The following is a 72,089-nucleotide window of genomic DNA, read 5'->3' as shown; positions in this document are numbered from 1 at the left end:
ACAAGACCCTTTTTCCCCACCCCATGTAGCTCATCCTTACAGCTTGTAAAAGGGGGGGGGGGCATGGCTGAGCCAGTTTCTCAGGCCTCTTCTAGCACATACACAGGCAGGGCCACGTCCAGCTGCAGAAAGATGCAGACACTGAGATGCCTTGGAGAGCAGACCCAAAGGGATTTATACAGCACAAGCTCGTGACATTTGCCACCTCCTTCAATGTGGAGGTAAGTATACCCAGCTTCTTACTCTTCCAATTATGAATTGCACAAACCTTCAGAATAAACAAACAATTTCATTAACTAGAAAGGGTAGATTTTACTTGATTATAAGTGACAGCGAACAGAGCAAGCAAATTACAGTGCAAATAAAACAAAACATGCAAATTTAACACACTAAACTAATTGTCTACAAATAATAATTTCTCACCTAAATGTTGTTTCACGCAGATGGCAGAGATTCTTAACAGCCAGCTGCACTGGCCTGCAGCTTGAAACTTCAGGTACTTTCACTTGCTGGCTAGACACCCTTCCAATTTGGGCTCAGCTCTTCTCCCCTCTGTTCAGTCCTTGTTTCCGGGTGTTTCCCAGTGTCTCTGGGCTAGGATGCAGAGGACAACCATGATACTGTCACTCCCCTGCCTTCTATAGCTTTTATGTATGGCAGGATCCCAGGAACTCTTTGTCTTCCACTGGAAAAATATGGCATTCCAAGGTGAGGTCCAGTACCAGGTGACTCGGGCACATGTTTCTGCAGGGTCCTAGCAGCCATTACTTGCAGATCATTTGGAGCATCCACAGAAAGCTCTTTCACCATCCATTGTTTTTGCTGATGGGCCATCCGCCCTGTCTGTCTCTTTCATTATTGCACCTGAAAGGCTAGTTGTGTGTCTCACCCAACAGGGCCATTGCTGGGAGGGGAGTGGGTTGTGGGAAAATCTCCCTTCCACCTCAGGTCCCACCCCCACCCTGCCTCTTACTGCCCTTGTTCTGCCCCTCCCTGCCTCTTTCTGCTCCTGTTCCACCTTCTCCTACCCCAATCACACTCCTTCCCTGAAGCCCTCTCCTCCAAGAGGAGCAGCCTCTGATGCTGTGATGCCATCTCCCAGCTGGGTTGCTCTGTTTCACCATGGCAGTGGGAAGAGGAGTGATCCAGCTCTCAGCCTGCTCCATTCCTCTGAGCCCGTGTCACTGGGAGATGACATCAGAGCAGCACAGGCTTCCTGTGGCTCCCATCACCATGGTGAATGCAGGAGGAGTCGAGCCCCTGCTGCCAGCCCTAGGCCCCCCAGGTAATTCACCAGGCTGCGCTGGGCCACACGGGCTCACCTAACATCAATATGGGGGACAGTTCCATCCATAGAAAATTTGGAGCATCCACTATGGGGCCCCACAAAGCACGGGGCTCGGGGGTAGCCGCCCTGAACTGACCTATGGATGCAATGGCTCTGTCACCCAAAATAGCACATTTGAAAAAACAGATACATGGTCAATATTCCTAACCTCAGATACAAAAATGATACAGGCATACAAATAGGATAATCATAAAGTTTCCAATCATACTTTCCATAACTCATCCTGCATAAAACATTTTAGTTATGCCATATTCACATGATAACAGCATCTCTATGAAGATTATGAGGTACAGTGACACAATCCCCTTTTTCAGGGCTCAGACTCCATAGCAGGTTTTTCCTCCTGTGCAGCAGGAAACCTCTATCCACAGCTTCCTTAGCTACTCCTACAAACATTCACACCAGATATTTCCTGTGATTATGAATCTGTATTGCTGTGGCACCCAGAGCCTCCTGTCTGAATGGATGTCCCACCATGCAGGATGCTGTACACACACAGAAGAAGACCCTGCCAAACCTACTGACTCTTTTGTACCTGCCCTTATGGAAATGAACCTTCCAGGCTGACATGATATAGGCAATTGGATCAAGTGCAGTGGAGAAAAATGGAAGATAGAAATCAGATACTAAAGTGTCCAGGGGACAAGGGCCTGGGACACACCTTCAACACCATCCTGGAGCTCCACATACTGTTTCTCCTGGGGACAGGCCAGAAGATGACAGGGTAGAAAGCCCATTGTACTGTATACTTTTTTTCCCTTCAACCATCTCCCTTCTCCCCTATTTATTTCATGGGCTGTGCCCACGAAAGCTCAAGATACCATCTACATCAGTGGTCCCCAACCATATGGGGTTGCTGGGCGCCAGGGGGCGAGCGGGGCCCCCCCCATAGCCGCATTCCCGGGGCCGGCGCTGGCGCTCTTTCCCCCCTCCCCCCCATGCGCCGCGGGGGGTCAATCCGCGGCGCCCGGGGCCGGCTCCGGCACCGCGCATGCGCCACGTGCCCGGGGCCAGGCCAGCCCTGAGCACTTGGCGGGCGCAGACAAATGCCCCCGCGGGCGCCATGGCGCCCGCGGGCACCGTGTTGGGGGACCACAGATCTACATGTTTTGTTAGTCTATAAAGTGCTACCAGACCAGTTTTTGTTTTTTAAGGCTACCGCCTGAAGCCTGTGAGAAGTGTGCCATCACATATATTGGCCACACCTCATTGGCCAAGCATCAGACTCTAGTTGATTTTTTTTTTCTCTACAGTAAACCACAGAACTAAAGTTATGACTTCCTGAAGTCCTGGAAGTTCCTGATTTCCACTTCATTAAGTATTATTAATTTCAAAAAGTGTACCAGCAGCACTCTCTTCAGAACAATCCCTTACTACAGGGGTTCTCAAACTTTGTGATACCACGACCCCCTAAAATGCTAAATGAATTTGTGTGACCCCCCGCCACCCTCATTGCCCTGGATCGCTTCCTCCCCCCTTCTCACCAGACTCCTTGCCGTCCTGGGGTTCCTTCAAGGCGTTTGCGGTCCTCAACGCCCTTCTCCCCTGCAGGCTCCTTCCCTCCGTCTCTTTCTCCTTTGTGCCCCTTTTCCACTCCGCGTCCCTTTGGTTCCTCCTCTCCTCTCCTCTCCTCTCCTCTCCTCTCCTCTCCTCCTTCCTCCATTTCTCTCCCATGTCTCCTCTGCCGCCTCCTCTGACCCCTACGTGCCCTTATTTACCTCCGGGTCCTCTGCCCCGACCCAATCCCCCACCCTACTGCCTGAGGGACATCGCCCTCTCCCAGCTGGGGAAGCGTTCGGTCACCCGGCAACCGTGCCCCAGCCGGCCCCTCGTACGTCCGCTCCGGCGCCGGCATCACTCTCCCGCCACCTTGCCTCCTACTGCAGCTGTGCCACGCACCTGGAGTCCCATGACCCCGTCCACACTGCACGGCTTGCTGGCATCTACCTTCCACCGCCCTGCTGCTCTTCACGGCTTGGGAGAGAGGGGTCACAAGTGAAAAACTGAATCCAGCTGCAACCCCGTCTAAGTTGCTTGCGACTCCCCTGGGGGCCGTGACCCACAGTTTGAGAAACGCTGCATTACTGAATTGTTTAGGTGTGGCCGTGCATAAAGAATTAAGTACCATGGAAAAGCCATTTAAGTACAAAAGTGATTCAACTTTAGATAATGTTTTCATACAACAATTGTTTATCAGTTATCTACTGAGCTTGTACATGCAAAAATCTACTTCAGTAACATGGAAAATGCACCATCTACAGGCCACTGGGAACAGCACAGAAAAAATATTTGAAAAATGATAAAACAAAATATCTGCTTAACTACTGTACAGAGAAATAAGGCGGGGGTGGAGGAAGGGGACAACTTTAACTGTGACTCCAGGGGCTAGTAGATTTAAAAAATAACCACACACTATCATTACAGTAGGCAACCTACTGTAAACTCTGAGGTACTGCAACAATTTGGATAATGCACACAAATTATATTTTATTACTGCCTCTCTATTGAAGTGCTTAGCAGACATTTTGTACTTTTACTTTTCTGTTTGCAGAAGATTTCCTTAATTACTTGCTCCATTATCTTTTCTGGCACATAAATTAAACTGACTGGTCTGTATTTTCCTGGATTGTTCTTATTTCCCTTTTTATAGATAGGCACTATATTTGTCCTTTTCCAGTCTTCTGGAATTTCTCCTGTCTTCCTTGATTTTCCAAAGATGATAGCTAAAGGCTTAAGAGGAATTAGTTTATAAGCCTCCTTAAAGAGTCTGAGTCCTACAATTCCTTGATTTAAAGGAGAGGGAGAAGACTGAGATAATGATTTGTAGGACTTTAGATTATACATTTACAGCTGGGCAGCCCACAGTCATATTCTGAGGTCTGGGAAGCTTTTGGCTGTGGGAAGGCTGGTCAGGGTTATGAGAAGTGAAACAACTGTCTGTCTTACTGTTGTTTCAGAAAAGCTTAAAAACAACAAATAGTCTTGCAGCACCTTAGAGACTAACAAAAATGTAGACGGTATCATGAGTTTTCGTGGGCACAACCTACTTCTCTTACTGTTGGTTAATAATTAGAGTGATTAAATGCAGGTTTGACTTTAATCTAACACCATTCATTGATCACGTCAGAATCAATTGTCAGTGAATGGATGACAGCAGTAAAGGTCAATACCATAATGACCAAGGAAGCCAAGTCAGTCATGCACATTTTGCTACCAACTATCAGCATAAGGCTCACACACTGAAAAATCTAGTCATTACTATTATAATTTCCCGGAAAGAACCCTTGCTAATGCTAAGCTACAGTTTTCTAGTGATATCTCATTGCACTTCCAAAACAATGAATTCAGTATAAATCAAACCCCTAAAAACCAGGAAATAACAGAGTTATGATAATTCAACCTTACACTTCTGAAAACTCTTAGGAATTTTATTCTAGACAGAAACTCGTTGTTTTGGGAGTTTTGTAGGCTAGAGTAAGATGAGTCAGGCTCTCATCTTCTAGAGGTAAAGTACAATTCAACATTTCTAAACTTAGCAAGAATACTAAGGCCGTGTCTGCACTGCAGAGCTTTTCCAGGAACAGTTTCCAAAAAAACAGACACATTCTTTCAGCATCCCTGTATTCCTCATTGTATGAGGAATAAGGGATATTCCGAAAGAGGAGGTTTTTCTGAAATTTGGCTCCATGTAGACAGGCCAAATTTTGGAAAAGCCTCTTCAGAAAAAAAAGCAGAAAAATATACGCAAATTGAAGTTCGCAGTTTGCGTATCTTTTTCTGCTATAACTCTGTGGTCTAGACATAGCCTAAGATATTTGTAAATATCATTATAATTCCTATTTGAATGCTGTGTGACAATTGGGCTGCAATTGATCCATTTCTGAGAACCAATATTTGTTAAGGTTACCAGGAAGCAATGCTTCTTCCAATCTTTATTTTATTGATGTTTTACAAAGAAACATCAAGTATTTTCTAGTAATATGGTACACTTTAATATTTACAGAAAGTTGTGCTAACTACATTCTTCAGTATAGTGAGGGTTTTTACCAGAGAATCCCTACCCATGGCTGTCTCTAGCACAGGTTCCAACAGAAAATCCAATTAACAACCATAGAGGGGGGGAAATTCTGCTCTCCTTAGCACTGCTGTAAATCTGGATTAATTATATGATTTCAACCAAATTTGGAGTTGTATGAATCTTATTTAGTTTTCATCTTAGGGTATGTCTACATTAGCCTCTAGTTCGAACTAGGGAGGCTAATGTAGGCATTTGAAGTTGCAAATCAAGCCTGGGATTTAAATATCCCGTGCTTGATTTGCATCTTCCCAGCCGGTCGCCATTTTTTACATTTACAAGTCCAGACTAACTGCCCAGGGACCCGGTATTTCGAATGAAAGCCCTAAATTGAGCTACCTGTTAAACCACCTTCTAGGTGCCTTCTCCTTCCCTCACTGTCCCTGCCCCCTTTGCCTTCTTTTCCCCTGATGCCCACCCCCTCACCACCCTCTGCCCCTGATTCTCTCATGCCCCTGTGCCCTCACACTTCTTGCTCCATCCCCGCCTTCCTCATGCCCACCCCTTCTTTCAAACCTTCTCCGAGCCCCTCCCCCCTCTAGCCTGCAATGCCCTTACCCTCTCCTCTCCCAGCATCACCTTGTCCCCCTCCCACTGACACCTCCTCTCCTGGCTCCTGCCCTTTTCCTCATTGTCTCCACTTACCCCCCCCCCCGCATTTGTCTCTCCTCCATCCTGTCCCTTAGCGCCTTCCCCTTTCTTTTCCTGACCTGCCCCCCTCCCATCAGCACAAGCCCCTTCCTCTCCCACCTGTTCTCCCTATTTTTCCCCCTTCCCTTCCCCTCCCCTTGCCTACCTTCTGCCTTCCAGTTTGCAGGGCTGGAGTCTGCTGCGATCGGACCCCAGAAGTCCCCGCAGCCCAGGCTCCAGACCACGTACCAGACCTAGAGCTGGGCTGCTCGGCGTTCGCAGCCCCGGCCCAGCCGCCATCCCACCTCTAGCCAGGCTGCGCTCCCCCACGCCCCGCTCGGCGCATCTCCTTCCACAATCCGTGGCTTGGCCATTTTTAAAAACGGCGCTGCAACGCCACGCCGTGTCACTGCCCCCTCCAGTGCGCTGCGCATGACCCCACCCCTGACGCAGCCCCGGCTCCTCCTGATGCTGCCGCCTGGGTTGACGGCTTCCCTTCCCCCGGCCCGGTACCTTCCCCAGCCGGGGTCAGCTTGCCAGCCTCCTTACCAGTGCCCCTACCAGCTCTGGTGCAGGGGTGCGGAGCACGGTGGCTCCGTCCCACCGGGCCAGTCCGCCTCTGCATTAGGCGCACCCGGCACACCCTGTGCACATGCCTATGGTCATAATTCAGAATGATCTGGACAAACTGGAGAAATGGTCTGAGGTAAACAGGATGAAGTTTAATAAGGGTAAATGCAAAGTGCTCCACTAAGGAAGGAACAATCAGTTTCACACATACAGAATGGGAAGCGACTGTCTAAGAAGGGGTACGGCAGAAAGGGATCTAGGGATTATAGTGGACTACAAGCTAAATATGAGTCAACAGTGTGACTCTGTTGCAAAAAAAGCAATATGATTCTGGGATGCATTAACAGGTGTGTTGTGAGCAAGACACGAGAAGTCATTCTTCTGCTCTACTCTGCGCTGATTAGGCCTCAGTAGGAGTATTGTGTCCAGTTCTGGGCACCACATTTCAAGAAAGATGTGGAGAAACTGGAGAAGATCCAGAGAAGAGCAACAAGAATGATTAAAGGTCTAGAGAACATGACCTATGAAAAAAGACTGAAAGAATTGGGATTGTTTAGTTTGGAAAAGAGAAGATTGAGAGGGGACATGATAGCGGTTTTCAGTTATCTAAAAGGGTATCACAAGGAGGAAGGAGAAAAATTGTTCTTCCTGGCCTCTGAGGATAGAACAAGAAGCAATGGGCTTAAACTGCAGCAAGGAAGGTTTAGTTTGAACATCAAGAAAAAGTTCGTAACTGTCAAGGTGGTTAAACACTGGAATAAATTCCCTAGAGAGGTTGTAGAATCTCCATCTCTGGAGATATTTAAGAGTAGGTTAGATAAATGTCTATCAGGGATGGTCTAGACCCGTGGTCCCCAACACGGTGCCCGCGGGCGCCATGGCGCCCACGGGGGCATTTCCATGCGCCCGCCAGGTGCTCGGGGCTGGCCTGGCACCGGGCGCATGGCGGGGGGAGCGCCGGCCCCGGGCGCGCGGCGCTGGGCGGGGGGAGCGCCGGCCCCAGGCGCGCGGCGCTGGGCGGGGGGAGCGCCGACCCCGGGCACGCGGTGCTGGCAGGGGGAGCGCCGGCCCCGGGCATGCAGCTATGGGGGGGGGGCCGCCCCCGGGCATGCGGCTATGGGGGGGGCCGCCCCCGGGGCGCAAGTGTCCCCGCCCCCTGGCGCCCGGCGGGCGAACAGCCACGCCCCCTGGCGCCCGACAACCTCGAAAGGTTGGGGACCACTGGTCTAGACAGTATTTGGTCCTGCCATGAGATCAGGGGACTGGACTCGATGACCTCTCAAGGTCCCTTCCAGTCCTAGTATTCTATGTATTAACAGAATTTATTTACTTAAAAAAGTGATTAAAAACCCCAACTTTGTCACTTTTATGACAGATGACTACCAATGTTCCTTCTAATCTTTTTTCATTAGGTGCGGATATTTTTCCATCCATGTGCAGAATATTTTTGTGTGCACTGAAGCATATACGAATGTGCATCCACTAGTAGAAATAAAAAGCCTAGCAGCGGGTGCCCTGCTAATAAACTGGGCAGCATTTGAATCGTTATTGAGTGGCCACGTAAGCACAGTTATAGGGAACACTGATGACTGTGCAAACCTCTGGCCTCCCCATTCCCCTCTCATTTTCCTGTACCTCCTTGTGTTGTCACTGTAATATGGTGCTGAGAACATCCCAAGCTGCCAGGCACACTCTGCCTCACCAAAAGTGAGCTTTGCTGGAGATCAGACTATGTATCAGCTCCCTGCCACACTAGTCTGTCCTCCTCACCAATACCAGCTTGTCCCGGAAGGAGAGTGGAAATAAATAATTGGTTTATTCAACTGTCAACAGTCTTGTCATTTTTTTCTTCAGGACACAAACATGGTTCCTATGCTGCAGTCTAAGCATTCAGCAGTCAGTTACAAGCAGCTCACTATACAAAAATCTATGCCCGGGCACAGCATGAAAGCTGCATTGCTCTTTATCAAAGCCACAAGGCTTGCATCATTTCTTCCCGTGTTACGTACCCCATTTGCGTTTGTCAGCTCTCTTAGAAAACAGTTTGTGTCCTGATTAGATAGTTTCAGGCGTTGTCTTTATTTGTCTTGCTTCTTTCTTAATGTTCTCTCACACATTATTTACTAGATGATTACTGCATGTATCTTTATTATTATAATCTTTTTGCCACAAGCAAGTCTCAGTGGTGCAGATAAGCAACCCAAATAATAAGTAAAAATTCATTATTAAGAAACATCTATGATATTTATGACAGCAACCAGTTCCAATTTCCAGTTACAAATGCTATCTATCGAAAATGTGTAATATGAAAAAAACTCCACTAAAAGAAAACCTTATTTTGCACAATATATCTAAATTGGAACTGGGTTTTTGTTGTGTTCTGCAGTAATGTCTGCTTGATGCAGGAGGCAATTCAGCTGAAATACACTGGCAAGGCCTTGTTGGGAATTTTGGCCCCCAGCCATCCTCACTCTGCCCTTTCTTTACCAGAAGGAAGGATGTCAATCACCAGTCCTAGAAATCCAGATTTTTTTATGAGCTCAAAATACACATGATTTAATTTTAAAGATTTATAGCAGCTCAAATATTCAGTCTTGAGCATGTAATCAGATTAAGCACTGCTGCTTCTTGGTAATGATGGGTGGGCTTTGAAATGTCATGCAATGTCATTTTGTTCAACTCACCCTAGGCCCTATTGGGAAATACCAGATGGAAGCAGCTTCCCACCTCTTTCTGGTGATCCTTGGCTATGGAAAAATTCTCCCATCTTTCTTCTTTCAGGTGCCCCTCTCTGCTTGGAGTAGTACTGGACAATGCAGTGTGCACCCTGAAGGGGGAGGGAGGATTACACTTGTGATGAAAATGCCCTGCATTAGCCATGCTTGTAGAGAGGTTACTGGATTCCTGATTTGTCCCTGAATTCTAGCTGTTCTTTATGTTCTCCTTCATTTTAAAGGATCTGGAATCCTTCAGTTTTTGTGACTACAACATGAGACACCTTACAAGGGTTCAATTTTCTGAGAGAAGTTGCTCAGTACTTTATGTAAATCAGGTCCCTTTACGATATCTCAAACCACTAGTCATGCTTGAAAATATGTGCCCTAATCTCTAATACGCACATTTTTAGAGATGAACAATACAATATAAAATGTATTTTAATGCACAGGTTTTATTATTTCTATAGACTTTTCCTCTGTGAGTAAGTTTCTACAGTTCAGTTAAATACATGTCACCAAAGTTCTGGTATAGCTCTTGTGGGCTAGCCAAGGCATTTCTTACCCTGTAGGTACCTACAGTGCAATAGGCTATAAGTAGTTATAGAAACAATAAGGAGAAACCAACAAGAGCCATTTGAGGCGCATATAATTCAAAAATCCTACCAGGCATTCCAGGTGCAAACGTGGAATCGGCTGCTCACTATTTCCATATTTGACAGAGATGAAGACTTTTCATGATAGGAAAACTATAATCAAACAATCACTCTTCTATACTGAAAACCCATCAGGGAGTGAAAAAATGCTTTGTTCCATAAATGTGGATGCTTGCATAAGTGAAATAGAATTCCAGGATGTTAGGTATTTTGAAAATATTATGCAAAGTGAAGTAGTTTAAACTAGATTATCTGATTTTCAAAATATGTTTATTTCTAAGATGACTGACATTTACTTTCAGCATCTCACAGCACCCCAGATAGAACCCTAAGAATCCCCACATTTCCCCCTACGTCTCAATCCTCAGGATAAGCCACTTGTGAGAGATGCTTTTCACAAGTGCAATCACTGACAGGAGTGTTTTATGTAAGACAGGAGATAATTGTCCTGCTCTAGTTAGCATTGGTGAGGCCTTCCTTGGAGTCTTGTGTCCAGTTCTGGGCACCACGCTTTAGGAAAGATGTGAGCAAATTGGAGAAAGTCCAGAGAAGAGTAACAAAAATGATAAGAGGTTTAGGAAACCTGATTTATGAGGCAAGATTTAAAAAATCTGGGTGTGTTATTATTTTCTGTGTCCACCAATGATAGAGCAAGAAGTAAGGGGCTTAATCTTCAGCAAGGAAGATTTAGGTTAGATCTTTGGAAATACTTTCTAAGCTGTTGAATAGGCTTCCAAGGGAACTTGTAGAATCACAATGATTGGATTTCTTCAAGAGCAGGCTAAACAAACGTGTCAAGGGTGATCTAGATTTAATTGGTCCTGCCTCTGCACAGATGGCTGGACTTGCTGACTTCTTGACTTTATACCTTGACTTTAGCAAAGCTTTTGATATGGTCTTCCACAATATTCTTGCCAGCAAGTTAAGGGAGTGTGGATTAGATAAATGGACTGTAAGATGGATAGAAAACTAGCTAGACTGTCAGGCCCAGTGGGTAGAGATCAATGGTTCAATGTCAGGTTTGCTGTCGGTTTCCAGCGGAGTGCCCCAAGGATCGGTTCTGGGACCGGTTTTGTTCAACATCTTTGTTAATGACCTGGATGAGAGGATGGATTGCATCCTCAGCAAGTTTGCAGATGACACTAAGCTAGGGAGAGAGGTAGATACACTAGAGGGCAGGGATAGGGTCCAGAGTGACCTGGACAGATTAGAGGATTGGGCTAAAAGAAATCTGATGAGGTTCAACAAGGACCAGTGCAGAGTCCTGCATTTGGGATGGAAGAATCCCAAGCATTGTTACAGGCTGGGGACCGAATGGCTAAGTAGCAGTTCTGCAGAAAAGGACCTAGGCATTACAGTGGATGAGAAGCTGGATATGAGTCAACAGTGTGCCCTTGTAGCCGAAAAGGCAAATGGCATATTAGGGTGCATTAGGAGGAGCACTGCCAGCAGATTTAGAGAAGTGGTTATTCCCCTTTGTTCAGCTCTGGTGAGGCCACATCTGGAGTACTGTGTCCAGTTCTGGGAACCACCACTATAGAAAGGATGTGGACACATTGGAGAGGGTCCAGTGGAGGGCAACCAAAATGATTAGAGGGCTGGAGTGCATGACCTATGAGGAGAGGCTGAGGGATTTGGGTTTGTTTAGTCTTCAGGAGAGAAGAGTGAGGGGGGATTTGATAGCAGCCTTCAGCTTCCTGAAGGGAGGTTCCAAAGAGGATGGAGAAAGGCTGTTCACAGTAGTGATGGATGGCAGAACAAGGAGCAATGGTCTCAAGTTACAGTGGGGAAGGTCTAGGTTGGATATTAGGAAAAACTATGTCATTAGAAGGGTGGTGAAGCACTGGAATGGGTTACCTAGGGAGGTGGTGGAATCTCCATCCCTAGAGGTTTTTAAGTCTCTGCTTGACAAAGCCCTGGCTGGGTGGTTTAGTTGGAATTGGTCCTGCCTTGGGCAGGGGGCTGGACTTGATGACCTCCTGAGGTCTCTTCCAGCCCTATGATTCTGTGATTCTATGATTCTTGAGGCCCTTTTCTGCTGTGGTGCACTTCTATGATTCTATTCTTATATGGAGTTCCGCCTCCTTTCACTTGCAACATGCTATATACATTAGTACACAAGGTGGAGCTTTTCCACCACGGCTGGTGAACAGCTCCAGAATTTGACTGATACCGTCCTTGGCCTAGAGAGAAGGGTGTTCTACTGAACTACTGAAACAGCACCTGTCCTCTTGTTATCTGTTGCCTGGAGAAGTTAAATGCATACAAAGGCTCAAAGTGAGAACAAATACAGTATTTTTAATCTGAGATACGTATTTACTCTGTTGTTCTCTTCTCTTGCCTACTGATATCCAGGGCTGTCCCTAGGGGAGGCATGGTGTCTGAGGCCTGGAGTAACCCCCTGCCTCATGTTCCGCCTTGCCTCTTCCTGACCCCACTCAACCCCTTCCCTCAGGCCCTATCTGTGCTCCCCCCATCTCTTCCCATACCAGCTCCACCCTCTCCTGCCCCCATTCCACCCCTTCCCTAAAGTCCACTCCCCCAAGAGATATAACCCCCGGAATTACTGGGGCCCTGGCATAGGGGGGGCAGCAGGGGTTGGGCCTCCTGCACTCACTGCAGGAGTGGGAGCTGTAGGAAGTGGAGCAACACAGCATCCTGCTCCATTCTATGGCAGCTGGAAGCTCCCAACAGGTTCACCACTACAGTGGAATAGAGCGATCCTGCTGGGAGGTGGCATCAGAGAGGAGCAGGTTGCTGAGTTGCTCTACCTCCCATGGCTCCTGTGGCTGTGTGGTGTAAGGAGCCCAACCCCTGCTGCCAGCCTGACACCCTCCCACCCCAGGTAACCCTCCAGGTTCTCCTGGCCCTTGTGGCTAACATCAGTGTGGCGGATTGTTGATTCCATAGGATGGCTGAAGTGACTGTCATGGGGCCCCCCAAAGTACCGGGTTTCAGATGGCTGCCCCGAACCATCCTATGGATGGGACAGCTCTGTTGATATCATCCCAAAAAGCTTGATGGGAAAACAGGTGGAGGAAAATCTTAACAAGTAAATGCAGGGTCTCAGGCCCCCATTTCCTTTGCATGTGCAGTATTTTAGAGATAGTTTGACAGACAGTCTTAGGAGATATCCATATGTTCATAAGTTATTTTGCAATTCAGACACAAACATTTTTATCGCAAATCACATTTTTTCACATGAACTTTTTGGGGCTATTTTGAGACCTGGAGAAAATTACTGAATGTGTTTGTTATTGTTCCTAATTTTGCATTGGACAAGTGGGATATAACATAGTTCTGCGTCAGATGCCCTGCTTGGCTACAACCTACCCCCTAAGCCCTTTGGGCTAATTTTTACAAGTAGCAGTATTTTATATGCTTTCTCTGAACCAATCAGAAAAGAACTCTTGGCAGTATCACAAAGTGGCTTTATGTTTCAGTGTTGTGGTGGGGATGGTTCATCATCCTTCTTCCCCACAGAGCATCCCGCATTTGAGACAGGCGCTTGCTCTTTTCTTCCTGCCAGTCCCTCTGAATTACTGGGGAAGGGGAGAGCAGCCCTTTCACTGATGATGCTGGAGGAAAGTAGTAGGCCATTGCTCCCACTACTAGATCACTCTGAGCTGACCCAGCTGCTGAAGATTGAGGCTCATTGTGATAACAACATTTATCAAACCCGGCCAGAAAATAGTGGTCTCATTTTATGAAGCTAAGTGATGAACCCATCTTGAAATAACCTGGACAGCTGTCTTGCAAAAGGGGAGCATTCTTCTGACACAACACTCAAAGTCTGAGACTGACTAGGGAATATACGGTTGTCACACAGGGCCTAATGGATGGAGATGGACTGTACGGGGACACAATAGCTTGGTGGGGTCTCCAATAAGTTGGGCATGCAGCCAAAATTAGATCTTTTGAGTTTCCTCTATTACTAGATTGGTGTACGTGTTTTGGCTCTAATGAGATGAGTCTACTATGTGCCGGGGTGGGCACTAATTTTTAAAGAGGGGCCACTTCACCAATTTTTTTAGTAGCCCCGAACTGCCCCTGAAGGGACAGGGCCTCAGGCAGAAGGGGCAGAGCCAGGACACTTCTGTGCTCCCCTGCCCACAGACCCTAATTGGCCTGAGAGCAGGGAAGAGCACGTAAAGTCTTTGCCCCTAGCAGCCACGTGCCCCTGGTGGTGGGAGGAGGCTTCGCATGCTCCCCCCACTCCTAGGCCAATCAGGGACTGGGGGTGTGGGAGCACTCGAAGTCTCTCGCCCCCTGCCCCTGCCCTGCAAGGGGCACACAGCACCTGGAATGAATCACCAGTTGGCGGGGAAGGAGATTTTGTGCGCTCCCCTGTCCCCAGGTCTTGATTGGCCGGAGGGGGTCGGGGGGCAGAGGTGAGCAGGAGGCCATTCATGGGCCAGATCTACTTGCTTGGTGGGCCAGATCGGGTCCACGGAGGCTTTCTCCCCTCCCCTCGCTATGTGCTCTCATACTGTCTGTAATTTATTAATGCTAGATGCTTGCATGTGGTTTTTACTGTTCTTTAAAAGCACAGGGCATGAAACAGTAATGTTTTGATAACATGGTAGCATGGTAGTGAAAACCAGACTGGTTTAATCTTCTATTGACCAGCACCTTCCCTCACTACGCACCAGAACTGGAATTAGAGGCTGGCCACCCAGGCAAGTCTGGAGTGCTGGGCTTGGGGGGTGCTGGACTGGGACTGCTGTTTTTGTGGTTAGCAACAAAAGGGAAAATAGACCGCACTAAAATGTTTCAGGTATCCCGGATGTGGATTCATTTTTCACTTAGCTTCTAGAATGTTTTGGTCCTTTGTAGAATCCCGTGGAGCAGTCAAAAGATATTCAAAAATTTAACAAAGGCAGGGGGTGGTGCCAAAGATGCTCCATACTTGGGGTACTAATTTGTTTAGGGCCAGCCCTACATAGATCCAAATACTTTAAGGTAAGAAAGGACTTGATGACCTTCTGAGGTCTCTTCCAGCTCTATGGTTCTATGATTCTATGACCATTGTGATCATCTAGTCTGACCACCTCAACATTGCAGGCCACAGAACTTCACCCACCTACTGCTGTAATAGCCCCCTACCTCTGGCTGAATTACTGAAGTCCTCAAAGCATGGTTTAATGGCTTCAAGTTGCAGAGAATATACCATTCAAACCTGTGAGTGATCCATGCACTATGCCTCAAAGGAAGGTGAACTGCTCCCCCATACCCCAGCATCTCTGCCAATCTAAACTGGGGATAAATTTTTCCTGACCTCAAATTCAGTGATCCGTTAGAGCATGTGAGCACTTTCCCCTCACTCCCTTAGCATCCGGGGAACAGATTTCAAGATGATCAAGATCTTGTATGACATTCCAGCCCTCCTCTCAAACCTAATTCTTTTACACCAAATGCCCCAAGTTCTAGTTCAAAGTCATACTTCCTGACTACCTTCTTTTCATGACCCTTAATGTTCAATTAAAGCAAAATTACAAAGTTTCAAAAACAATTTAAAATGCATCAGAGCATGAAAAATAGTCATCAGTTTTGCTTGGGATCCTAACACAAATAACTGGATATAGAAATGAGGCAGATGCTATTAACATTTGAAATTCTAAATAGTAACACATGCAGAAATTGCTTTGCAGAAACCCTTTGCATTCTTACTTCTTTTCATTTGCACAAAGCTTTTGTGGTTTTGCTATTTTGTGTGTATGCAGATCTAAATTGGGATTTTGAAAAGCAGAACAAGGGAATCAGATGCTTAAATCCCATTTAATTCAAATAGGCTTGAGTATTTAAGTCCCTTAGGTGAGTATCTATTTCCCTCATGCCTTTGGAAAATCCCAGCCCTAGTGAACTATTGTAGAATATAAAACAACTTTGTACAGTAACAGTACTGTATATGATTACATTAATAATTCAAATAGAACAAAACAAACATAAGATGCCAACAAAATAGCATAAAATAGCAACAACAACAAAAAACGACTTGTTTGGACAAGGGAAAGCTGCAGTTTAGAAAAGGCTAAATGATGCCTGCCTATCAATAAGGGAAAAAACTGTGGGGACTGTAGCCAGCACCTAAATGGCTTTATTTTATGTTATTTGAGTCTTTTGTGTTCAAACAATACATGGATCCCTGAGTCAAGGGCCACAAAGGGAGTTGGAAGTAATGTTCCCTTCCCATCCTAGGCCGGTGATATGCCTCTCTCCACCTCAAGCTTACACGAGGTTTTGTTAAATACCTAAACACAGTTTTAATATTTCCTTAATAATTACTGGTATGAAAACACATGATTTACTTTACTGGCCCATCACACATTCGGTATGATGTGCACAATTGGGGCAAATGGCTGCAGTGTTTTATGTGTACTTGTGGAAGGTGATCCATTGACTCTAATGGATTTACCATTGTACTAACCCAGGTATGTTGAGGCATACAGAAGTGCAAAACTTATCTCCTAAAAGTTACTCTCTCTCTCTCTCTCTCACTAATACCCTACTGGTAGTGAAAGTAAAATGATCAGAATACTGTGATAGAGTTTCTGCCGTATCAGGCGAAGCAAACATGCAGGGTATACACAGAGGAGCTGGGCTTTTTGGTACACATAGATAAAATTCCCTATGCACTGCCCAAGTAATACTTTACCAAGTTCCAGACAGCTAGTAAAGGCCCCCTATTTTATCACAGGTGGTGATTTTTCCAGCTTTGTAAACTGCAGGTTAACAATTGTTAGGTTTTTATTGCAGGGAGTACATGCTCCCTTTTTATAAAAATCACCCCCAATTCAACCAGCTCTATTTGCAGTTTTAAAAACGCAACCAGAGAAGAAGGAAAACAGAGGATTGGCTACTCTAGTCTGATGTGACTATTTTTATGCTTCAAGCTAGGTCATATACTACAGAATGATCATATCAACCATGCTTAGTTCAGTTCTAAGAAGCGTCTATGACACCTGGCTCAAAAAGTGACTATGGATACAATTCTCCCCAGTGCAGAGGGCCAGTATTATACAACCCATATTTACTTCCAATTCTGTGGCTTTGAGGGTGTACAGGCCTTTTATCTGGCTTTCTGCATTTGGAGGGGAGGGGGGATTTTCACCCCATGGGCTCCTTGCTGCCAGCAAGGCTAATGCCATGTCTTCAAGAAAAGTTTTTAAAATATCACGTTCTTTAGCTGCCAGGGAACACTGTGTTCCATCTCACTTCTCAAAGCAGTGCCCCCAGCCTGGCCAGCCCAGCTGTTGTCTGTGTAACTGTGCTCTTTACACTGTCATCAAAGGGATTTGAATTTAGCATGCTGCCAGTCTGCTCATGTCATCATTCTCTTGGCTGGAGTCATACAGCAGCATTCTGCCAAGCTGGGTAACAAGCAGCAGCCAGACCTCTGAAAACTACTGAGTAGCTGCACGCAATGGCTAACAAATTCAAAGGAACGTGGTGCAATGGGCCATAGATAAAGAAGAGCATATTTGCATGAGCTCTCCCCCTTCTAAATTAGCACTGCAACTTTCAGAGGCTTACTGCCCCTTAAACGATTGGAGTTTTAATTGGCTTTTCAAGCAGGCTGACCTTGGCTGTCAAAGAGCCAGGATCAGTGTATGGACAGTTATGGATAATATTTAATGAATCAAAGCCCTCAGGAAGTGCCCTTTAAATAAAGGCCTTTTTAATTAGAAAAGGCCTCTCTCAGTAATGCCCAGCTTATGAAAACAAGGCAGATAAGCTGGCACAAGTGACAGTGGACTTCATTATATTAATATCTACCTACCTACCACCGGGTGTTATGTGACATTAGTAGCAAAATTCCTCTTTGAAGCTACATTCTGTTCAGCAGCGTGGCAGCAAGGAGCAAACATAACAAACAAAGCCTGGGACACACAAACCCTGTGCAGAAGTTGCTATTATTGTCCGCTCTGAACACCACATTCCGCTGGCACGTTTCAATGACATTGGCTGCTCATTATTATCAAGTTTCATATCGTACTACAGTAAACACTTGCCGCACTTGACAGGAAAGCACAAGCAAGATAAGACTTTCCAATTAGTTACTTTAATATCAGTGGCAACGCCTGCCTTGGGCCTGCGTGCCCCAGTATTCCACAAAGGCAGCTTAACTCCAATCCTGCAAAGTGCTGAATTCTTCCTGCAGCGTTCTCAGCACCCTGTTTTCATTGACTTGCTCAGCATCTTACAGGACTGGGCCATTTTTGAGAACTTGTAGCTGCTGCATTATGATCCTTTATGAATACAGGCCATTGCTATAGAGTGACATGCATTAGGAAATAACATCTCTCTACAAACATATACCACTACTGTACACACCCAAAAAGGTAAATATCTTTACAGAAGGTTCAATCAATATTTCCCAATGTTTATAAGACAGAATATTAACACCCAATAGTACATTCTTTAACATATTGTCCTTTTCAGACTTTTCTGTTAATAAAGGAAGCATCTACCTGTCCTTACATTACCCTTGAAATATTATGCATGCTAGCAATGGATCAGGCTTTGCATTTACATCTTTAAAGCTAGAACTAAAGTGGCCATTTTTGATCTAACAAAGGCTGACACTATCTAACGTCATTCATAGTAACAACATTTTATTAAAAACAATGAGGAGCCCTGTGGCACCCTATAGACTAACAAATGTATTTGGGCATGAGCCTTTGTGGGCTGGAACCCATCTGATGCATGTACTGGAACTTCAGTTTGGTAAATATACACCTTCAAAGATGGGTATGTTACATTTCTATGCAGAGGACCAGTGCAATTCTACCAGGATGTCAACAATTTCCACCCCACCATCAAACCTCATACTGGACCAGTCCAGATAAAAGATCCACTTCCTGGACAACACAGTGTGAGTCAGTGCTGGTCACATAAATTCCACCCTGTACCAGAAACCTACTGAGTGCTATACTTATCTACATGCCTCCAGCTTTCATCCAGAATGCATCACACATTCCATTGTCTACAGCCAAATCCTAAGATACAACCACATTTGCTTTAGTCCCTCCGACACAGCCACGCAAGTACAGGATCTGTATCAAGCATTCTTAAAACTACAATACCTATCTGGGGAAGTGAAGAAACAAATTGACAGAGCCAGATGGGTACCCCAAAGTCACCTATTATAGGACAGACCCATAAAGGGAAGTAACAGGATATCACTGGCCGTTACCTACAGCCCCTAGCTAAAGCATCTCCAGCATGTCATCGAGGATCTACAAATGATCCCTCTCTCTCACAGACCTTGGAAGGCAGGCCCGTCCTTGCTTACAGACAGTCCCCCAACCTGAAGCAAATACTTACCAGTAACTACACACCACACAACAGAAGCAATAACCCAGGAACAAATCCCTGCGACAAATCTTGTTGCCGACTCTACCTGCATAGCTACTCAATGATACCTTCATAGGACCTAACCAAGTCAGCCACACCATCAGGAGCTCGTTCACCTGCACATCTACTAATGTGATATATACCATCATGTGCCAGCAATGCCCCTCTGCCATGTGCATTGGCAGCCTCTACACAGCACTGCAGTCTCCCTAGACACTCAGTAACAGTGTTGAAAGCTGCCAGACTTCAGCAAAAAACTTCAAAAACAGACGTCAGCATGAAACTGGAATTCATATGCAAACTTGACACTATTCAGATTGGGTCTGAATAGAGACTGGAAATGGCTCACTCACTACAAAAAGTAATTTTCCCTCTTTTGGTATTCTCACCTTCTCATCAACTCTTGGGAATGGGCCACATCCACCCTGATTGAATTGACCTCATTTGCACTGGTCCTCTGCATAGTTATGTAACACACCTATCGTTAGAGCCCTCCATAGATACAAAATTTGTATCTGCATCCACATCTGTTTCTGCAAAAATGAGTCATGGACAATGTTCCCTATAATTTTTTTCATCCGTGTGCAAAATACATTTTGCTATATGCACTGAGGCATGTGTGAATGGGCACCACCAGTAGAAACATGTGCTGCCAGAAGTGTGCAGTGAGTGGCTCAGCCATCTAGGCAGCACTTGAATCTTTCTTGGGTGGCCGTCCAAGCACACAGCTTACAGGGAACATCTGCGTTGACATCCACAGATGCGTATACCTGTGGATATAAAGCGGATATCCACAAATTTGCAGGGTTCTAGATACAAAATTTGTATCTGCAGCTGCATCCATATCTGTAAAAATGATCTGTGGATATCCACAGCTGGGGATATAAAGTGGATATCAGCAGATTTTCAGGGCTCTACCCATCTTTGCATGTATATATATCTCTGCCAAATGGAGGGTTTCTTTTCATGCATCTGATGAAGTGGGCTCCAGCCCATGTTAGCTTAGGCCCAAATAAATGTATTAGTCTTTAAGCTGCCACAAGACTCCTCATTGTTTTTGCTGAAACAAACTAACATGGGCTACCCCTCTGAAGCATTTTATTAGAATGAATAAATGTACATTTTGTCTTCAAAATACCCTAGTTACAAACAAAACCCAGCATTATCAAAGAGAGATTGGAGCAGGATTACATTTTTTCATGATCTCTTAGCCTCTCTCATACTTGATAAATTGATGATTAATCAGATTATTAATTGATATACTTGCAGTGAGGCCCTAGAATGGGTTCCTGAGGGAGACGAGGAATCTCCATCCTTAGAAGCTTTTAAGGCCTGGGTTGATAAAGTCCTGGATAGGATAATTTAATTGGGGTTGGTTCTGCTTTAAGCAGAGGGTTGGACTTCATGACCTCACGAAATCTCTTCCAACCCCAATCTTCTATCATTCTATGATTCTGTGATTTGTTTAGTTGAGCTCTTCAGGCCAGTGTTTAAGAAAGTGAAAGAATTCTACCCTAGCAAATACACATCAATATCCGTGCAGTTACAAAATGATAATTGAATGTCTTGAAGATTGAAGGAAAAAAGATCTGATTATACAAATAATTTAGGTCCTTAGTTTATCTGTAGAGATATTTCAGGTGTGATGCTTAAATGTATCAGATGCTCTAATAATCATTGGTTTAAAGGATGAATTTAAGGGTCCTTCACTGTAACTTTCTGCTATGTATTTTGCTTGTGCTATTATTCTAGTGCAGTCCTGGAGTTCTGCTTTTCTGTCGTTTGTTTGATCAGCCCTTGACCACCTGGCCTTCCCTTTAGCAGCAACGTTTTCATACTTTGCTAAATCATTTGATGATAGTTTGCGGTACTTCTCAAAGCCAGGCTGGGTTTTCCTCTGTTCTACAGGATTTGTATCATGTTTGGATACATCCTCTGATAGGGGTAATTTTTGGCAGTTATCAGTGTTATGCCACGTATTTTCCTCTAATATTGAATCATTTTGATGCTTCATGAGATCGCTTGGCAATGAAGCTTGAAACTTCTCAAAGTCACACAAACTGTTTTTCTTTCCCCCACTCTTAGCTTCATGCTTCTCTGATTTACTTGACGCAGGTAACTGTTTTTTCTCAGCCTTACCATGTGGACTTTTCTTTTCCACAGTACTAATTTCACGTGTCCTAAAATCATTTGCTATTGGTATTTGTTGCTTCTTCTCTGCTGCAGTATTTTTTCCATGCTTCACCAATTTATTTGGTGCGATTAATTGGTACTTCTCAGAGCTATGATGTTTATTCTTCTCTTCCACAGTTTTGGTTTCATGCTTCAAAAAATCATCTGACAATGGTGTTTGCTGTTGCTTGTCTACAGTAACATTATCTTCATGCTTCCCCAATGAACTTGATGATGGTTTTTTGTTCTTCTTAGGGTCACAAAAGGTATCTCTCTCTACTGTAGTTTTCTTTCCATGCTTCTGTGGTACATTTCTTGAGAGTAACTGGTAATGGGTATTCCTCTCTTGGACAGTCTTGCTTTCATGCTTCCTGGTACTCCTTGAGGATGGCTCTTGACAATTCTTAAAGTTACTCTCGACATTTCTTGCCACTGCAGCATTATTTTCACCTTTCACTGATTTATTGGATGAGGACAGTTGGCATTTCTTAGTGTTACAATAGGTGTTTTCATCTTCTGTTGTATCATATTCACATTCCACTACATCTCTTGATGGCATTTGGTATTTGATGTTACACAAGGTATTTCTCATTCCTGGAGTGTTAATTTTATTCTTTGAAGAAGGTAATTGGCATGTCTCAAAACTATAAGAATTCTTCTCTTTTGCATTATTATCTCCATGTTTCATAACATCACCCCATGCTGGCATAAGGCACATCTCCGAATTACACAAGGTATTGCTCCCTGCTGCAGTAGCATTCTTTTCTTCCATTGTATCATTTTCATGATTCAACCCATAATCTGATGACAGTATTTGATCCTCTTCATGTTTATGTAAGTTATGTCTCTGACTTGCACTATTATTTTCATGCATCACCATTTCATTTGATGAGGGAAACTGGTTTTTCTCAGAGTTCTCATGACTTATATCATTTTCATAATTCAGAGTATCATATGAAGTTGGCAATTGGTCCTGCTTCAAATTAGACCAGGGTTTTGTCTTTACTGCAGTATTCTTTTCATGCTCCCCTGATTCATTTGGAGTGGGTAGTTGGTACTTTTGCTTTTGCTTAAAGGGGCTTTTGCTTACTGTGGTATTGTTTTTAGACATCACCAATGCATTTGATGAGGGTAACTGGGATTTCTCTAAGTTATTCATTTCTTCTACAGTATTATTTTCATGCTTCCCCAGTTCTTTTGGTGAAAGTAACTGATTCTTCTCAGAAATATGATGGATATTCTTCTCTTTGGCTGTATTATTTTCTTGATTTGTGACATCACTTGATGATGGTGATGTCTGGTAATTCTCACAGTTATTCATAACATTCTTTGCTCTAATATCATCTTCATGCTTTACTGATTCATTTGAAGAAGGTAAATGGTACTTATCTGAATTATGACAAGCCTTCTTATCTTCTACAATATAGTTTTCATCTTTCACCAAATCTTTTGATGATGGGCACTGGGGCTTTTCAATAGCATGCCACATTCTTTGTTCTGCAGCATTGTTTTTGTGCTTTGTTAAATAATTTGATGAAAATGACTGACACGTCTCAGAATTAGGCCACGGATTCTCATCTGCAATGTCACTTCCATGCTTCATTGAGTACTTTGATGGCATTTGATAAGTCTTCAAGTGACACAAGGTATTCCTTTCCCTAGCAGTATTGTTTTCATGACTTGCCGTTTCAAGTGATGAGGATAATTGGTCCTTCCCAAAGTTTTCTTCTGGTATATAACTGTGCTTCTCTAAATTACTTGACAATGGACTTTGGTCTTTTTCAGACTCAAAGCAGATACGCTGTCCTTCTGCAGTACTGTTTTTTTCCTTATCTGAACTATTCAATGAGTGTACTTGGTTTGTCTGATTCACAGTCGGATTTGATACATTAGCGCTGAAATTATCAATGTTATTTTGTGGGCTGAGCATTTGATGTGGTTGTAATTCCTGAATTATTTGTTCAGTTTGCATTTGACACTCCGACAGCTTGTTTGGGTTTACCTTGGGCTCCTCTTCTTGCTTAGAGGTAACTTTGCAATACTTTTTTTTAGAACTAGGAAATATTTCTTGTTTATAGTGAAATTTCTCTTTTTTTACAGCTGCTGCAGAATGTTTACCTTTAAAATCTGGTGTGTTTTCTTGCCTTGACATCAGTGGTGACATTTTGACAGTAACAGGTATTTTAACAATTAACTGCAGGTCATCATTTGGAAGTGCTACATTATGAGATGCCTGAACTACTGGGGAGCAAAACAGTTGAATATTTTCCAATAGTTTCTCCTCTGGAAAACATTTTTGGCTTGCCAAGATAGGATCTTTTTCTGACTCTGAGAACTCCACTTCTGTCTCCTTTGGACTGCATACACTCACTGGTATTTTAGGATTCTCAACCCCTTTAATAGCCTGGCGACTGTGTGCACTAGGTCCTTCAGCTATATCAGAATAAGACAAGTTGGTAGATGGATTGTCTTTACTAACATTTTGAACAGCTTTATTATCCCCAGATGCAGATATATCAAATCCTGCTAATGTGCTATTCCCCTTGTGGTGTTGGCTGGCCTTAGATAAGGTCGGAATGCAGCCTGTGAGGGCTTTATTTTTACAGAAAGTAGAAGAGCTGTCTAAATTAGGAAGAAAATCAGTTCCGTGGTTTGTGGAATCTATTTTAGTCTCAACACCATCCTTCTCGTCAGTCATGACCTTGGGCATTGCACATTGCACATTGCGTATCTGTCCTTTGTACTCTCTGCCTTGTGCCATATTTTCTGGCATTTCATTCTTACCAGGCTTAATATCATGTGTGTTGTCAGAGTCACTTCTCTCTCCTATTTGAGTGCCATGATCAAAAGGCTGATTACTATCAGTGTTGTTTGTCATCCAGCTCCAGGGATGGCTAATTTCAGTCACAACACTGAATCTAGGCATTGGAGCAGTTGTGCACACTAAATTCTGGGAGTGATGGTTATTTAGTGCCGTAGCTGTCACTACCACAGTGTGTAGTTCTCTTACCTCTGCTTTGTGAACAGGTTGTCTGTTTGGGACCTTTGTATTATTTTTCTCACCTTTGTGTGACAACAGTTTCTTTACCTCAGGGGGTGAACAAACAGAACCAGCTTGTTCAAACTTTTCCTTCAGTTTGGACAGAACAGAATTCTTGCCAATTATTTTTGGCAAATTGCTATTTGTCTCTTTCTTTTTCCCGACAGAAGTTTTCTCCTTAGCTGCTTTCTCCTCGGCAGCTAAAAATTTCTTCAGAATGTTTTTCACTGTATTTTTCCCAATCACGCTATTCCACTTGCCCCTCTCATTAGGAATGACCTTTTCGTTCTCATCTGGTGCTGCACTACTTCCTTTTTTCTCCTTATTTCTATCTAATTTATTAACCGTGGCATTTAGACAGCTCCTGTTCACCCACTGCTTTTCTTTAATGATCAGTTTGCCAACTTCTCTTGTCTTCTTTATATACGGCTCACGATTGTTGTTCATGAACTTGGACTGCAAAAGCTGGAATCTTGTGGGGCGCTTGATGTTTGCACGTTGGCATGCAGGATTACAATTCATCTTGTTTTCTTTGCCTTCTGCCCACTTTGCCTTCTTCCTCGGCATCTGTGGGTCGCAGGCCGCGAGGTCTGTGATGTAAAGCAGCAGGCTGCTGAGGACAGCAAAAGCCCCTGGTTCTGTTGCCATCTTATTTAGCTTCTTCTTCAGCACCATGGGATCTATCAGCATCTTATCACAGCAAAACTTTGTACATTTAGTGCTGCATAAAAGAAAATGAATGCTCTTTTGAAGTCATCAGTATTGCTTCCATTTCATTACTCTATATTATTTTCATTTTATTTATTAACAGATCCATTCTTTTATATTAGAAATCTTCTAAAACATGTTTTACGACTTAAATCAAGATAAGCTTAGTGTTATACACAAACATACAATTAGAAATTGGTCGGTGGGAGACCCTAAAGCTGTATTGACAAGACCTGTACCATTCGCTTTCTTCTTATCTTATGCTTTTCAATTACACATATAGTGCATAAAACAGAATACCTTAAATTACTGTTCTTAACTGAGTCATAGTTAGTTGCCTGATAACAGCATGCAAAATATTTTAGAAGCCTTATGAAGCATCTTGTGGCGTGTGTGCATAAGCAAGTTTTTAATAACAGTCAGTGGTGCCAACAGATCTGCTGCCCTCCCCCCCGGGGCAAGGTGTAGGGGTGTGCTGGCTTCTCACTCCAAGAAAGGGCGGGGCCTCGGCAGTGTTCCTTCTAAGGCTAGGTCTAGACTGCAACATTTTTGCCGAAAAGGCTACGCAAAATGCGCTCCACATTTTGCATAGCTTTTTCCGCCTTTTTTTGGAAGAAACTTTTGGCCGTCTACAGGGGGCCAAATGGCAAAAAAGCCTCCTCTTTCGGAGGAACCCTTATTACTTGTGAAACAAGGAATACAGGGCTCCCTGAAAGAGCACATTTGCTCTTCCTTGAAAAAAAAATGGAAGAGCAAATGCTTTCCCTGGATGCAGCAGGGTTTTTCTGGGATAGTATCCCGGAAAACCCCCACAGTGTAGACCAGTGTTGTCTTCAAGTCATCATTGTCAAATCCAAGTCGAGTCTCAAGTCACTACAGTTCAAGTCTCAAGTTGAGTCTCGAGTCCCTAAAGTCACTTTCGAGTCTAGTCCCAAGTCGAGTCTCAAGTCTTAATTTAAAAAATGTCAAGTCACTTTTTTACAAGCCACCAATATCGGCATTTTTGGACATTTTTTTCACTAAGTCAATTTAACAAAATTAGCAAGTCTCAAGTCACAAACAATGACCCCAAGTGGAGTCTCAAGTCGAGTCACCTAGGTGACTTAAGTCGGACTCGAGTTCAAGTTGTGGGACAAGTCAACAAGTCTGGTGTATACATAGCCCAAGCTACAAGACAGCACAGCTTCACAGGTGATTAATCAGCCTTACCCAATCAGTCAGCTCTGTGCAGGGAGCCCTGAGCGTCTGACTGGGTAGGGCTGATTAATCAACAGTGAAGCTGTGCTGCTGCTCAGCTTAGAGTGAACACTCTGTAGGGCTGGAGTAGCCAACCCTCAATGCCATCAGGCCCAATCTTGCCCAGGCAGTCCTTAGAGCTGCTCAGAGCATACCACACAGCACTCCAGTGGTGATTTAAAGGGCCCCGGGTTCCAGCTACCACCACTCCTGAAGAAGTGGCAGCCAGGAATCCCAGGCTCTTTTAAATCACCAGGCCTCAGGACAACTGCTCTCTTTGTCCCTTTCTCTGTCTCATCAATGAGCCTGATAATCTATATTGGGTAGCCTGCAATTTGTCAGGTGTTTTGTGACATTTTAAACATTCAGGTAGCATAGGACAGTAACTGGCAAATGTGCATGAGAATAAGCAACACTAACAATGAACAAAGCTCATCTTCACCATTTCTCACCCTCGTTAATATTATTGTTCCCTGATATGCAAATGTAACCAAACACTTCCACGCATGTTAATCAATAAAGATAAGAGCATACTGAGTCTGGAAATATGCCTCTGTCTGTCACTTAAAAAAATTAAAAATAAAAACAAAATCTGAAGACCAAAAAGTGTAAATAAGCCACAGACTAAAGTATCACTATAGATACAATTTAGAAATTAGCCATGAGCTAGTTCCAGTTAACTAGGAATCTAATCTGATCTGGGACATTTGGCATGTGGGAAATGCCACATTAAATCTGTTTTCTGAAACACGTAGGACAGAGCTGGAGATAGTGCACTGTATTTAATGATAACCATAGCAATGTCACTCGACTACTGCTGCCTTTCAGTGTTTAACTGGGAGCGGGAAATCTGGCACGCTGTATCTACAGTTCAGTTTGAAGGGTTAGGCCTTCAGAGAGTCAAGGCTTTAGAAAATGCTGCTGATTGGTTACTAAACAAAATACAGAACTTAATGCAAAAGCTGTAGAATGAAGTCAGTAACAATAATGCTTTGGAAAAAACACAAAAGGTCTCAGCTTTTTAGCACCCTGGAGAATCTGCATTACTTCACTATGTAGTAAAATACTATTGTGAATGGATTCCAGTCAACAAAGCAGGAGAAGATTTGGAGGATTCATTGTTATGTCCGTGTCATATACGAGCAGACATGGGACAACACATTCTGTAAGTGAAACCTGACTAATAAAGTACGTGAATAGAATAAAAAGAGTTTGCAAAACTGTTCACGTTTCATGTAGTAATTAGTCTTGAAAACTGTGTTTTTGTAGGGCCAGATCCAGTCATTCTTCTCGACAGCAAGTGGTACACCATTGATTTCAATGGGATATTAAAACCAAGCCTATGGTGTGATTTTAGTGAGGCTACCTGGAGAGCAAGGTACTGCTCATTGTCAAAAAGACTGACCAAATCTGGCTTTCAGATAGCTACATTTCAAGTATACAGAAGAGAAGGCGGTTAAAAATTACACACAATAGCATGGGATTAAGCTGATGGATGTAATTGGTTCTATTTATAATGACCTTCTGGGTATTTTAGAAGACCAAAACAGATATTGACAGCTGGCTGATGTCTATATAACAAACAATGAGGCTCTGGGTTTCAACTGTGAATAGCTACATTTCCTCATAGCACAGATGTCCTTCTCATTTACAGTACATGGTAACACAGATTAAGTACCCCTTCTCGTAAATAGTAACAGACACAAAGAAACAAATATAATGAAGCCAATTCTGAGGTCATATTCAGAGTTCCATTTTTTACAACTGGTGTTAATTTCAGAAAGATGCTTTCATTGGCTATCATTAGATTGTAGTCCCTCCCTCTCTCCTGTTATGGATAAGGGCGTTTAAGGCAGGAGGAGATTAAGTATAGTCAGTGATTTAAAAGCTTTTGTTTCATTTTCTTTAGTTTTGTTTTGGATTGCAAGGCATAGAGAAAGCCAAATGGTCAATGTCTATCAACCAAGAACTCTGATGGAATATAATTTTGAAAACTCTGGCATCATGACATTTGAGTTGATTGTTCACAGTTTATTTAGAATTGTTTGTGAGAATTAAGAAGAGAAAGAAGAATTCCCTCACCCATTCCCTGTAACCCTGCCTTATTCTTCTGTCTGTCTGACCTCTGACTGCAAGCCTGCCAGGAGGGGCTGTACTCTCTAAAAAGTGCCTTCCATACTGTGAGCATTCCTTAAACATATAATAAAGTATGGGCCAATCTGGCTTCTACTAACATTAATTGCAAAACCCAAATTGACTGCAGTCAAAACAGGTTCAGACCCTCTTGTTATTAGTTTGAAGTTCATTGTAATAGCATTAATCAATCAGTTGAGGGCAATAACACAATGATCATTAGGTGGTAAAAGAAACAAGAGTGAGGTCAAATCAATAGGATGTATTTTAAAGTGATTTATTAGGGTGCATTTTAATTTAGTTTTCAGAAATATTACACTGTTTTAGAAGTTCACAAATTAATATGTTGCATATCCTGTATCAGAATGTTTGGTCTATGTTCATCATCTAGTAACAGAAGATGAACAAGTGCTCCTCTATCTATTCAGGGCATGTGAAGTTTTTCCAAGATGATCTCACCCACAAACAAGCACTACAATGTATTTACGAAAGTTGTGTTCTCTCAGATGACCATGTACCATGAAATAGAAATCCTGGGTTCACTTGATGAATTTATTCCTCTAATATAAATACAGGTGTGTGGGGACATGCATGGGCAATGCTGATACTGTTATCACAGCATAAAAAAAATTCATTTCATATGGGAGAGTCCGCTGCATGAAGTCCTGCAGAGCAATCTTGGCTATGTTGAATGGGAGGTTAGACCCTGATTTCAATGGGGTCAAGCTTTCATCCCTAAAATTATCCCAACTCCTACCCTTTATTCCTTGAACTATAACCTCCTGTCATTATTGCTGAGAGGAACTGGGAAGGATGGTCCCTTAAGGCTGTTGAGCATAGTGAGAGTCTGTTAACACCATTTCTTAACCCAAGGGTTCTTTCTTGAGAAGTGCAAAGCACCACCCCAGGCCATGAACTAGAGCAAGGAGCAAGATAGATAGCAGTCTGGAAATGGAACCTAGAACTCCCCCATGGCAGTGGGCAGCACAATATATACCTGGCTTCTCTTTTCTCTCTGCCCTAGAAGCTCTAGATAAATTCTTTTCTGAATACTTTTGTCCTAACTGCATGATTTTACCTGCCAGAATGGGCTGATCAGATGTGTGGCCAGATGACCCAAGATCACTTTCAAAATGCCTTGTTTATTTGCTTCTTTTAAATGACCTCTCTTCACCCTCCCTTCATCAATAATACCTTTTCATGAGGCAAGCGGGCAGTTTATGTATTTACACATAGCTGTTTGCAGTGGTGTTATAGCCGTGTCGGCCCCAGGACACGCAAGGTGACTGAGGTGGTATTTTGTGCTGCACCAACTTGTCTTGCTGAGAGGGACAAGCTTTCCCGCTTCCCAGAGCTCTTCTTCGGGTCTGGGAAAGTGACTCAGAATAAGGCCAGGAGGTGGAATTGATTGCCAAGCACAAGGAGTTAACATGCTACAAAAAGCCATTCAGAATAAAGTGGACAGTTAACACTGCTGCCTCAGGACAAAACAGAGTTAGTAGTTGCAATAAGACCAAAAAACCAGCATGGGTTTATCTACACCGAAAACTTTAAAGTGCAGCTGCAGCAGCTTTAAAGAAGTGGTGTGGCCACAGGCCACTGTGGGAGAGAGCTCTCCCCGCATTCTAAGTAAACCAGTTTAGGAGGGGAGTAGCTAACTGCTATCCCCTGGAAGTGTGTAGCCTGGTTTACACTGGGTGCTTTACAGCGCTGTAACTTCCTTAACTTCAGAGGGGTGTTTTTTCACATCCTGGAGCCAGAAAGTCACAGCACAGCAAAGCTTCAGTGTAGCCTAAGCCTGTCTTTATTGGGTCCATGATTTCTGGTGTCTACCAGAATTATGAATTTAAGTTCCCATGCTCATCTCTTGAAGGTGTTGTGCAGGTTTCTTTTGAGGACCTAGACTGAGAGGTCACATACGGAGTTATTATTTTGTGAAAATAGTTCACCCAAGAGTGATAGGACGTTTTTGTGTATTATTAGTTTTCTGTGTGAGTTCATCTGAGTGTGTAGTGATTGTCTGCTTTACTCCCAGAGTTACTGCCGGGCCATTTGACGCACTGCATGAGGTACACCACATGTTGCAATAGGCATGTAGAGGACCCAAGAATATGGAAAGGTGTCTTATGGAGGAGCTTGAACACTGTAGCAATGGAAGTATGGCTGCAGGTTTTTCATCTGTTCTGGTAGGATATGGTGCTGCTTTGAGTTAATGCATCCTGATCTGTTAATGCATTCTAATGATTGATTTGGGAAGGTTGGGGGATTGTTTGAAGCCAGAAATAGGGCTTTGGTAAATATTTCTCTCAGGATGGGGTACACATCAAGTATGGGTTGTAATTGTGCGATGATTCCCCACATGGGCTCCAGCATGGGGCAGAACAGATGACAACAAGATGTGTGTGTGACATTAATTCCTCTCCTCCTTCTGTATTGAAGCAGGATCTCTCAGGAAATTAGGGTGGCCCATTCCAAGATGCAATCTACTTATTTGGGGAAGTGTCCTTGTTTGGTGAGGGCAGCTTTACGTGTGTTATGATATATATCCTGGACTTTCGCCTATGAGCATATTCTGTGGTATCTACGGGTATGTCTACACTACATGGCTCCGTCGACGGAGCCATGTAGTGTAGACATACCCTTAGAGCCTAGCTGTAGATATCAGATTTCTTGGGGCGTGTGGTGCAGTTGCTGGATCTGCAGCGGTAAGTGTGAGGTTTTCTTGTGTCTGTCTGTAAGGTCTCTTACAACAAGTGTTAACTCCTTATGCTTAGCAATCTGTTCCACCTTGCCGTTTACTGTGATACACTGACTACCTTACCCAGACTTGAGGCAGAGCTCTGTGAAAGCTCAAAATCTTCTCTCTCTCACCAACAGATATTGGGCCAATAAAAGATACTACCTCACCCACCTTGTCTCTCATTTATTCCTAGGCACTTCTGTGACACTCATCGCTGAACTGAATGCCAACAGCCCAAAACACCAACAGGCTGAAATGCTTATTCAGTCCCAGTGACAGGGTTATCCCAGTGAAAGCCTTTGTAGGGGACACTGACATGTCACAGATGGTCAGACCCTGTGCCTTTGGGGCGGTGGAGATGTGTTCAGTACCTGAGCAGGAAGAGCTGCTGGAAATAGGGCAGGGAGAGGAAGCTCATACCAATTCATCTGTTACTCCTCTGAACAACCGTGGCCCCCGGCCCCTTTGTGTTTCTGTGCTGGGACGGTGGAGGTTTCTGGAACCCTAGCCCAGCACTGCAGCAGTGCCTGTGGGGGCTTACAGGGGTAGGGTGCTTTCCAATACACACACATTGCAGAGGATTTGGAGCTCTCTTTTTTTACCATTGGAAGGTGGCTGCTGGGAGTTGCCCTTCTTAGTGTTCTTCAGCCCACACTAAGCCATTCAGCTTCTGGCTGGCACACGCTGGGAGCACCATGGTTTGCCAGCGCTGCAAGGGAAGGCTCGCGTTAACAACACAGGACTCTCATGAAATAACCATGGCAGACTTTGTTAAAACCTCTGGTAAACAATAACAAACTGACCGTGCCGTAACTAGGTATTTTACGCCTGGAGCAAAATATGAATTATGTGCCCCCTCTCTTTAGGTCAGCATGTGTCATACTCTTTACTTTTGCAGTTTATTAGTTTTACTTATTGCAGCTGTGCACCCCTGATTATGATGTGCCCGGGGCGAGTGCCCCGCTTGCCCCACCCTTGTTACAGCCCTGCAAACTAATTCTTGGCCCTCAAGTGCTTGAGTTTCCTTTTTAATGTTATACTGATGTGTCTCAGAGGACTATCCTTGTGAACTGGGGGTGCAGAAGAGTGGTAGTGCAGGTTTCCCCTGTGCTGCCTTGCTGGCATGGCAGGACAGCAGAGGTACAAATGGTTTCATTTTCTTGAAGGGGTGCTTAGATTTTAGAAGGTTGATGAGAGCTGCATTAGACCCAGCGAACTTGTCCTAATTAAAGAAGGTTTTTCCTTAGCTCCTTTGCATGACAACAAATATTTGCCTCTACTCTCTTCCATTCACTCCTTCCTTACAGAATAGGCAGCCCCCAGCCATTCTTGCCAGGATCATCAAGTGAAGAATATAACAGCTCCAGCAGCCAATCATGACAAGCTGTTTTATTATAAGCTGCATGACTGGTCACCCCATTGACTGATCCCATTGCCTAGCTGAAAGCTGCTATAGATGGGGGAGAGCAAACACATAGCAAGAGCTATGCTGCTTCTCATGACCCTTTGTCCCTATGAGAAAGCTTTTCCTACTTGCTCACACTGCAATGGGTAAGACAGCCAGGCCTGGCCATGTGGTTTGTAACTGCTATATGTGGTTTAAGTTCTTGCAATTAGGTTATTTGCATCCTAATTAGCTGGTTGCATTTTCTTTTCTCTACATTGGATAATGTTAAGTTATTGTCCAGTTGTCAGTGAGTTGGCTCTTGCTTCAGCACCTTCTTCTTCGTGTTAGCAAGTTTTAATACCTCAAGTGGAGAGAGTAATGCTGGTTCAAAGCTTTTTGGGAAAGGTGCTTGGTGTTTGGTTATTGGGAATGAAGTTTACTCTGTACCCACTTATAAAAGATTCCAGGGCCTGACTATTAGTAGCTCTAACTAGAAGTTAGTTGAATCTTAGTTTGAGTCAGATGGCCATAACAAGAGGGCGGAAAGGAGATGTTACGCTAGAGACCACACACAGTATCTTGAAGTCCTCTGGCTTTGCATCTAATTTGGTTCAAAGAATTGCCTACAGTAAAGGAAAGCAACAACTGTGTTCCTTTGCTATAGAGGTTACTCTTATTCATGTTGATGATTAAACCTTGTTACAGCCTTAATAAAGTGGTAGCCAATAGCCTCTTTGCCCCTATAGAAATAATGCTTAGTTCGAAATTGCCTACTTTAGAGCTTCTGTCAGTGTGAACCATCCTTGTAAAATTAGATTAGTTCTTCTGTCTCTAAAATTAAGTTTTTGGTCCTTCTTCCTGGTGAACGTGAGGGAAGATCAATAATGGGATAGCTTTGATAAATTACAGAAGAATAATACTGACAATTGTTAACTTTAAAATTACAGCAACAATAAGTTAGTTCAACCTTGCAAAGTCTAATGACATGGTGCGCCACCTTTGTGGAATGACTGTTTCTTTTTTGCTGGAGTTTTTTCCTGGGTAAAGGAAAAGTTGACTATACAAGAGAAAATCCTAGAAATGCTAGAGGCATTGTAAACTAGAAAGAAGGTTTTCAGAAAGTCTTGATGTTTTTCTTTTATATAAAGTCATGTTACAAATAAATATCCTTCTTTGTCTAAACATTTACATAGGCTCAAAATGAGAAAGCAGCACATAGGAAAGATGCAAATAGAGAACTTGCTAAAACAAGAGCATTTAATGTTGTCCATAGAGTAGCCTATATTTTAACAAAGAGATTGGCATGTAGACCATCTTCTCTACTAATCAGAGTGACATGGATCACCTGCTCCCCTTTCTATCACATAAACATCCCAATGGTAATTACACTGATTGCTTATATGGAAAAGTAATAAAAGCGTATGTATGTATTTTTTGCTGCCTTTTTAAATGCAAGTCAGTAAGTGAAAATAAAGAGGCGAAAACAGGATCACGTGACCAGTCAGCTCTCTGTGGGCCATTAGAATGTTCTCTGTGGACCACAGTTTAAGACTCTCTGTGCTAAAACATGGCATTTAACATACAGGACCAAATTCTGCTCTCAATTACTACAGAATTGACACTGGTATAATTCCACTAATGGGAGTCATTCCAGATATATGCCAGAATTACAGATCAGATTATGGTTCACTAAATTCTACTGTTAATTTTATTCAGCTCAGATACTAATTTTTAGTAACTGTTTTTTCTCCAGGCCTCTTTGTGAGAGAAATCTCTGTCATATGAAACCCATCTTAGCCTGACTGGTGACGTATGATAGCACTTTGATGACCTCAGCCAAAAAATTCTGATGCAGCAACTTACAAGCATGATCTAAAAATGAAGAAATGATGCTTATGAGAAGCATAAGATGAATTTATTTACAAATATTTCAGCCACTTGATTTTTAAATTTTTTTGAAGAGTCTAGACTGAAAAAAATAACAATGCAGAAATATTAAACACAGGGATACTTTGCTGTATCTTGGAGGTGTTGCTAGTGTTGGCCTTTCCTTTCTGAAAGCTTCTCACATAACAATACATATATACCATAGTGCTGACAAAGGGTTAACATTTCCTAAATGAATAGATGGTGAGATTTGGAAGTATCACAGAGACATTAGATGTGAGGAGAAGGAAAGAGGGAGGTGGTAGAACCATCAAAAGTTTAACATCTACAGGGAACGAGACATCCTCACAAAAGGGTCATACTATTAGTTTGGCAGAAAAGCATTAGTTTTGAAAGTTAATTACATATGTGTACAACAGACTACCGCTAATCGCTTTTTAGAGTTGGCATTAGTAAGGTAGGCAGAATTTAATAAGAGGGTTTTATTTATTTATATGTTTTTAATTTCAGATGATCTCAGTGGCCTGTATTGTTCTTTTTAAGAGCCGCTTTGATTCTCAAAAATCCCTGCGGCTCTGAAAAACTGAACATCTGTAGTGTCCAGTTACTTTTGAATGACTCAGCTAACTGCACTTATACGCATTCTGCAGAAACCTTTTGGAACGATACCTCACCAGTCTAGAACAGTGTTATTATGATTAGTAAATTATCTACAGTGTTTGACACAGTCTTTATAGAAAAAGAAAAATGGCAGAAACTGCTTTACTTTTCCTCTGTGGATCGTTGGTAAAGAGTCTCGCCCAAGAATTCTAGCCTCTCCCTGTGTTCAAGATCCTGGTACAAGCCTTTGGGAACCTTGTTTAGGCCGTAAAGCAATCCATACAAGCAGCCGGCAATCGATCCAGTAGCTGCACTCTCACCTGCAAAATTAAACATAATTGTGTGCAGTTCTGTTTTAGTGAAAATTGTACTCATCTTTGCAGATGTATCATTACACAGAGAAGCCACTACAGCAAAGGTGTTTTACTTTTATGGGGTGAGACAAAGACAATCTCAGAACAGTAGCTCTAGGGCAATGAAGGGCAACCTAGGCTACTGAATAGGCTGCATGAGTGGCCCTTCTTCATCTCAGTGGGCCGCAAGATTATTGTAACCACGACGGTCTCCTGGGCAGGGTAGTTTTGCTAACTGTGCTTGGGTACCTAGAATTTGCCGGATGTGCCACAGGCTCTCACAATCAATGTTGTGTGCAGTCAGCACTCATCTCACTTCATGTGCCTTTGCTTTATGTGTGTGTTACTTTGGTAATACCAGTTGGAAAAAAACCTACATGGGCAGAAATCAGCATAATCTGGCAACTTTGAACATGGGCAACAGTAATAAAATATCTTGCAGGCCACATATAAAATCCTGGTAGGCTGCATGTGGCCCTCAGGCCGCAAGTTACCCACCTCTGCTCTAGGCAGTTCAACGACCAATTGGAATTTCAACCCTCTCCCCTCGCCAGAAGTAACTGTTTGCTTTGCATAACGCTGCATCTGAGAAGGAAGATCTCTTCCCTGCATCTGCAGGGCTGGTCTGTAGATAGCCGCAAGAAAGTTCACACAAGCAGGAAGGCCACACCGTGTCTTATGGCTCCTGAGCCTCTTTGCTTCTTGGCAAGAAGAGTAAGAGCTTGTCTTCACGGCAGGGGTAGCTCTAGCTGCCATTCAAGTTGTGTCCCTTCCCCAACTGCCATGCACACACACAAATCTCTAGGTCAAATTAAATGGTGCTTTAAATGCAAGCTAGTAGCCCCTCTGGAGGCATGAGCTGAAGCTTCAGTAGCCCCTCTGGAGCAGGGATGTTAAATTGTGGTTATCTGACTAATCGTGTAGTTGATACAATTTGCACAGACTACATGATTAGTCGATAGGACAGTTCTGCAGAGCTGCAGCGGGGTTCGCTTCTGGAGCCAGCTCGAGCCACGACTGAGCAGTCCCGGCTTGTGCTAGCTCCGGGAGCCATCGCCCTGAGGCTCTGCATTTTAAATGCGGCAAGAGCTGCCAGGACTGCTTGGCCCCAGCTTGTGCTGAGTCCAGCAGCCCCTGTTTGCGGCAGCCTCCATGGACGGGGGCTGCTCCTGGAGCAGCCTCTGCCCATGGCGAGCCTCAGTCTACCATGGGCAGAGGCTGCTTCACAGCAGCTTCCCATGTTTCCTCCCCCACTGCCTCCGATAGAGGCAGCAGGGGAGGGAGACAGACGGCACCGTGGAGCCCATGCTGGGGGGAACTGGCTTTTAAGCTGGCTCCTCGCAGCAGTGGCTCTTGTCTCCCCCCCCTTGCTGCCACTCATAGAGGCAGCAGGGGTGGGGAAAGTGAGTAGTTGATACTCCAGTCGACTATTCTCTACATCCCTACTCTGGAGCTAGTAATGCAGTGAGGATGCTGCAGTTTGAGTGACAATTACTCATCCCTTGTTAAATCAGTCAGGGTATGTCTACACTACCCCCCTAGTTCGAACTAGGGGGGTAATGTATGCATACCGAACTTGCTAATGAAGCCCGGGATTTGAATTTCCCGGGCTTCATTAGCATAAAGCCGGCGCCGCACCGGCTTTATGCTAATGAAGCCCGGGAAATTCAAATCCCGGGCTTCATTAGCAAGTTCGGTATGCATACATTACCCCCCTAGTTCAAACTAGGGGGGTAGTGTAGACATACCCTCACTCTGCTAATCGGACCCAGGCTGCATGGCTCAGCTGTTATTTCTCAGCGTGGCTGCTCTCATTGAGCTAGGCTAGCTTAAGTGGAGCAACGCAGGTATATTAACTCGCGCTAATGGCTACAGTGAAAACGAGCCTTCGCCACGAGTTTAATATGCACAATACATTCATTGTGTAACCCAATGAACACCTGGGCTGGCCCCAGTATTCCATGTAGTGCAGACTTAGGGCAGAGTCTCCGCCTTGTGTGCTAAGTGGCACAAGACTGGAAACCTGTCACTCCTTTGCTATGGATAACTCCTATCTATAGGAGTCTCCAGTGCACAATGAGCTAATAATCCTGGCTCTTGCTGCTGTACAGTGTGTACAAAAAGCCCAGTATTTTCTACCCTCTGCTCCAGCTCAAGTGATTAATTACATTTTATCTGCCTGAAAACTCCCCATAGTTTTAATTGCATACATTATTCCTTTCCCACCCTCCCTATCTTATACCCTTCGGGGGGTTTTCTGTGTGTAATTCTATAGCAGCCATCCCAGACAGAGGTTCCTATATGTAGGTGGTGGGTGAAGTGAACCCTATATTGAGATCTCCTTAGCCTATTTCACAACTCAGTTGTGAGGCCTAATTAGGTCATGTTTGTAAAACTGATAAGGTATCATTAATGGTAATATGGGAGATACCCAGGCAGCAGCTTTACTCTGAGATGTCTGTTTCCACAGGACTGACATTCATGGATTAAAGGTGGCATCTCATGCAACAATGACCATTTGCCATTTAAACCTCAGGGGATTCACATACGTGATATTCTAAAGGACCAAGAGGATTACTCACCTCCGTGGAACATTGCTCGGTTGCAAAGTTCTGTCCAGTCCCCACCACATCCTAAAAGAGCATCGTATGCAATCATGGGAGCATCATGGCCTCTTCTTCCACCCCGGCCTTCAGAACTCCACCTCCTGTAAGTCTAAAGAAATAGCTATCGTGTAGGGCACAAGGGACTGCAAGCACTCACCACCTCTTACATGCATGGTAATATATTGTGGGACCCTATTATCCCAAGATGGTTGATAAAGGTCTACATTCAAGGGAAGCGCCTATCTATTTGTGACTTTTCATGTGCAGCAGTAGCAGGGCACATCTGATCTTCCCATTTAAAAATGCAACCACAATATTAATTTTAGTTGATATTTTTTCAAAGCCTCCTACCAACTCCTTGGTTCCTCTGCTGAATAGTCCCCCCAGAAGCAACTCTTTCTCTCAGAGACAGAGGCTTTAATGTCAACAGTCACATAGGACAAAAGGAAATAAAATATAGTAAAATTCCAATTGTCCAGCATCCAGTGGTCTGGCACTCCTGATAGTCCGGCACCAACTGGAACCTGGAAGTGCTCCAGCCAGCCGGACAACTGGAGCACCTGTGAGCCCCACTCATGCTCACGGGTGGGAAAGGGAAGGGGAGAAGAGGGGAAGGGGATTATACCCCTGTGATGGGTCTGCCAGGACTGCACTGTGTCCAGCCAGGGGGCGGGGGCAGTGGGGAACGGTGCGGCCAACCTTCCGTTTTGCAGGGAAGCGGGGGAAGCCCTGCGCAGCTACTGGCGACAGCCCAGCTGGGGCTGCAAGCGGCAGCGGTGGACTTGGGAAAGTGGCAGGGCAGAGCAGCTGGGGTGCTGCTGAGTTGGTCCCACAGCGCCGCCCCTCACCTGAGTGGTGCTGCGGGACCAACCCGGCAGCACCCTAGCTTCTCTGCCCCACGGCTTCCCCAAGTCCGCCACTGCTAAAACTGACGAGCAGCGGATTTGGGGAAGCGGCTGAGCTGAGCAGAGCAGCTGGGGTGCTGCTGGGTTGGTCCCGCAGCGCTGCTCAGGTGAGGGGCGGCGCTGTGGGAGCAGCCCAGCAGCACCCTAGCTGCTCTGCCCTGCCACTTTCCCAAGTCCACCGCTGCCACTTGCAGCCCCAGCTGGGCTGTCGCCAGTGGCTGTGTGGGGCTTCCCCCGCCTCCCTTCAAAACGGTTACCCTAAGTCAACCTCCTATTTCCTGCAAGATTATTTGTTCTGATTGTATCCACTGCCCATGGTATCTTGTCCATGATATCAGGAAGGGTTCACTTATCTTTCATTGCCACTAAATTTCTGGGGATGTAGAAGTGGCAGCCGATTTTATAAAATATCCTGTATATTCTTTGTTAATCTGAAGTGTATTTATTTTTTTTAAGTAAAACTGATCTTTGCAAATACAGAACAGAACCATATACTATGGGACTGGAAGAACTGATATAGGGGGGAAAGTTGAAAATAATTTTACGTTTATTGCTAGGCCGCTAAGTAAGTTTGAAACATGAGAACTATGGTCAAATACTGGAAAGATGTAAACACCAAGGAAGAAGAATTTATTTAGCTTGGTTCAAGGAGCAATAATTAAAAGTAATGAGATTAAAGTAAAAACAATGAAGACTACAGAATAAAGTAACCTGAGCAGTGGTGAAACACCATCTCCTGAGATACTTAAAACAAGACTATAAAAAACCCATGTAGGAGTCAATTCTGTACTAAACAGGAATGAACTAGAATGGAGATTTCCAATGAGCTTTGAGAGAGTTAGGTGCCCAACTCCCATGGGAATTTCTATGAGAGTTGGTCATCCATTTGAAAATTCCAGCCTAGATTGTCAAATAGGTCTTTTCCATCTTTAATAGCCATGATTCACATCTTCTCTAGATGTTTAAACATCTGGCCAGCTTGATTTCGCCGCTTATTATATTCCTTTGTGTAATGGGGTACAGTGACCTTTTAAAGAAAATAAATCATGGGGGATGTGGGAGTGAAATCCTCCTTTCCTCCCAATTCTTCTGCCATATACCCTGTTACAAGCCCATTCCATGACTGCCACTTAGAACCTTATTCCTCATTCTACTGTAACCATTTCTTGTATCAATTCACATATTAAGTAAACATGGAATAATTTTTCTTTTTAAAAAGCAAAAAATCCTTTCAGAAAAACCTCTGCCCTATGAGGAGCAAGACATTTAACAACCATCTTGGATTGTCTTTCTGGAAATGCGTCTATTGTAATGAGCTTTTCTGAGCTCTTCTTCAAGTTACATTTGCAGACTTTTACCTTTTCTCTCTCCTCAGCATCATAATTATCAGGAAAGACGGGTTTATTCTGATTTTCTTCTGTGATTTCTCTCTCCTCCAAATAAAATTGCCATTTGGCTTCAAAGTAAAACCAGTGCTCCTGATATTCTGAATGCAAAACAAACTAATGGTGTAATATTTCATCTTGACAAGCCATTCAGATGCATGTACATAGCTTTTAAAGTAAGAACAAAACAGGGTGCTCCTAGTAAAACTTTACATTCTACAGGAATGTAACTAATATAATTCACACACTCTCAAACCTGTCTTTAGAAATAGGATCAAACTACATGTTAAATTTGATTATACCAATGGAACAGCTAACAGGAAGCAGGAAAAATGAACATGAAAGAAAGAAAATTAAAAATTGTAAGAACGGTAGAATTATCTTTAAAACATCCAACAAACTGGAAATACCACGATATGAGATTGAGACACTGCAACATTCTTCTGAAACACTATAAAGAAAAAAGATAAATGTGAACTACAAGGGAGAAAATTTAATCTATACCTTTGTTTGTTGGTGTTCCTTTATAGCAAATTATGTATATCTAAAATGTTTATTTTTATTTGGTTGAGTTTCTTTAAAATAATACAATTGTGTGGGTGGGTGTGGTTTTTTAACTTAGAAATATGAGGACTGTCGAGCCTTATTTTTCTGGGTTTTGCTGGACGACTCAGAGATGTGGACTAAAGAATGTTTCTTCAAGTTGTTTGAGTTAACCAGTTGTAGAAGACCAAACAAAATGTGTTACACAGCTGAATATAAATCACTTTCATTTCAATTATTCCAATTTTATATGTATGATTTCTCTAGTGCCCTGAACCTACTAGTTCTTCAGTCATCCACAGACTTGTCCAGGAAAAACTGGGTAGACAAAGAACTTGCAATACAAAAAAATAAAAAACAAAACAAAAACAAACCCAAAAAACCAAAAAACACAAAACAAAAAACAGGAGAAAACCCTTCAGGCCATGTTTATATATTGCTTATTTTTTCTCTGTTCAGTGAAAAAACACAGTGAGTCCTGAACCCTGCCTGCAAACACATCTGCTTAAGTTTATGCATGTGAATAGTCTCAATATCTTCACTGGGACTACTGATGTCCCTGATTCAGCAAAGCACTTATATATCTCCTTACCTTTTAAGCAAATGCTTAAAGCCAATGCTGTTCATTAAAACACTTAAACATACATTTAAGTCTTATTGAAGGCAATGTGCAAAGTCAAACACATGCATATTTATTCTCAGGAGAACGGTTGGAAAAAAAGGATAGGAGGCAAATTGGAATAGGGTTAAGAATTCAAAAAGCAGCGAGATGGAGAAAGTCATTAAATAAGCCATTAGAAAGTTGGCACTTCAGTATAAGAGTATTATTACAGGTGTGATCAGCATCACTGCTTCTTCAAATTAAGTGCAAACTAAGCCTAATTTCTGTTTTCTATCATCTTCCCTTTCAACCATGGTGACAGAATACAGAATTCTGAGGGGGAAGAGCAGAGGGTTGGCACCCCACTGAATAAGCAACTAAATAAAATGGTTGTGGATGATATTATTGTATTATAAAAGTGTATCAAGTAAGGCATTATATAAAAATAGATGACATGCTGGTCATGCATATCACTGTGTGATGTATGTACACATGGTGTGTAAGTACATGCTCTGGAAGTATGTTCCTAAAGTATGTTGTGGAGAGAGTTGATAAACACCTTAGACAAAAGAATGTAGATTTACATATCTGGATCAAGCTTTGTATGCCAGAGGACAATGAATGTATATTTACATGTAAGGTAAAGAAAGCCATCCTGGTAAGGAGCAGAAAACAACCTAGTGAGTACACTAAGGGTATGTCTAGACTACAGGGTTTTGTCGACAGAAGTTTTGTCGACAGATACTGTCGACAAAGCTTCTGTCGACAAAGAGCGTCTAGACTACATCCAGTTCTGTCGACAAAGCAAGCCGCTTTGTCGACATAACAGTGTGGACGCAAAGGACACTGTAGATGCAATAATGCCTTCTATCAACAGAACTCTGTTGATAAAAGGCGTTATTCCTCGTAGAATGAGGTTTACATACGTCGACAAACCTGCTGAGTTTTGTCGATGTTATGTCGACATAACTCAAAGGCAGTGTGGACGCAGGTATAGTTTTGTCGACAAAAGTCCCCTTTTGTCGACAAAACCCTGTAGTCTAGACACACCCTAAGAGAAAGAGTCTGCACTCCTAGGAACTTTTACTAGATCTTGAGGTAAAGACAATGAACTTTGGAACACAACAAAACATTCTACTTATCACTTAGAAAACAAAGTAAAGATGTTAAGTATCGGGTAATTGACTAATTGAATAGTCGATGCATTTTTGCATCGACTATTTGATTAGTCGATAGGGCACCTCTGCTTTTGAAGTGTAGCAACAGCCCTAGGGTTGCGGTGGCGTTTCAAAGCGGCAGTGCCGCACGTAGCCTGGGATCAGTTGCTCCGTGCTGCGCTGCTGCTTTGAATGCCTCAGGGAGCCCGGAATCAGCTGGGGACTATCTGATAGAGGTGGCAGGGGGAGCGACTAGTTGACTATCCGATAAGTATTTGCTTATCGGATAGTCAACTAGTCCTTCACATCCCAAGAACAAAGAGGACAGCACCCTAAAAGTCTCTGAAAGTGGGGTCGTTTGTTCTAGAGGACTAGAATTGCTGGTAACCTGATTTAAGTGAGCAAACTAGTCAGGTAAAGATTATTACCTGCTAAAATTAAGTTTTAGTCACTAGAAAGCATCCTTGTTTTGTGTGCAATCACACCTTCCTCCCTTTTCTGCTTAGCGCCACCTACATTTCTGTTCTTTATTAATAAATGTACTCTTAGTTTTATTCTAAACCACCCTATTCTGAAGTGTAGAGAGCGCTCTGTGAACTTAACAGGCTGCTGTCTCATTGGAGGCAGTGGATTTAGTAGTTCCCAAAAGTGTCCAGCGAAAGGGACTGGACATTGCAGAGGGATGGCTCAGGGGGAAGTCGGGATCTGGAGTTCATGGACTGTTACCTGCAAGACAAGGTTCAGACAGAAAGAATCTGCTGGCGAGGAAGACAGGCTGGTGTGGCAGAGACACAGGGTTGTCTCCAGCAAAGCTCATTCTTGCCCAGGCAAGAGGGGTAACACGATGGCTTATAGCTCCGAGTTCCCTGGAGAGGGTATCAGAAACACTCAGACCTGGCCAGAAAATTAGCAACTCTGCACACACGGTAAGTACTTTTCTAAATGAAGTAATTTGCTTGTTTCTTTTTCTTACCTAGTTTTCCTCTTCCAGAAAGGCTAAGCAAGTGCTTCTCATAGGGATTATTATCCTGAAAACACTTCATGCTCATATATTATGAACAAAAGCTGTTTTGCATACTCTGGTGTTTTCTAAATGCTGGTACCTCTCCCACCCTGCATTTTGCTGTGGATGGGATGAAAGTATAATGATGGAAGAGACTAAAGACTGCTCCTAATACTGCAGCAGTTACCTCAGATTTCTCAGGAGGCAGGAGAGAATCCACCCCTTGCCCACATGGCATTCCCTTGTACCCACACCAGGACCCAGCCTTGCTGCAAAGGGCAGGATTTAACTCAGGTATGGGATCTGGAGGAGCTCAACACAGAGAGGGTCCAGGTGGTATTTGCAGACGTAGGCCACCCTTAACACCACCTGTGGGATCATGCTGAGCACACCACAAGGTACTTTCATTCTGTTATAGGAAGCCCAAGCAGCAGTTGATTAGCATCTTAAAAAAGAAATCTCTGTGTGAAAAAACAGAGTGAAAATGTCTTAGCCCTTCAAAACATGAGAGTATTTTAAGAGAAAAATAGCCCTGGTTTGAATAAACCACCACACACAATGGGATTTGATCAGCATGTGATTTTAAAACTGGCTTAAAAAAATCAAAAGACCAAGCAATTTTTAAAAAGTGTAAATACCTCCTACTTTCTAGTGCACTCACTGGCATAGCACCCTGGTGCCTCAAAAAACATAAATGAGGGTTTTCCCCCAAACACCTCTGCAGATGGCAGAGATAAGGAACAAAGAAATTAAGTGATTTTCCAGTCTGATGGAAAATCTGTACCAAAGCCAAAAATTAAACCCAGACTTACAAGAGTCCGGTGTCTGAACCACAAAACCATCCTTCCCATTTTTGGGCCCAATTTTTCAACTCTTACTGGTGTTGAGTACTTGCATGCTCATGAGGAGTTCTCATATTGATGTCAATGGACTACACCTGGAAATAAGTGAAACTCAGTAAGAGCAACAGGCCTTTTGTGATTAAATGGGTCTCATCTTTGTGGTGGAAACCAAAAAAAAAGCTTCTGAGAAATGGTTTTCTTATAATGTAAGGCTCTGTTCATCATAAATTCTCTTCAGTGCATCTCAGTACCCAAGGGACTCGAGCCTGAGATGACAGATTTTTCCTCCCCTTCCAAAATAGCCCCATGCTCCACAATGTAATTATTATACAATGCATATTTGGGGTCCCACATATCTTTACACATCTATGGTGCATTCACCCTCTGGTGGAGTGACAGAACCCTTCTGTAAAGTCAGTCAAAGAGAGACCTATACATACTAATCCTTCGCCTGCTGCCCTTAGGCCTTGTCTCTAAAAAAGCCCAAACAAACTCAGAGCAGAAGAGGTGCTAGTAAAAAAATTCAGTATGCTCCAGAAAAGCTTCTTGCATGTATATTCAGTTTTCTGAGCAGAAAATTTATCTCCCAAAGAAAACTTAGTTCTTGGACACTCCAAGCTAAGATTTATGTGTAGTCTAATCACCCATACCTTGTTATCCATACCTTGTAGCCCTTTAGGACAAATGGAAAAACCATTCATAAGTACCATTTTGGAGACACATCAACGTGAATAAAGTTAAATCAAATTAAGATCACTTTAATTCTAAGCAAGAGCATTTACACAGAAATGTAATGTGGCTTGACTAATCCTCTTAAAATTACACATTTATTTACTTACAATTAACTTTCCTGAATGTCCTCTTGTGGACAAGTTTCTATATCCATTTGTTCACATTAGGACTATAATACGACAATACAGTGATCCTAGGGAAGCAGGCACTAAAAAGCTGTTATGTATAAGATGCATTAATATTATCTGTCTAGGAGTCCTGTTTTACTCAACTGTTTTGAACAATGAGTACCACAGAACATATCCCAAATGTTTGCATGGAACATCAACAACCTGAATATACATACAACGGATGAATTAACTATTCTCTAAATATATGCACCTCCAGGTCATTTAAGCTATGTCTAGACTGCAAGCTTCTTTCGGAAGAAGCTTTTCTGGAAGAGATCTTATTTAGAAAGAGAGCATTCACACAGCAAAAACGTAACGAAAAAGCAATGTGCTTTTTTGAAAGATAGTCCACATTTATTGGATGCTAGCTCGCATTTAAGTTGTGATTAGTATGGACAGAGTGGCCACCAGGGCACTTGTGTTATTTCCTGGAGGCCTCTTTTTCAAAAGAACTCCCTCTTCTGTGTCCACACACGCCTTTTTTTGAAAAAGCTTTTTCGGAAAAAGGCTTCTTCCTCATAGAAAGAGGTTTACTGCTCTCAGAAAAACCCCTCCGTTCTTTCAACTTCCTGTTGAAAGAACGCAATAGCAGTATGGATGTAAGTATAGTTTTTTCCGGAAAACTGCTGCAGTGTAGACATGCCCTTAGTGGCTTCCACTGGCAAAATGAGGAATATCTATTGAACTTCTAATGATCACTTGTATCTCTTCTACACATTAGCATTTGATGGAAAGCACCTGAAATAGCTTAGATCTCGGCATACATGTTTTGCAAATGACTTGCTGACCTTCTTTATCTTGTAAGGACAGTGGAAGACTAAGTTCAGCATTATAATTATTGTCTTGTCTGTGTATATAGTGCATCATTGTGTTAAGTATGAAAACAAGGTTCCTATTCTGGTAGGCTTGCAGTGTAATGTGCAGACGATATGGAAAGACAACATGGAAAACCAGGAGATGATGTGAACTAACAAAAATGGTAATAGAGATGTAGCCGTGTTAGTCTGGTCTTGCTGAAACAAAAGACAGGACTATGCAGCACTTTAAAGACTAACAAGATGGTTTATTAGGTGATGAGCTTTCGTGGGCCAGATCCATTTCCTCAGATCAAATTGTGGAAGAAAATTGGCATGACCATATATACCAAAGGGATATAATAAAAAAAAAGTGAACACATATAAAATTGACAAATCAGATTTTAGAACTGGGGGAGGGGAGTTAGTGTCTATGAGATAATGATATTGGGGTGATAATTGGGGAAGCTATCTTTGTAATGGATAAGATAACAAAAATGGTGAGATTGAGCAGCAGAGTTTAATGGGTGCCTTTATAGGTGTTTAAAAAAAATTGTAGTTTAGGAGCATTACCTGCCATGTGTCGAATGGTCTTTTTGCAATATTCTTCAGCCATCGGGACCACCTTCATCATTTCCCTTCCCCACTGCACAAGTGGTTTTCCTTGTATTGCATATGATACAAATAGAGCTGTACAAAAGGACCCTAAAAAGCCTAAAATTAACACATAATATTAATTACCAACATGTGAGCAACATTTCTACTGTAATAATAATAATCAGGGCTCGACAAATCAGTAAATCTACCCGTGGCGAGTAGATTTCAGCCGGTCGCCCCGTTCACCAGCAGCGCGCACATGTGCATGCACAGTGCGGGGCTGGCGAGTAGATTTTGCCGCCGTTTGTCAAGCCCTGATAATAATGATAATGATAATAAAACATCTTTGGCATAGCCTTGGTAAATCACTACTAGCTGTTTCATATCTCTAGGATGGTTTAGCAAATCTGTCTGACCTACGTCGTTCTGTTTAACAGGCTGACACTTGATATGTCAAAATTCTTGGCTGAAGTATGCTGCTCAGTGGATGATGACATATTTCATGTATGAAGGAGCTTCTGTTCTCAGTGGTATAACATGACAGAAAGTAATGTAGATGTCCAAAATAAATATCGTGTTCATACAATATTTAACATCTTTAACTCACGTCACATGGAACAACTGACACGGACCAAGTAATTCAGTTACACTCTAAATCCCTTTGTTTATAAAGTCATTCAGCTTGCAGACTGGTTAGAATTTTAGATGTAATACAGATTCTTGCTCATTTTACTTTGAGTAACTAAATCAATTCTTCACAGATACTGTGAACACTACTGTAATATTTACTTAAGTTTCTTCCTATTTTGTTTTGGGATCAAATTGCTTTCAACAGGAAGTTGCGCAAGTAGTCCGTGGGGTATATCTACAGAGTTTCACTGTATTCAAGATAATATTTTCTTTTTAAGAAACACTTGCAATGTTGGCTGAGTGAGAGCATTACTTGCTTGTTTTCTTTTATCTACTAGTGGCATTTTTGAACTGTTCTCAAATACAGCACAATACCGAGCACAAACTTTTAAATAAGGCTAATTGTAGACATTAAAGCTCCAATGCAAAGCCCTGGAGCACATGCTTAACTTCAGGTATATGAATCAATAGTACTGCTCACATGCTTAAAGTTAAGCACTTGTTTATGTATTTTGCTGGATTAGGGCCTTATTCCTCAAAAATTGAGGTTTACAGGTTCTTTCAAAAAAAGAGTTTTTTTCCCGAAAGAACCTCATCTAGACTGCTTGCTTTTTCAAAAAACAAAACAAAACAAACACCTCTTTCGAAAAAGTGATCAGAAGAAGATATGCATATCTTCTTTTGAAATTAAAATGTAGTCTAGACGTGCCCTAAGAGATGGCAAAAGCAATGGAGTGAAGCAGCAATTAAGAGTTTAAAGCCAACAACATGATTTCTTGTAGAAAAGATGCCTCAGACATTAGATGGTGACCATACTGATAGTGACACTTCCAGTTCTGATGATGAAAACTTTGTACCCACAAATGACATTTCAATGCCACATAATGAGCAGGTCATTAATCACGACACAGAAATGCCAACAGTAGAGATAGATACAGGATGTACACTCGATTTAGAGACTATGCAGGCAGAAAATGAGGACCTAAGGATTGCTGCACGGCAAGAGCAAGAACTTATGACTAGCACAGGACACAATGTAACAACAGTGACATCAGAACCTGATATTGGACTTCTTGATAAGAACAGTGTTGCTCAAATGCAGTCGTTTCTCAAAGTTAGTTGTTTTCAGATTCAAAGTAATATACCAAAAGATACAGAAAATCATGCTTTTCCCACTCGTCTACTGACAAAAACGTCTTCCAAATGGAAAGATCTACACAAGAGACTAGCTCTGCTGGAACATGGAAAAACAGGCTCTGTACAGTGTTCCCTGTTTCATTTTTAATAGTAATACTTCAAATGCATCAGTACTGCATCCGATTGGAGCATCAGTAGAGGTTGGAGGAAGTTGAAAGACCGAATACCTACACATGAAACTTCAGTATCTCATAAAGATCACTGTTACATGGAAATCAGTTAGTAGAGCAGCACTAGCTGACAGTTCAATTGAAAACTTATTCCTGAGTGAAATAAACACAGAAACTGATAAGTGGAAAAAACTCCTTGAACGCATATTGAATGTCATTCTTTTTCTTTCTGAACGGGAATTGGCTTTGTTTGGTTCCAGTCAATGTAATGGTGACCCTACAAATGGAAACTTTCTTGGTATACCTGAACTTCTTAGCAAGTATGACCTACTTTTGTCAGGCCATGTTAAATGTACCCGTGAGTCACAAGAGAGCAGAAAATGAATGCAAGTCCATTCTCTGTCTACCAGAATATAAAATGAGCTTATTGACATTTGTTCAAACAACAATTCTTGAAGAGATACAACATGTGAAGTACCTTTCAATTATTATCGATGCAACTCCAGACTGTTCTCAGAAAGAATAAATGACCTTGGTTGCTTAGTATGTTAAAATTGCAGGAAGTTCAAAGGTTTCAATTGAAGAACAATTTATTTTATTTGATAATTTCACAAAAAAAAAAAAAAAAAACTGGAAAAGAAATCCACCTCATGTATTAGAAATTCTGGAAGACTTCAAATTAAATTTTCAAGTCTGCAATGGTAAATCCTATGACAATGGATCCAATATGGCTGGGAAGTACAATGGAGTACAAGCAGTCCTTCTTGACCAAAATCCAAACTGTATTTTCTCCAGTTGTGGCAACCACACACTAAATCTTGTTAATGGTGATAGTGCTGAATCATGCAAGGAAGCAATCACATACGTTGGCACAATCTAGCAAATGTACAAGCTGTTCAGTAGCAGTCCTCGAAAGTGGGAAATTCTGAAGCAGCATCTGCCTGTTTCCCTTCACAACACATTGACAATGAGATGGTCAGTACGAATTGGTGGCAGTAAACCAGTTGCACAGCATTTGGATTCTGTGAGAAAGACTTTAAGTGAGCTTGAATCTCTTACTCTCATAGCACAGGTTTGCTTATGACAGCTTATGTCAATTCAGAAGTATACATCCAAATTTGAATGCATTTTAATGTCATACATCCGGATGACGCTACTAAAAATGATCCATGAAACTAATCTTGTAATTGAAGCAGACAATGCTACATTAGATGTTGAGAGAGATAACATTGAATGACTTCTTAAAGATATTCAAAAGATTTGTGATCAATGGGATGCAATCTTTTCTGATTCCAAATCAGTAGCACAGGGTATTGACATTTCATCTGAGTTTTACCAATCGCAACCTAACATCTCAATCTGATGCAGAAAAGCACTATTGAGTAAATTTTTGTTATTATTGACTCCATCAAATCTGGTCTCACATGTCGACTTGAGTAACTGCAACAAATTTGTATCCTTTTTGGATTCCTTTGGGAGTTCAGAGACCTAAGTGAGGAAGATCTATATTCAGCAGCTGAACAGCTTCAACAAAGTAGAATAATGAAATTTCAAGAGATCTTTGTGATGAGATCATCTTCCTGAAATATATACATTCCACCAACTTTAAATCAGACTGCAAGCCAAATGAACTGCTTCAAGAAATATTTGATCTTGGCCTCTCAGCTGTATTTCCTAATATCACAATTCCATTACATATTTTTGTCAGTCTTCCTACATCAGTGGCTTCAGGTGAATGCACATTTAATGTGTTAAAACAAGTAAAGAACTATCATCATTCTACAATGGGACAAGAGTGTTTGAATGGGCTCACAATGCTTAGCATTAACAGCGATCTTACACATAAATTAGATTTTCTTCTATTACAAACGAGTTTGCACACAACAAAGCCAGAAAAGCATTCCTAAAATGAAGAGTTTTGCTTGTGAAATTTACAACTAAAGTTACATTATTAATATACATGTTATTGGTATAAAGACTTAATTGTTAATAAATAAATGTCTCAAGTGTTCATTTTCATATATTCTTTTGGTTTTAGTATGATCCTGTGGATGTAAAGTTAGATACCACCGGAGGGCTGGGGCAGCTAAACTCAAACTGGCCTGGGCCTCTGTGATTCTCAGAGAGGGGGCCTGAGTATGACATAATTCTGCTTTCCACACAATGACTTTTCCTAAGAGCATGATCAAAGAGCTAGGCTATGTCTACACTGGTGGGTTCTTGTGGAAGAATGGCCATTCTTGCGCAAGAACCCGCAGAGTGTCCACACTGCCCGCCCGCTCTTGCGCAAGAAGATTTACAGTACAATGCGGTAAAAGAGTGTTTCTTGTGCAAGAGCTACGCTCTTTTTTTACAAGTGTAAGCCTTTTTGCGCAACAGCTCTTGCGCAAGAGGGCTGTGTGGACACGTGGCAGGGGTTTCTTGCGCAAGAAAGCCCTATGGCTAAAATGGCCATCAGAGCTTTCTTGCGCGAGAGAGCGTCCACATTGCCATGGATGCTCTTGCGTAAATGCACATCTCTCACATGGCAGTGTGGACGTGTTCTTGCGCAAGATGTTCTTGCGCAAGAAGCCGCCAGTGTAGACATAGCCCAAAAGTGCAATACGAAGCATGCCACTCACTGGTGGGGATTGTATGTTTGTTAAAGACATGGTCAACATAAAACATCCAAACAAAACAGTACAAAATGCAACCAGTTCCATTAATTTAGGAATACAATAATGAAGCCCTGATATGTGATTTGTAATCTTAGATATGTTGTTGGTGTCACTAGATTTATTAAAAACATAGTCTGCATCTATATAGCAAGCAGTTATTTTGACATAATGTCAAAATAATGTCGAGCTGGAGGACTTCTTATTCTGACTATTGTAACCCTCATTTTATGAGGAGTGAGGGAAGTTGGAGGAAGAATGCTCTTCCTTAGACTTCCTGCTGTGTAGACAGTGCCTAAAGCCGAAATAAGCTATTTCAACTTATGCTATGTAATTGACGTAGCTCAAGTTGCATAGCTTATTTCTGCTTTAGCCCTGCTGTGTAGATGTGCCCTTACTATTTAAGTAGTACAGAAATGTAAATATGAACTTCCAGAATACAAACAAATGAAACTTTTTTGGTTTAGATAAAGTCTTTGATTTCTTCCTCAAACACATGGATTTGGAAACAATCCAATTTACTTCTCTTCACATCTATAGCTAACATAATCTGATATGGCAAGCCCCTTTCACAGAAAAACCGTGTCTTCTGAAGGATATATCTACATGTTCATAGATCAGGTCATCTGTATAAATGTGAAATTGTGACACTTTGATCAGAATAGTAACCTATAAATCCTTTAGTTATTACTGTTGGTGTTTAATGGGGTCTCCCACCTTCACCTGGAATTCCTGTGTACTGAACAAATACCTCACAGGATGCAAAAGGCTCTAACCAGGACCGGAGTGGTCTGCATATACTGCAGTAGTTCAACCAAGTGAGCTAATGGGAGCTGCACTAGTTTGTTCTAAACTGAAAATCAGACATACTTATTACAGGCAAATAATTTTAATTCAGTGGATGTTACCTGTAGGGTGATTATGAGTCATTCGTCCACATTCGATGCTCACTTCAATAAGAGTGTCTAGTCTCTCAGGCTTCCAGTATTTCATACCTAAGCACATGGCTTTTGTAGCTGCTCCAAATCCGGAACCTACATTAAAAAATGTTGCAGGCTTTACAAAGGAAATAATTATACATAAAATGTAGACAGACATTGGAAACAGGTATATTTTGTTAATTCAGATAACACTGAGGGAACTGAGTTGCACAGTTTGTACCACAGTTTTCAAAGCCTCCTTCACTTGTGGATTTTTGCCCCTACATGTGATAAGGATACCTCATTATAGATATCACTAAAAGTCCTGTATGGAATACTGTATGGACATCACTAAAAGTCCTGTAGGTGCACAAAAATAAATGTTCTCTCCTTTCCCTCATTAACTCAAAAATTCTGCAGTCACTGTTCAGTCTTGGCTGACACCCGAGTTCCTTTGCTTTTTCCTGTTGCCATTGAATGTAGTGGTTGGAGAAACGGAAAAGCACAAAAACATTGTATGGAAAGCAAATCTTTCAAATTGTTTATTTATAGGGCCTAATTTTTCAGAGTACTTTTGTAGCACTAAATATGATTGGTCTAAGCTCCCACTACTTCAATGAACACTCAGTAGTTCTGAAAATTAGACTCCAGAAGTCTCAGATTGGGCACCCAGAATTTGAGGAACACACAATTAATAAACACTGTGAAAGTTTTTGGTTTAAGTGACTTGTCCAGTATAAACTAGACATAGTTTGGGAAGCACTAAACAAGCCAAATGTTCAAGTTTAGTTCTGTATTTTTTTCCTAGGGCAAGTTTTAACCAGAACATGCAAAAGGTTCAGTGTCATACACAACACATAGTAAAAGACCTTTCCATTTTTTCCTGAAGGCTGGGGAAGGAGAAGATACATAGTTTTCCCTCTGCTACAGCACACACCCACACTAGAGCTTCCCTGACCATTGCTTTCTTCTGCCTGCAGCACTTTTCTGAGAGGCAGAAAACCTTATATCTGTCTTCCTTAACATCATATCCTTGCTCCCAGTTATGCACACTGCCACTACAGCTTCCACTTTTAAAGGGCCCAAGATCTGTAACAGCACCCTAGAACTCTATTGCAGAGGGAGGGACAGAATTCTCCAGAACAACATTCAACTGCCCTAAGCATGAGACTATCCATTCTCTTCTGCTGCAGTCTATTGGCTTGTTCACTATACACCTTCTGCAATAAATAAGTTAGGGTGCCATGGACAACAGCTTCAGTCACTGGACAAGTCTAATTTATGCCCAGGTGACACCACATTACAATGTACATGCACAAAGGTTGCATGGACAACCCGAATTCTGGCATTTCTTAACTTCTGAATGCTTTCCTTTGCAACCTTAGTGTTTTTTCTAACATGGGCCTTTTTAAATATAACATTTTCTATGTTCTTAAAAAAAAAAAAAAAGCAAAGACACCGATCAAATTGAATCATATTGACCCCATCACCATATCTGCAACCTTTAGATCCACAGGAAACTGTTTTACCACTTGAACTTGAAGGTAACAGTAGTTGGTTGTAATCTTCTATGTGAATGAGCCACTACATGGGGATGAGACAAACACTTGCTGTCAAGTTTCATAGCTGTTTTCTAGATAACAGAGCAATGCTGAGACCCATGTATGCTGGGTTCTCTACAGGGTTCTGGAAGGGAATGTATGCTAGTGGTTCTAGTCTCTTTTGCTCTGTCCCATAGGGATGTGCCCTTTTGTTCCAGTCCCTCTCTGTCCACCACTCCTGGCCCCCTTCTGTTTTTCACTCTTCTACATTTAATTTGACCTAATGCAGCTAAGTTCAACCTAAACTCCCTGTGTAGACCAGGCCTCAGGCTGTATGCTTCTTTTCCTTCAAGCTGATATGGGCACCACTAGGGGGAGTCATTGAGACTAAGGGGGAGAGAGTCTCTCATTTCACTTCCATTCCCTGCTGTCATGATGGCCTCTAGCAGCTGAGTGGTGTAAACTACAGGAATAGATTCTATCCGTGCCTGCAGCCCTGACCTAGAACATGCTCAGTGCAGAAAGAGGCTTGGAGAATTTAGCTGCCAAGCTCTAACAAGACTTAATTTGGGTGTATTGGCACAGTGACAGCAAAAGGTACATCTGTGATACCAGGTGACTTGTCTAATTTTAAGTCCTTGGTCCAGAGCACGGATGGCTCAGAGTTTCTCAATTAAATGGCTATGAGAATTTTTTTTACACAGGCAAACCAACATATTTCCCTGTTACCTCGTAGCAACAGCTGAACCATATTTGCTGAAGCCTTAAAAAAATTAATCCCCCCTCCTCAAAAATCTCAACATAAAAATTTCAGCCTGAACAATTAAAGCTTAGTGAGGTTAAGAGTCACTGAAAACAGGGTCTAACAATGGAAAATGTTAGGCAGCATTAACTACAAGTGACACTGCCAGTTCCATCTATAATGCAAGAATAACTTCATCCCTTAATATAATTCAGCTACCTCTGAAACAGAATATGGCCATTGTTTGACAGCATACAGCAACAGTACACAACAGTTTAGTCGTGACTAGGATGACCGTATCTAGAGGAAGTTGAGCACACAAAATTTATGTTGGCAGTAAGTAGTTACCTACTCTACAGTTTGGTCCAGGACATAGAGGCTGACATAGCAATTTCTGCAAAAATTAGACACTCTAGAATGACCACAAGAAATCAAGAATTTGGATCTAACCTCATCTGAAAGAGTAATCAGATCACCAGACTTTCAGCTCCCCTGGACTCTTCTAATCTCATGAAGAAACTAAGAGCCTTGTGTATAGGGAATCCCTCATCTCAATTAAATTGTGCTCTTGTCTCAAGATTAAAAAAAAATCCTCCCTGAAATATATAGATTGGTATTTCTTACAATAGTTGGCAAAATACAAGATGAAGCAGTGGAGGGCAAAAAACGTAACTGGCTTCAATACCGAGATTGATAAATTTATGGAGGGGATGATATGATGAGATGGCCTACAATGGCATGTAACTGATCCATCTGTGACTGCTAACTGCAAATATCTCCAATGGATGATCATGGAACACTAGATGGGGAAGGCTCTGAGCTACTACAGATAATTCTTTCCCAGCTATCTGGCTTGGAGGTCTTGCCCACATGCTCAGGGTCTAACTGATCACTATATTTCAGGTTGGGAAGGATTTTTTCCCCAGGTCAGATTGGCAGAGACCCTTGAGTTTTTTTACCTTCCTCTGCAGCATGGGGCACACATTACTTTCAGATTTCAACTAGTGTAAATGGTCAGTTTTCTGTAACTTGGCGCTGTTAAACCATTATTTGAGGACTTCAGTAACTCCAACAAAAGTTAGGGATCAATTACCGGAGTGGATGGGCAAGGTCCCATAGTGTGCCATCTGCAGGAGGTAAGGCTAGACCATCATGATAGTCCCTTCTGTCCTTAAAATCTTCTCAGTCTTCATTTTACAGAATTCCAGTTTAAGGCATCCTAAGAACCATACTTCCAGCATGAGAAGAAAGCTGAGAAGTATATAATAACTGTGGGACTCTGTTTTTAGAGAAGGAGATATAGCTTTCTCAGGGCCAGATATGCAGTCTCCCACTGAATTTGAATTTCCTTAAGTTCAGCTTAAAACCAACCAGAACATGCATAGTGCCCATCACAGGGGCATTGCCCAGTCCCTGACACTCAGGAGGAGTATGTGGATTGGAGCTGCCAGGATTACTTTCCTTCCCTCCCAGCAGTCCCTGAACACTGTTCCGAGGAACTGAGCGCACGAGAGAGGAGCCATTCATGCCGAAGTGGGTGGACTGCAGCAGGGCAAAAAAAAACCAACCAACCAAACAAAAACATCAAAAAAAAACCCAATGATGGCATTGCACTGCAGTGTTTTGGATATGATATTGCATCAATATTTGATGCTATTGAGTGGTGTTGATGCAGTGTCATATCACAGTGTTATGTGTCTGGATACAGTACTACATTTTAGTGACTGTGACTGTTTCATTTGACAATAAAGTGACTCTCCAGTTCTTCAAGGTTAAACTGTGTATATGTTACTAAATGTATAGTTTATTTGACCTTGAAGAACTGGAGTGTACAAACTAAATAGTCCTAAAGAACTTCAAATGAGTGTGTGAGAGAGAAGGATGGTAGGCTTATCAGTGAAGAAAAAAATAGTCTTGGGAGTTTTATGCTTTATCTACCTGAATGAAGATAATATACTGTATTAAGATCTCTCTTTTACCCACCAATGAAGAGTCACATTTAAAAGGTTATCTATCTCAACTGCTAGTTCAACAATTTGTCTTTTTCAATGGCACCATTAAAAATATAAAAAAAACTATAGTAACAAAAACAGAAACACTGGAGAAAATATTCCTTAAAATAAACATGAAGTTCAAGGACAAAAATCTGGACCCAGAAGCATGAGGCCAATAATAAAATTTCTTTAACTAGATGGTAAGCAGGCCAGAGTTGATTTATAAAAGTACATAGTGCCCTATAAAATAAATTTCTTGCTCATCACTTGGGATTGGATTGTTACAATACTAATATTGTATTGTGGCAGGAGAAAATAATTAATTTCCAGATATTTCACTTTAACATAAATGTTATTAACAATCAACATATAACAGATAGAAAATACTGTACCCTTTTCATTAAATGGTGTGTGCCAAGCTAGGAGATAGTTATCTGGTTTTAACTGTGAGCAACCTTCAATAGTAGCGGGATCTGGTCGTCTCCCTGGAAGTCTGTCAATAATATCAACATAGCGTTTTACCAACTCACGATACAGGTCTTCTAAACTCCAGTAATCTGTTCAGAATAAGGAATAAAGGACCATTATAAGTGAGCAAAAGAAGAGGGGAATACTGAAAAAGAAAAAAAATGCAATTTTCAAATATTACTATTTTTCATTTCTAATTTATGTGAAGATTTGTTAACATAACATAAATAATACAAACACATTTGTACAAACCATTCAAATGGTTCCAGAGAGGGTACATCTGCATCTGCTTCCAAATTACAATAAATAAGAGCAACATACAAAATCAGAAAGGATATATTTTAATTTCCCTTAGTAACTTTTGCTTCAGGGCCCATTTAGGCCCTCATTGAGCAAGGTACTTAATAAAACATTTGCTTCACTTGCAGGGCATGATAAGTCCCTTTGACTTTAATGTGGCTCTACATGTGCTTAAAGTGATATCCATGCTTTAATACCTTGACAAACTGAGTTTTTTTGTGGATATTAGTCCAGTTCAAGACTAAATTACCGCATTTAAAAAACTACCACTGTTTTTAATTCTACCAATTCATGTGTAATTAAGCACAAGAGCAAATTAGTGTTTTTAAATATAGGTTAGTAATTGTATATTATATCATTCATTATAATTTATTTAGATTTGTAGGCTCTTTAGTACAGGCATGTGTGTCTTCACTGTCCAACACACCAAACTCTTGATCCTCAGTGAGTGTTACCATGATATACATTATGAGGAGAGAAGAATTAATAATAATATTAAGTCTCTATACGTTTTGTAATTTTGTCTGCAAATGATCTTCTGAAACACAGCCATTAACTACATGGCTGCGTCTAGATTGACATGATTTTCCGGAAATGTGTTTAACGGAAAACTTTTCCATTAAAAGCATTTTCGGAAAAGAGCGTCTAGATTGGCACGGATGCTTTTCCGCAAAAGCACTTTTTGTGGAAAAACGTCCGTGCCAATCTCGACGCGCTTTTGCGCAAAAAAGCCCCGATCGCCATTTTCACGATCGGGGCTTTTTTGCGGAAAACAAATCTGAGCTGTCTGCACTGGCCCTTTTGCGCAAAAGTTTTGCGCAAAAGGGACTTTTCCCTGAACGGGAGCAGAATAGTATTTCCGCAAGAAGCACTGATTTCTTACAGTAGGAAGTCAGTGCTTTTGCGGAAATTCAAGCGGCCAGTGTAGACAGCTGGCAAGTTTTTCCGGAAAAGCGGCTGATTTTCCGGAAAAACTGGCCAGTCTAGACACAGCCCATTTGTTTGTTAGTTATTTCTACTGTGATGAAACCTGAAGTCTATACTGAGAGCCTATAGGCATGTCAAATAATACATTGCTTCTTCAATAGGAAGAAGCCCTGTTTTCCAATGCTGTACTGTAAATTTACTTCTGGAAGAACGCTCGTGCAGTGTAGACAGCCGGCAAGTTTTTGCGGAAGAACAGCTGTAGACGTAGCCCTGTAGTCCGCTGCTAGTGTAGACATAGCCCTGTAGTCCGCTGGCTGCTCCCGCCAGTCGGTCAGTCCTGCCAGCTACTCCACGGGCTGCAATGGGTCTGGCTCCCGGCCTACTCCTATAAAAGTTGTCTTCAATGCCAAGCCTCACACTGGCCCAGGACATCTCAGGATCACCTCAGTAGCAATTGCTGTCATAATTCCTATACTTGGAGACTCCAAGGGGAAGGTTTTAAGTTGGTATCTCAGCAGTTGAGCCCACTCTTGTTTTGATTCAGCTCTGACACCTGCTTATTTAAATGCTTGTTTGTGTCAGGAAGGAAAAGTCCTGATTGGTTTAAAGGATATCCGTATGGTATGTCCTACTCTTGGTAATATCCTAGGTATCTTGATCCTCATTCCATGAAATAAAGCATGAACTGAAAGCACTCATGGGATTTCCTCACCTTTATTACTGGATAACTTTTTCTCCTTGGAAATTTGGCCAAATTCATGGGATTCTAGGCTTTAGTTGCGTCAGTGTTAGCTACCATTGGTGCTTGTTATATATCTTTTCGCATGTGTTGTGGCTGGCAAGTTTGCTTCTATGCTCCTGCAAATGGGAAGTCTGACTGCTATAGGAGATGTAGTCTTGAATTGTTTTGAACAAATCGTTTTCTCATCTATGCCTTTGACAGAAGTAATTAATGGGACTTAAATAGCATGCATGTGAATATTGCAACTCTGTGCTTTGCCTTAACAAATGAAGAGTAAAAAAGAATCATGATCTTTTCCCCCGAGAAATGTTACTAGAAGAAAAATCAAGATTTTAGACACCAAAACCAAGCTGTGCATGGACCAACTGAAAAGTAAAGTGCTGATTACTGCTGCAGTGAATAAGAGAAAAAAGGCACTTGTTTACATCCCAGTCTTTATTAAAATCCTGCCTTCCTAATCTCTCTAGGAAAAAATTCACACATCTAGCTTTGTGGGAGAAGATGTGAAAGAGTATAAGAATATGTAATGAAATAACTGATAACAGTTACCATTCTTCATAATTCCCAATTTATGCCTCACTTGCTCTATGTCAGAAACATAGAAAGAATACTTGAATAGCTTGAATTAATTCTGCCATTATAATGGAAAAGCCATTCAACATCAGTACTTGTTTTGTGTCCATTTGATACAAATCCCTCAGCTTTTAGAATCATACTACAAACTGTAGGCCCCATCCTGACAACTGAGTCACATGGCAGCCCCCTTCCACACACGTAGGCTGTGTCTAGACTGGCAAGTTTTTCCGGAAAATCAGCAGCTTTTCCGGAAAAACTTGCCAGCTGTCTACACTGGCCGCTTGAATTTCCGGAAAAGCACTGACGATCTCATGTAAAATCATCAGTGCTTTTCCGGAAATACTATGCTGCTCCCGTTCGGGCAAAAGTCTTTTTCCGAAAGACTTTTGCGCAAAAGGGCCAGTGTAGACAGCATAGTAATGTTTTCCGCAAAAAAGCCCCGATCGCAAAAATGGCGATCGGGGCTTTTTTGCGGAAAAGCGCGTCTAGATTGGCCACGGACGCTTTTCCGCAAAAAGTGCTTTTCCGGAAAAGCATCCTGCCAATCTAGACGCGCTTTTCCGAAAATGCTTTTAACGGAAAACTTTTCCGTTAAAAGCATTTCCGGAAAATCATGCCAGTCTAGATGTAGCCATGGAAATCACTAACATCTTTACAACCCAAAATACATCCATTTTTGTGTTTATATAGTACTGAGAATAATGGGGCACATTCCCAGTTGGAACCATTGGATGCTACCACAAAATAAATAAGAAAACACACACACACACACACACACACACACACACACACACACACAAAGAGGAAATAATGAAATGATCTTGACATTGCCACAAAGGAACACTATGTCTGTTGTTTTTAACCAATACAGCTAATGTGATTTTTTTTTGTTTTCACTTTTTTGTCTAATCTGTTCCTTAAAACTTCCAGTGATGGAGATTCCATAGTCTCCCTAGGAAATTTGTTCCAGTGCTTAACTACCCTGATAGTTAGGCAGTTTTCCTAAATCTCCCGTGCTGCAATTTGAGCCCATTATCTCTTGTACTCTCCTCAAGTGAACAAGGTGAACAGTGTATCACCCTTCTTTTTATGACAACCTATTTTGTACTTGAAGACTTCTATTGGGTCTCCCCTCAATCTTTTCTTCTCCATACTAAACAAAAACATTTTTTCAATCTTTCTCCAGCATCATGGTTGCTAGACCTTTAATCATTTTTGTTGCTCTACTCTTGACTTTTTCTAATTTGTCTACATCTTTCCCAAAGTGTGGTGCAGAACTAGACATAATATTATAGTTACAGCCTTATCAGTGTTGAGCAGCGGAGAAGAAGTACTTCCATCTTGATTGCAACATTCCTGTTAATACATCCTAATATGATGTTTGGGTTTTTTTTGTGTGTGACAATATTACATTGTTGACCCATATTTAGTCTGTGACACTATAATCCCTAGACCTTTTCTGCAGTACTTCATCCTAGGCAATCATTTCCCATTTTGTATTTTGTCCAATTAATTACTCCTTCTTAAGTGTTGTACTTTGTATTTGTCCTAATTGAATTGTAAGCAGGGGCTGAACTGCTGCTTGGTATCAGCCAGCTAAAAGGAGAGAGCTGCCCTGGGGGGTGGGTGTGCCCACTCCAAGGCTACGTCTACACTGGCACCCTTTTCCAGAAATGCTTAAAACGGAACAGTTTTCCGTTATAAGTATTTCCGGAAAAAGCGTGTCTACATTAGCAGGATGCTTTTCCGGAAAAGCACTTTTTCCGGAAAAGCGTCCGTGGCCAATGTAGACGCGCTTTTCCGCAAAAAAGCCCCGATCGTCATTTTCGCGATCGGGGCTTTTTGTGGAAAAGATTACTGTGCTGTCTACACTGGCCCTTTTCCAGAACAGTTTTTTCCGGAAAAGGACTTTTGCCCGAACGGGAGCAGCATAGTTTTTCCGTAAAAACACTGACAATTTTACAGTAGATCGTCATTGCTTTTCTGGAAAAGCAAGCGGCCAGTGTAGACAGCTCACAGCTTATCTGGAAAAGCGGCTGCTTTTCCGGAATAAGTGGCCCAGTGTAGACACAGCCATGGAGTTTGCTTTAGATCTGTCATTAAAGCAAAGGGGGAAAGGGGCAGGGGAGGGGCCATAAAAGGGAGGGTGAGCACACCCCAGGGGCCCATGTATGCACTGTGTCTCATTCCATGCATCCCCTGTGCTCCCATGTGCCCCTCTGCAGGTCGTCCACACCACCAATGATGTGCTGCTCCAGAGGGTGATCCACCCCTGTGATGTGGACACCACCATTGCTGGCTTCACCTGCCTTGGGTTCCCGAACTGTGGGGGAGCCATAGACGGGACCCACATCCCCATCCGGGCGCCAGAACACCGAACGGCCTGGTTCATAAACCGGAAGGGCTACTGCTCAGTGGTGTTCCAGGTGCTTGTGAACCACCAGGGCCGGTTCCAGGACATTTATGTGGGGTGCTCCAGCCGGGCCCATGACGCTCGCATCTTCAGGCACTCAGACCTGTGCCACAGGCTGGAGGCGGGCACCTATTTCCCCCAGCGGGAATTCACCATTGGGGATGTCAGGATGCCAGTCTGCATCTTGGGAGATGTGGCCTACCCCGATGGCCTGGCTGATGCGGCCATATACCGGCCGACTGGACCACAGCCAGGCCACCTTCAACGCCCACCTGGACCGGGCCTGCAATCCCGTGGAGGGCGCCTTTGGGTGTCTGAAGGCACGATTCAGGTGCCTCCTGACCCGCCTGGACATGGGGGTGCAGCACATCCCAGAAGTCCTTCCTCCAAGGGTGGATGGCAGGTGAGGGCCAGGCCTACCAGCAGCCCCAAACGGCTGCCACCCGGCAGACCAATCACCACGGGGTGCGGGTCTGGGAAGCCCTCCAGGTGATGCTAGACCAGGCCCCACAATAAGCCGCCCCTACACCTCTGACCGCAGGGATGCCCCCACTTCCCACTCCCATCACCATCCCTTCCCGCCACCCTACCCTCACCTCCCAATAAATAAAAGGCACTTGCTTTATATAAGGCACTTTTATTTACACGGGGAAGGGGGTTCACTGTGGGGAGGGAGGAGGTGGGGGCCCTGAACTGGGAGGAGGGGGAAGGAGGGAACCCTGAACTTGGAGGGCCTCTTGGGTGTGAAGGGAGGCCTCTCCCACCCCCATGGATGCGGGGGCGCCTCTGCCCCTCGTGCCGGGTCGAGGCAGGCTGCACCAGAAGGTGCCGATGTTGGGGGGGGCCACAGGACGGGGCATGGGCACATCAAGGGGTGAAGTGGGGGGAGGACTGAGCACATCAGAGGGGGCAACAGGAGGGGGCCTGGCCATGCTGTGCTGTGGCGCAGGGCCCATGTGCTCCGCAATGGTTCCCAGGAGGGCGTACATGTGGTCACAGCGCTCAATGTACTGGCCCCATACCCGCTCCCGCCACTCCTCGTCAGCACCGATTTTGTTCCTGAGTGAGCACTCCATGTGCTCGATGGCACAGACATGGCGGTGGAGAAGGTGGTGGTAGTCTCGGGTGTGCTGCGATGGGCCCTGGATCCTTGGCACTGGTGGGATGGGGCTGGAAGGTCCCTTGCTGGCAGGGGGTCCCACTGCAGGAGAAGTGGAGGAGAGCAACATGGTCAATGAGCCCTGCCCCATGGTGTTCCGGGGCCCCGAGCTCTCCTCCCAGCACGTCACAATGCCTGGGGACAGGTGTGGCTGGCAAGAGGGAATTCCCCTGGGGCAGCGGGAGAGGGGGTCCCACGGTGGCCCAGGAGCCCCCATGGGGCCACATGTGCTTGGGGGGCCTGTTGTGCCTTCCCCAGGGGAAGCTACAGTGTCCCAGAGGTGGCCACGGATGTGTGATATGTGCAGCACCCTTTAGGCTGTGTGGGGTCAGGCCTGCAACCTTGGGGATGGCCTACTCTGGGCCAGACCCCCTACCCCCAGGTCTGGTCGAGCAGAATCCCTGGGGCCCCAGGCGTGGGCTGGGGCTAGCTGCCACTTCTCTGTGTCACTTGGTCTGGCTGCACGTAGGGTTGCCAGATGGTTTCAACAAAAATACCGGACACACTTGACATTACATCACAATCTACATTACATCTTAGTTAGAAAATACCGGTCATTTATATTTTCTCATTTAAATCCTCTCAATTTGTTTCCCGAACAGAAAGCTCAAATACTGGACTGTCCGGTTCAAAACTGCAAGAGGGAATTCCCCTGGGGCAGTGGGAGAGGGGGAGGTTGCACGTGCTGCATACCTCTGCACAGCATGTGGCCAGGCTGTGCCATGTACTGCTACCTCTCCCCCACAATGTGGCCTCTCTCCCTGCCCCCAGCACACTTGCGAATGGTAGCCACTGCACTCACCAGACAATCCCTCACCAGCTTCTGAGGATGCCCGGAACACGTCCTGACTGCTGCTGGGCTGGGATGGTGGGGTCTGGCTGCTGTCCTCTGCCACCTCCATCTCCTCCTCCTTGTCCGTGGACCGGTCTCCCCCCTCCTCCTCCTCCAGTTCCCTGGGTCGGACCACTGGGGTAGCCACCACTGTGTCCACCTGGGCCAGCAGGGGACATTCCCATGTCCCCCAGGATGTGTTGCAAGCGGTGATAATGAGGACAGGAAGTGGCTCCACCGCCCCCATGCTCGCTGGCCCGCATATAGGTGAGGCGTAGGTCCTTCACCTTGGCCCAGACCTGTTCCAGGGTCCGGGATGGGTGTCCCTGTGCAGCCAGCGCCTGGGCCATCAGGGAGAAGATCTGAGTATTTCTCCTCCTGGACTTGGTGTCCTGGAGGGCCTCCTCCTTTCCCCAGAGGTCCAGGAGGGCATTCACCTCAGCGGTGCTCCAGCATGGAGCCCGCCGTTTGGTGCCCCATGGGCCTGCTGGGTGCTCTGGGGTGGCTCCTCGGTGGGGTCTGAGGGACCTGGCTGAGGCTGGGCAGCTGCCATTGCTCCCCCTGGGTGCTACCCGGGCTGCACGTGGTAAATGGCTGTACTGCGTGCCTGTGCCTTTAAGGGGGGGGGGAAACTAGGGAGAACCAACGAGTGGTGATTGCCCGTACGGAGTGTCGGAGAGGCCACCTGTGTTTTTGACTGGAGGCCAATTCTTGCGCAAGTACACGTTTGCCGAACGTTCACACTGCCCTCTTGTGCAAGAGTGCCTGCGCAAAAGACCTCACACCTGATAGAAAACAGCGTATCTCTTGCGCAAGGAGCTGTCTCTTATCATGCCATACTGTAAATTTCCTTGTGTAAGAGCGGGTGGGCAGTGTAGACGCTCTGCAGATTTTTGCGCAAGAAGGCTGTACTTGCGCAATAACCCACCAGTGTAGACATAGCCCATGAGTCTTTTTGCTAGTCAGTGGAAGCTGGAATCCTTTGCCAGTCTAGGAGGTGGCTAAAGAGTTGAAAGCACTAAGAGCTGAAATCACTGGTTTGGTTCACTGCAGTGGCCGCCCGGGACGGGGGCTGCGTTAACCCCTGAAGTGCCCTTCCCCCCGTGGCCCACGGGGCCCTGTATGGCCAGGTGCAGCCCGCCTGTGTGGCCCCAGGCTGTGCGCCAGCGGCGGTGGTCGGGCAGAGCATGTGCCGTGCTCCTGCCCGCACATCCCGGGGTCGGGCTCGTGCACGCGCCGTGCGCCTGGAGGCGGGCCAGTTCTTTAAGTATTCTAGGACAGTGTTTCTCAACCTTTTTTTATAAAGTAAAGTACCCCCCCGTACCTACAATTTTCAGACACACAATTTTTTTTCTATCATTGCAACACATTTGTTTAAACAACGTAATCATAGCCAGACGGGCGATGACATTTTTGGGTGTAAAAAGTACAAAAATAATAAAATGCTGTACAACTTAAAACAAAACTTCAGTTTTCTCCAAATTGCAGTTGTGTTGACGTAACCCCCCCCCCCCGACTTCTCTCAAGTACCCCCTAAGGGTATTCATACCACTGGCTGAGAAACACTGTTCTAGGATATATTTCATCATGGGGCTCTTCCAACCTAAAAACATCTAATCTGTCTAATTCTTAAATTGTTCTGTCCCTATATTGGTCTCAGATCCTACCTTCTTATTTACACTGATCTTTGCTGCATTAGTAATCGGATCACTGCTAACCTTTTTCATGATAACTGAAACAAAAAAGGCATTTATTGTCGTGGCTGTGTTTTCTATTGTTGTATTTCTCTTTGAGTACTAGGTATGCTGTGTTCTTGGTCTTTCTTTTGCTAATGTATTTGTAATTCTTTCCCCCCTTTATGTACCTACCTAGTTTAATCTCATTTTGTCTTTTTCCCATTCTTATTGGCTATCGAGAATCAAAAAATGTCAGCCATATTTGCAGGAGAAGCAGTGTCTAAATGATTTGGGGATCGTGATGGATTATCAGTTGAACATGAGCGCCCAGCATGGGCATCCTGTATCCTAGGCAGGAGAAGGCAAAGCTTTCCCAAACTGCCAGGCAGAGCCCTGCCCACACTTCACCCCCAGAATGCCTTCTGTAGGCATACTGAGGCAGAGTGTTGCTGCCCTGGAGCGCTCGGCCTCCTTGGTGCTCCAGGGCCGGGGAGTTGGAGCTGCGCTTCCTCCTCCCACCTTGGTGCTGTGGGGCCTGGGAGGCTTGGGCTATGTGCCCTCCTTTCTCTAGTGCTCTGGGCCAGGGAGGCTGGGATGCATGTCCTCCTCCCTCCCCAGTGCTCCAGGCAAGGAAGACCGGGGTATGCACACGGTCCCCACCACCTCTCTCTTTGGTGGTGGGAGTGTGTATGTATTTGGCATGCTGCCCTGCCTCCTCCCCTCCCCGTGGTGGGGGGCAGGGCCTCAGCAGCCCTACCTTCACTTACTGCCCATTGTGCCCTGTGTGACACTGTGGTAAAAAAGGCTAATATAATCCTTGGAAGCATAAACTGGAGAATCTTGAGTAGGAGTAGAAAGGTTAATTTTACCTCTGTATTTGGCACTGGTACAACAAGTACTGAAATATTGTGGCCTGTTCTGGTGTCCTCACTTCAAGAAGAGCATTGATTAACTTGGAGAGGGTGTATGGAAGAGCCATGAAAATAATTAAAGGATTGGAAAGCATGTTTTATAGTAAGAGACTCAAGGAGCAAATAACTTAGCAAAGAGAAGGTTAAGGAGTTACAGTTTATAAGTACCTAAAAATGGCGAACAAATATTTGATAATGGGCTCTTTCAGTCTAGCAGAGGGAGATAAGACACCAGCCAATGCTGGAAGCTAAAGCTAGACAAATTCAGACTGGAAATAAGGCATAAATGTTTAATAGTGCAGGTAATTAACCATTAGAACAATTTACCCAAAGTTGAGCTGGATTTTCCATCACTGCCAAATTTTAAATCAAGATAGGATGTTTTTTCTGAATGATCTGCTTGAGAAATTATTTTCAGGAAGTTCTCTGGCCTGTGTTATCACCAGGAGGTCACACCAGCTCATCATAATGATTCTTTCTGGACTTTAATTTCTGAATCAGTCATAATGTATCTGTGGTGATTTGTAGTTGTTGTTTTTTAAGAATAGATGTGCTTCTGTTATATTTCAGTAATAACATTTACTATTACACTAAAGCATAGCCAACATGACTACAAGCAGGACTTGTGAGGCCTCTCAGATATCATTTATACTATTGTAGAGCATAAGAAGCAGGAAATGTGATGTGCATTTAATCATTGACCATATTCAGAAATATGTTACTCTGACATCTTGACCTTATCTTTAGTGTATTAGCTATCTCTCAAACCATTGGTTAGACAGTAGCCAAACATGAAGTATCTAACATTCTCTTCAACTGATCTCTAGACACTAAATTTAGAACAGTTCAGCAGCAGGCAGATAAAACATGAAATATGAGCACAAGTAAAATTTCATTTACTAAGACAATACAGACATGTACCTATACATGCTAACATTTAGTTATATATTATTACTTAATGTAAAGGGAAACAGACTAATTTTGAAAGAAAAATTTGCTTGATTTTGAATAAAAAAATCTAGCTAAACACTGTTACTATGTGCTTAGTGATGTGTTTTTGATGATAAGGGCTGGCCAATCTTAAAAACTTTGGCTAATGGGCAGAATGTGGACATACGAACTATTACAGAAGATTATTACTATTTTAAGAAAAAGTAGAAGTATTTGTCCAAACTTATATAATTTTAGAGGATACATATAAATAGCCATGAGCCATAGCCTTAGTACATTTAAGGTGAAAACACAGTCATTTTAAAATTACTGTCTGTATATCAAAGATGCACATTTTTCTAGCCAGGTTAGTCCTTAATGGATTTAAGATGTCCCAGTGACATCATGATGTTCTGTACAGTATAGTGCATAGAAATTGTTTTAATGATTAGTCTAGATGCATTTTTTCTATGCAAGAGCTTCATTCTTTTAAATAGGTTTATTCCCAGAGGGCAGTATTATTCACTGTGGCTCAGGGCACAGAACATACTTATTTAACCAGCTTTTCATTTGATAGATGCTAAGTGCCCACTGTATTAGTCTTTCATTTTTATTAGCTTTTAACCTTAGAAAAATACAGGCAGACACTCAAAACCTAAGAAATGAAACTTGTTACTTTTTGTGTCAGAATATTACTTTCACCTGGAAGACAAGCTGTGGGCTTATATGTATTATTCATTAAACAGCATCTTTAGAATCTGCATCAATTCTTTCAACCTCACTGTTTCTATATCATTTAGTGCCTATTTTAAGAATGCGAGCACCTCCACAGCTTTGTTTCTTCTCAATATAGGTTTGCTAGTCAGCCGTTACTTACCTGTGATGACAGCCTCTGCTGTAGCCATGTGCATGAGGGTATTGTCACTCACTGGCCATTTTTCTGCAGACAGCACCAAGTTCTGAAGCCCTCCAATTTCCTTTAGTTCCTCTTGGATCTTTGCACCTAAAGCACTATTCTCTCGGGTGAAATTTCGATAACCAAGAGCATCCCCTACCCCTGCCAGCAAAATAGCAGCCTTAAATTTCTCCATCACAAGGGACTTTGATACTTCTCACTTTCCTTTTTTCAAGCAGCCCCGGAGTCTTGATCTTTCTTTGTTCCTTTGCCTTTAGCTCAGCTCAACCAACTCTTTATATTAGCCATTGTGTCACTGCACAGAGCTCTCTGTATAAGGCAAGGCTTGCCTTTTCTGGTTTTACAGGTGCCACCTCTTGTCCCAAATCCAAATGAAGAGAAAATATTTCTTAATCCAAATATATTTTACACAGGGTTAGTTAATTGTCAAAACACGTGTATGCAACATATAAGAAGTGACATACACAGATCAAAATCATTCCTGCAATGCATCATAAAGCAAGCCAGAAATACTTTGACTATCCAGTTTAAGTAACTCTACACTCAGATAAACAAATGCCTAATAGGAGTGTTCATTTTTTTTAATGGCTTGTTTCTTTTTGGTTCTGTAGTATTTTAGAATTTGTTTCCCTTTGGGACCTGATTAAGCATCAGAAGTGCAGTTAGCTGTTACAAAAGGATGCACAGAAAGATCTCCCCTCAAAATGCAATAGATTCAATGTTAGCAAATTATGTAAAAAGAGCGCAGTAAAATTCAGTAGAGCTTTCACATTTCTAACTACATCCAATGGCAATGTTTTACTATCTGGAGGCACAGATGGGTTTGTTACTGAATTTAGACAAGTGACCCAGAAAACACTGGCTTCAAAATAACCTGGCTCATCCATTAAAAAACAAAAGAAAACAAAACCAAATCCCACACACTGTTTTGCTCTATCCCCTTTAGAGCAGGAATGTCTAATTAACTCATTTAGTCCATGGATAAAATCAAGCAAATTAGTAACTTATATCACACCTAATACTATTCTTCCTTCTAAAAAGGAATGCACTTTTCATACCAGTGTATCCACAGCCATGGTCTGCATTTTAGCTGTGATAAATTAGCACCATATGTTTTGGAGTGCTTGAGGGGCAGGGGAGAAGGGGCTAGTAAAATTTTTTATACAAAAAACTTGAGGGAAAACTTATACTCAGGGTTGGGTTCACCCTGTGCCTATATATATATGACAGCCCTTCTGTGGCAAGATTTGGGGAGGGAGACTCCCACCTTTGTGCCCAATACTTTTCACCTGAGCATAGCTAACCCTGTCCACTCTCTCTATACTGCAATAAAAAACCCACAGTAGGTCAGGATCAAGAACGCCACAGACTCAAAGAAGTCCATAGACTCCTGCTTATCATCCTGCTGGCCTTTGTCAATATCCCCGTGACCATCTGGCACAGTCACACTTACCTTAATAGTGTCTGCTCCCCAGCACAGCACCATCCCTACGAGAGGGCCCATCCTATCCCCTGATCAGAATGAGCTACAGCAGGAGCACAGCGCTCTGGGCGGAGTGGGTGGAGGGAACACAAATACTGTCTATTGAGGGTTAACCCTCAAGGAAGGGAGGATAACAACCCAAGGTGGTAGCAATGGGGGAGGGTCAGGAGTAGGGACCCTGGCAGCCAGCTGGGGATTGGTTGGCAGCACCATACCAGTTACAGGGTTAACGGGAAAGGGTGAGGGGACCCCTCCATGGCACTGGGGCTGAGATGCCACTATACATTCAGCACTTGTGGCCTCTTCATTAGGTGTTAGGGTTGCTGGGTTAGAGGCCTCTTCAAGATGCTCTGAACGTGACTACCCAGCCTGAGGAAGAGGCACCCAGGAAGCTCAAAACCTGCCTGTTCAGCACTAGCTTTTTCCACAGTGGGGGTGGCAGCCTTGAGCTTGATGCCTTCTACAGTCAGGCAGGTGCAAAGGGCAGGGGCACCCCCGGGGAGTAAGTTGGGGGAGGGCAAATGGAGAAGGGAGCACTGCAAGGGGCTTGGCACCCAGATCAAGGGCTGCTGGCACAAGGTTGTCTTCCCCTGCAGCCAGGGAATCATACCTATGGTCTCAATCTCCTCAAAGAGGACCTCAACCGCCACCCCTCAATTGCCAAGGTGGCATCCTCCCCATCAGGCAGGGAGGTGAGCTCCACATCAGCACTGACTGGTGGGCTGCCCTCCAAGGCCTCATCCAGGAAAGGAACAGTAGGAAATGAGTTGTCCCACCTCCACTGCCAGAGTGTCCCCAGTTACCTCCACCTCCCAGACCTTCTTATTAGGGCGCAGGAGGTGGCCCCAGCAGAGGGCCCCTCAGATGACGTGTGGGAGGCCTTTTCCCCTCTCTTCCGGGTGGAAAATGGAGTGCTGGGCCTACAGCTTACATCTGTTGTGCTTACTTTTCCCCCACCCCCATTACCAGCACCTATGAGGATTGGGTACTATCTGAAGGTAGGCCAGTGGGGGTAGGCTCAGTGGATAGGGTGATAGGATGAGGATTAGAGAAAACATGGATGGGACAATTGAGTGAGGGCAGTCTCCATCTAGGATTGACCTACTCCCATGCTCCTGACATTGCCTCGACTCCCGTGCCATGGACCCCACCCCAAGTGGAGTTGTTACCTAGTAAGGATAAGGGACCAAGTGGGCAGAATCACCGGTGCTGGCAGGACTGATGTTTCTCAGTACACAGGGGCTACGTCTAGACTGGCATGATTTTCCGCAAATGCTTTTAACGGAAAAATTTTCCGTTAAAAGCATTTTCGGAAAAGAGCGTCCAGATTTGCAGACACTTTTCCACAAAAGCACTTTTTCCGGAAAAGCGTCCGTGCCAATCTAGACGCGCTTTTCCACAAAAAAGCCCCGATCGCCATTTTCGCAATCGGGGCTTTTTTGCGGAAAACAAATCTAAGCTGTCTACACTGGCCCTTTTGCGCAAAAGGACTTTTGCCCGAACGGGAGCAGCATAGTATTTCCGCAAGAACACTGACAATCTTACATGAGATGGTCAGTGCTTTTGTGGAAATTCAAGCGGCCAGTGTAGACAGCTGGCAAGTTTTTCCGGAAAAGTGGCTGATTTTCCAGAAAAACTGGCCAGTCTAGACACAGCCAGGGAGTGCCTTGTACCCTTCCTTGCTAGGCCAGGGGACTGTCCTTCCAGAGATGTCTCAAAGCCTGGGAGAAGATCTCATACAAGCTTTCCCCAGTGAATAATAAATATGACAGAGGGCCTTGAGAGGTCACCATAAAGGACCCCTTCAAACTCCCACTGGTAAATGTCATCTCCAGCGGCTGGATAATAACTCCCAGGGTAACACAAGCACCTGAATTTGTGTGGGATCCCTGAAACTGAGCAGAAGAGGGTGTATGGGGCAGACCAGTTGCCCCAGGGACACAGATGATCAGCATGCAGGACAGAAGTGAGAACCACCCATAAGCCCAGCTCCTCTAAGGGCATGAGCGGAACAAAGAGACCCTGTC

General features: G+C 43.4%; 1 protein-coding gene across 2 annotated transcripts; it reads right to left on the bottom strand.

Annotated features, from left to right (window-relative positions):
* Positions 1–18,330: 18,330 nt before the first annotated feature.
* On the bottom strand, positions 18,331–69,017 carry ADPRHL1 (ADP-ribosylhydrolase like 1). 2 transcript variants are annotated; one of them, XM_006138938.5, is made up of 8 exons: positions 68,541–69,017; positions 57,122–57,286; positions 52,441–52,566; positions 46,918–47,058; positions 40,476–40,603; positions 38,189–38,321; positions 35,420–35,573; positions 18,331–25,283 (listed from the first exon to the last, which is right to left on the bottom strand). In XM_006138938.5, the coding sequence occupies exons 1-8, from the start codon at positions 68,752–68,754 to the stop codon at positions 20,987–20,989; spliced, it is 5,358 nt and encodes a 1,785-aa protein (XP_006139000.3). In that variant the 5' UTR covers positions 68,755–69,017; the 3' UTR covers positions 18,331–20,986. The 2 variants fall into 2 exon arrangements, with proteins under 2 accessions (XP_006139000.3, XP_006138999.3); XM_006138937.5 differs by lacking the exons at positions 35,420–35,573; positions 38,189–38,321; positions 40,476–40,603; ... (2 more) ...; positions 57,122–57,286; positions 68,541–69,017 and adding an exon at positions 31,982–32,088.
* Positions 69,018–72,089: the final 3,072 nt, after the last annotated feature.

Source organism: Pelodiscus sinensis, chromosome 1 (assembly GCF_052426305.1).
Source record: "Pelodiscus sinensis isolate ZL-2025 chromosome 1, ASM5242630v1, whole genome shotgun sequence".
NCBI classification, from domain to species: domain Eukaryota; kingdom Metazoa; phylum Chordata; order Testudines; family Trionychidae; genus Pelodiscus; species Pelodiscus sinensis.
Note: the sequence above shows the minus strand (reverse complement) of the source record. Positions and strands in the feature narration are given on the sequence as shown.

What these genes read in the sequence shown, in the direction of transcription:
- ADPRHL1 (XM_006138938.5), bottom strand. Translation starts at nt 68,754, where the DNA reads ATGGAGAAATTTAAGGCTGCTATTTTGCTGGCAGGGGTAGGGGATGCT. An exon ending in CACACCATTTAATGAAAAGG is followed by an intron (nt 52,567 to 57,121) that starts GTACAGTATTTT and finishes TTTTTAATGTAG; the next exon opens with GTTCCGGATTTGGAGCAGCT. An exon ending in GACCATTCGACACATGGCAG is followed by an intron (nt 40,604 to 46,917) that starts GTAATGCTCCTA and finishes TTTTGCATTCAG; the next exon opens with AATATCAGGAGCACTGGTTT.